We start from the raw sequence: 72089 nt of genomic DNA, 5'->3' as shown, positions 1-72089 counted from the left end.
TTTGACTGGGAGAGATTGGGTGCTCATTCTCAAGGCAGATTAAAATGCTGCCAAGGAAGGAGGCTTTTGAAAACGAACAGGCAAAAAATAAGCTCTTTGTATCCCAATAATAAAGAGGCCAAAGAAATAAAACCAGGGCACCGTGGCTATTTTTCCACATCATGCCTTGGTACGTTTTGTGAGCTACTCTTTTTAAACTAGAGCTCTTCAGTGTATATTGGTTTTGAAATTGGAACCAGATTAAATTGGAACCAAATTAAAGGAGAATGAAATACAAAGGGTTTTGCTAGCATATGGGGGTGAGGACCTGGAGAGTGAGTCATTAAGCTGTGAGTGAGCAAGTATGTCTCCCTGACCTTGACTTCACAATTGTCCAAAGCAAGATAGAAACATAGGCAGAGGGATGGAATAAAGCAGGGGTCTCCAACCTTGGCAACTTTTAAGAATTCCTCAGCCGGCTTTCTGGGAATTGAAGTCCATAAGTCTTAAAGGTTGCCAAATTGGATACCCCTTGGAATAAAACATGTATCCACATCAGATTAGGAGCATAAAAAACGTCTTCTTTTTTTCAAGGCAAGTATTTCTCTTTTTTAGGGGTGTGTGTGTGTTAGGAATTTTTAAAATTTTTCTCTCTCTACATACATTCATCAATGCAATGCACATTCTATTTTAGTACAATAAAATACAAATATTTTGTTAGTAAATAGTTCATTCTCCCCCCCCCAAATACTATTCTAGTTTTGTCATCCTGTTGAACCAATTGTCATGTAATTAAATTTCATCATCAATATTTCTTCAGATATTTAGTAGAAACAATATTTTTAACTTATTAAACACTCAGCCAAAGTTCCTTCATCCTCTCTTTATACATGTTATTAAAAGCTAAATACCCCTATATAACCTATTAATATTAAAAACTAAAAGAAAAAGCAAACAAACAAAGCCAACTTCAGACTACCCCCATCTTCCTCTTGGTAATGTATATTTGGTACTCCCAAAGTTTTAAAAGTTTTTTAAAGCCCAATTTAAGAGTTAACACTCCAAATCTATACTTCTTATATAGTACTTCTAACTTTCTATATTTAATCCGTATTTAAATTTGATTCAATCACCTGATATTCACATATGTTTAACCATCCATAATACACATCAAATTCATTTTACTTTCCATTATTATTTTATTATTTTCCATTATTATTTTCCATCAGCCGCTCTGAATCTCCGGAGAGGGGCGGCATACAAATCTAATAAATTATTATTAACATATTTTATTAATTTTACTCATAGACATTTTCACCAAAACTAGTAATTTTTCAAACTCCCTCTTGATAATAACATATTGATTTACTAATAAATTTAACCTTAATGTTAAACACACATTTAAAACAATTTCTAAAATTTTTTAATCAAGAAATAATCAAGGCTAGTCACCCCTTTTAATGCTAATCTCTCTGTTTTTAGGATTCTATCTACTGTTAATAAATTTCTTTCTTGTCTTTTTAAACCTTATTTTTATTCCCTCCCTCTTCTTTTTCTTTCTCCTTTTTGAATATCCAGTCTTTGCAGATTTCAACCGTCTGTTTCTCTTAACCTTACTAGCAAAGCCTGTGAACGATACCCCCGGAATAAAGCATATATCCAGATCAGATTAGTAGCATTAAAAACTTCCTTATTTCTAGGCAGGTATTTCACATGTTCAGGAGAAGCACCCACCTTTTTTATTTTCCAACAAAACCGATAGGGCCTTGATACATTCTTCTAAGTAAAGACAATGCTTTTCAACAAGCTAGCTGCTCATCTACATTTTTAATGATTTTTTTTCTGGAAAAGCAAAACATGTGGAGCAGGGGGACTTGCCAGGTCCTCAAGGAAGATATTTGTGGCTACTTTAATGTTTCTGAGCATTATATCTTTTTAAATATCTGATTTAGGCGATAAAGTTTGTGTATTCTCAGTTTTACTCCATAGCACAGAGGTGGGGAACTATGGTTCCTTTATGACTTGTGGACTTCAACTCCCAGAATTCTGGGAGTTGAGGTTCATAGGTCATAAAAGGCCATAGTTCCCTCCTCCTACCATAGCATATGATCTGAAATTCAGAAGGTTTCCCGAGGAAAAGCAGAAAGTATTTTCCCAATTGGTTAGGTTCCTTATGGATCTGTGTGAGATGATATAGCTTTAGGCATTCTTGGCAGGTGCACTATGAGATTGGTGGAAAATAAAATATTCTGGTATAGGAGTACAAGAGTAACTCCTGATTTTATGCCAAATGACTAAACTTCAGGGAACAATCTAGGCTAGAGAGTCTTCAGAGAGTGAGGGGGATTGTGATAAGACAATGACATATATTGATTGGGAAGGGACAAAACTAAATTTAAGCAGAAACATCTAGTTCTCTGCGTTCTTAAAAGTGTTGTTTATAAAGTAATATAGGTGCATTAAGTTTAGCAAAAACAGAAAAGTAATTTGTTGTGACCACCTATAAGCTCTCCCTATTTTTTGTCTGGCCACAAAAACTGGATCTTGAAAATTGACTTGATCCAGAAAATTAATTTCGGCCAAAGAAGATACTTCTCTGTCTATGCAGAAGATCAAAAAGCATCTTATTACTCATTATACAAATTAACTAAATTTGGACAGAGTCACAGAACAAAATAGAGATAACATTCTCAATCTTAAACTCAGTGATCCCTACCCCAGGTGTTTTGCTCCACGTGTGATAAACAGGTCTTTTAAAAGGATTCCTACTTCACCTGTCAGTGATTGGGAGGGGAAAATTATGGTACTGGGCTGTCTTCCTTATCACTTTTCTTTCTTTTTATCTGCATTTCCCTCGACATTGCCTTCCACCAGCTGAAGGTGAGTTGGCCAAGTTGCAACGCCAGTTCCGCCTTTTAGAAGGTGACCGCCATGCTTATGCCTTGGAGTCTCGCGAAACCATCCGCAGACAGACGTACGTATTTAATCAAATATGGTCCATCAATTCTTCATTACTCAAAATGTATTGTGAAACTTTCAGCATGTGTAGGCTGGGAGAAGAAGCTACATTTTCCTTCCATTTAATGGAAGGAAAATTTAATTGACCTTATATTAGGGGCAAACTGTGAGAAATGAAGGTAATTTGAAAGTAGCTTCTCATGTTCTGTTGTATACTTTTAAAATGTCTCATTGTTATGTCTACTTCATTCTTCAGATGCATTGGAGCTCAGCTCCTATTTTGGCCATGGGGTTGAGTGGTGTCAACTTCAAAATACATAAAGGTGATTTTTCAAAAAGCAACTGGATATTTTAGAGGACATTTTTCTTCTTATCCAAGAAGTTTCATCCGTTCTGATCGGATGGTGGATAATGGAAGGATTTATATTCTTTGCAAGTCATGTAAGGACCATATTGACTGCAAGGAATATAAATTCTTCGGTTCTCCACCATTCAATCAGAATCGATGTTCTTGAGTGAGAGGCAAAACATCTTCAAGGAGAAAACAAAGTCCACTTGCCTTTTGAAAGAAATCACCTTTTGGAGAATCATGACCTGGGTGACTGAGAATTTATACAGAAATCCAGAACACAGAGCAGTCGGAATATGCCTAATAGCTTTTGGAAATTATAGAAAATCTACAAAATCTCTTCCAATTTCTATTATTAGAAGTAGCATTAGAAATACAGTGGTACCTCTACTTAAGCACTTCATTCGTCCCGTGACCAGGTTCTTAAGTAGAAACGTTTTTAAGAAGAAGCAATTTTTCCCATAGGAATCAATGTAAAAGCAAATAATGCGTGCAAACCCATTAGGAAAGAAACAAAAACTAGGAATTTGGGTGGGAGGAGGAGGAGGAAGAAGAGGAGGAGGACAGTCACTGCCAAAGGAAGAAGGTGAGGTGAGGGGAATAAAAAAAATCCAAAAATTTAAGGCTTAAAAAAAAAAAGAGGGACTCTGAGGCAGCAAGGAGGAGCACACGCCTCCCATACACCCGGCACGAGGCCTCCCATACACTGGCTACTGCTGCTACCTGCTGCCCCTTCCTTCCCATGCTGAAGGGCTCCCCTCTCCTCTCGCTCGCTTTGTAGCCAGCGCCTTTCCTTCGCTCTGGTGACTCCTCAGCTGGCCAGAGCGAAGGGAGCGTTTCTTTTCTCTGGGTGCTGGCAGAGGTTTATTCGCTCTCCAAGTGCCCAGCGAAAGGAAAATGCTTCGTTCGCTCTGGACTGCCAAAGCCTCCTTAAGCGCCACCGAAAGGCTCCTCTGGCAGCCCAGAAAAGCCCGAGATGGCCATGATTAAAGGGGGAATGGCAGGAAACTGGCCCGGCCTTCAAGCCGCTCTCAAATTTCCTGGGAAATTTTTCCGGGCTCAGGTTCTCAAGTAGAAAATGTTAACTTAAGACGAGGCAAAAAAAATCTTGAACACCCGGTTCTTACCTAGAAAAATTCTTAAGTAGAAGCGTTCTTAAGTAGAGGTACTACTGTAGTTTAATTTCCCTCAGATATCCATGTTGTTTATTTCCAGTTTAAATGTTTTAGCTGAGTAGCTGATTTCTTACCTTGTTATTTTCCAGTCCAGCATAATTTCATACTTTCTTAGCCTCATATTTTTTTCGTTAGCAGTGACACCCTACACGCATTCTTTGACTTCCATCTTTTGAGTTCTCATTTCCGACTTTGGCTTTTGAAACTGTCTGGATATGCCTTACTTCATGGATTCTCCCAAAAGTTGACCAGAAATTGAAACATTTTTTTTAAAAAAAACCAGTCTCTTTCCCTTTTCCTTCTTTATATGCTGATCCAGACACTGATGCACATGACAACTGCTGATGCACATGACAACTGCTATATTCTTAGCAACGTATACTTGACCATTGTGAATGCGCATGAGTTGCTTTTATTTAATACCATGTGGCCATGTGGACTACCCCACCCCTTCCTGGTTTTCTATCTAGGCATTCAAAAATTATACCAACTTTAAAGGGAATCATGTATTTCTACTTCCCCTGCTTATTTTACGGTGACAAGGCCTATTATCCCAACAGTCACATCTGCCCCAGACAATTATGGTCACAGATTTCTTAAAGCAAATATTAGGGTGGATTGTCCAAACTGGCTGTCTTTTAAATGCACATTTTACCTGAATCTCCATTTACTCTTTAGTCCTCATTCATAATTTGTGAAATACATGTTCAGCTGCAAGTTCATAGCCCTCTAATCTTTCCTTGCCCTGTGCCGCAAACTCTCCCAAACTGGCGCTGCCACCACTACCAACCAAAATTCACCATCATCACGGCCAGGAGCATCTTGTTCCTGCCCATCGGGCTGCATGTATCCGCGCTATTCTGCCCCCTCTGAAAATCCACACTTCATTTCTGCCGGACAGGGTTGAGGTCAAGCGCCTGGAAAAAGAGAATGAAGACCTACGATACAAACAGACTGTGGCTGAGGGCCACGCCAACCAGAAGAAGGAACAAGCCCAAAGTGAAATTCTCCGGTCCTTATTGACTGAACGGGATGCAGTGAAGGAACAAATCACGAAAGAAAAAAAGCGGATAACTCGGCTTGATCAGGAGGTATAGAGAGATAGGATAAGACCAAGATTTATTTTTCTAAAATGGGATGAAGCAGCAGGTTGGAGAGCTAGGATTCTGGGACCTTAGAATCAGGGATGGGTTTATTTATTTATTGATTGATTGATTGATTGATTGATTGATTGGATTTGTATGTTGCCCCTCTCCGGAGACTAGGGGTGGCTAACAGCAACAATAAAGCAGTGTACAATAGTAGTCTGATGCTAGAAACAATTAAAAACCCATTAATATAAAAAACAAAACATACATACATACATACCATGCATAGAATTGTAAAGGTCTAGGGGGAAGAAGGTCTCAATTCCCCCATGCCTGACGGCAGAGGTGGGTTTTAAGCAGCTTACGAAAGGCAAGGAGGGTGGGGGCAATTCTAATCTTTGGGGGGAGTTGGTTCCAGAGGGCCGGGGCCGCCACAGAGAATGCTCTTCCCCTGGGCCCCGCCAAGCTTCCAGTGTTGTAGGCGACTGCACGCTGGTAGAGATTGTCAGATTGTGCAATTTGCGCCTGACCACTCTGGTGCCAGTCCTTCGGGTGCCACCACCTTTTTTCTTTAATTTTTGGTATTTTTTGCAAAATTTCACAAAAGAACAGCATTTTTTTTTACTTCCGTGCATATGTAGAAGCAAAAAATGGCTGAAATCTCACGTCTACGTGCATCCTCTCACAATATTTTGGCACATTTTTGCTTCCTGTGCATGCACAGAAGCAAAATCATGCTGGGGATGCACACACATGCAATGCATGTGCACATGAGCAACCCCATGCTGCGTGCGCAGCGCACTGGTAGCAGGAGGTAGGAGCAATCCGCCCCTGCTTAGAACATTGATGTGGTTGTGACATGAAAGAACAAGAGATAATGCATGTGCTGATACAAGGTCCTAGAGACAGTATGGAAATGTCTAAGATGGCTGTCTGCTACGTAGCATCCACTTGATGTATTGGGTTTTCAATTTTTAAAATAATCAGCTCTTTGGTCATATTGCTAAGAAGTCTAACAATTGCCCTATTTTTCGGAGTATAAGACATGCCTTAGTTTTGGGGCAGGAAAACAAGGTGGGAAAATTTCTACCTCTGTGTCCTTAGTCTGGTCAGCTTCAGCACATTAGTTCGCTGGTTGTGAGCATGTGAACATTGAGGCTGCTAAGCAGTTTCAAGAGCACAGCTGATCGTTGGAGGGAACTCCAGTGAGTAAAACAGGCAAAGAATAGAAGTGGTAAGACAAGGCAGCGGCTGTTCCGGATGGCTTTGTGCAGCGGTGAGCTACGAGCCGGAACACTAAATTGTGCTAGCTGCCACGGCTCATAAGTTCTTCAGGAAGCAGCACAATTTTGCTGCTGCACCTGTGGAGGCAGCAGATTTGCGCCTGTGTTTTAGCAGGATTTTATCTGCAGCTCCATGCGCAATTTTGCAGCAGCAAAATTGCACTGGTCCCGCAAGGACTTATGAGCCGCGGCGGTGAGCGCAATTTAGTGTTCCGGCTCGTAGGCCACCGCTGGCTTTGCGCTTCGTGTTTTCAATCTCCAAATGCTCCGTTTGAGAGCTGTTCAAGGCTGCGGGAATTGCCAATGCACATTGCTGCTTATCACCACGCGAAAACACGACAAAGGTCAAAAACGAGGTGTGCGGAGGCCTAAAGGCAGTGACAGCTGCCCCGAGTCCTCGGAGAGGGGTAGCATAGAAATCCAATAAATAAATAAATGAAAAAGGTGATATGCGGAGGTGGTGAGGAGTCGTAATGTGCTTTTACGATCCCCGCAGACTTAGATGGCTCTCAAATGGAGCTTTTGGAGTGGAGGCACAGAGCCCAAAAACACAAGCCATTGTTTGTGGCAACCAGGAAGAGGAAGCATGGAGGCCAAAGGATGGGGGCTGATAGTTGGATGGGGCTATATTCGGAATACAAGACACACCAAAATTTTCAGCCTCTTTTGTGTGTGGGGGGGGGATGCATCTTATACTCCAAAAAATATGGTATAATCTTCCTACTTTAGGGAAAAACAATACAGGTAGTCCTCAACTTATGACTGATTGCTTAGTAACTGCGGAGAGGGGCGGCATACAAATCTGATTAATAAATAAAATAAATAAATAAAAATAAACTGTTCAAAGTTAGGCTGACCCAAAAAGGGACTTATGGCTTAGATCTGAAGTTCCAACAGCCCCCTTTATGGTCACATGGCTGAACTTTGAAGGCTTGGCAACACGGACACATTTATGATTCTTTGCTGCCTTCTGTGATCATATCACTGCATTTCATAACAGATTTGTTGAAAATCGGGACTTCTGGATTTCAGCAAATCATGCTTAACAATTGTTGCCAAAAAAAAAACGTAAAATAGGGGTTTGGTTGCATGACTGACCTGTTTTATGACCATCATGATATAAGACTGTGATGGGCAGGCTTCATTATGGTCATATGTTCACAACTCCCTGTACTGCCAGAGGTGCTAAAAAGGGCAACAAGAATGATCAAGGAAATGGAGCACCTCCCTTATGAAACCAGGTTGCAGCGCCTTGGTCTTTTCAGCCTTGAAAGACGGCGTTTAAGGGGTGACTTGATCGAAGTGTATAAAATCATGCATGGGGTAGAAAAGGTGGATAGAGAAAAATTATTTTCTTTATCACACAATACTAGGACAAGGGGGCCCTCCCTGAAGCTCATAGGTAAGAAAATGAGGACAAATCAAGGGAAATATTTCTTCACCCAGAGGGTCCTTGGTTTATGGAATTCACTTACAGAAGAGGTCGTGACAGCTGTCAGCTTTGATAGCTTCAAGGCAGGATTAGACAGACTCATGGATGCCAAGTCTATCGGTGGTTATTGAAACGGATGTCCATGCGCCGCCTATGTTGGTTAACGCAGGCAGGGTCCCCCTGAGTATCATTTGTTGGGGGTCAAGGGAAAGGGAGGGTCTTGCCTTCTCTTTCTACTCAAGATCCCCATGTATAATTGGTGGGCCACTATGGGACACAGAATGCTGGACTCAATGGGTTTTGGCTTGATTCAGCATGGCTCTTCTTAGGTTCTTATGTCTATTTTTTTTTTTCTCCAGATGCCTCTCACATTCAGAAAATTTGAAATTGGTGCAAGAGTAACTGAATTAAGATTTAGACCCCTGGGTTAAATATAGGGATGAAGAAGGCAGCAGGGGCTAGCATTTAGAGCCCAAGATCAAATGTTAGAGCAAAAGATGTGAGAGTAAATTATCTATTTTCCTAGGTCTGAAACTAACCTGCATTTCACTTCCATTAACTACCGTAATTTCCACTCCTGTTATTAATAGATCGAAACTTGGGAGAAGCGTATGACTGACCGGAAGCAGGTGATGGGCAGTGACAGCATGATACAGGAACAGAGAGCCCATTTGCAAAGAAAGATTCAGACAGTAGAAAACCAACTAAATAAGGTAAATGTAGTCAGAAATACCCAGATTTGGTGCCAGAATTTGTGGGCGATCTAAACTTTCTTCAATCTGCTCTTTATTTCCAGATCACCTCTGAATTCAGTTCTCAACTTGTCTTGAATTCACAACTACGTGAGGATCTAGATATTCTTCGAGTTGGACATGATCACTTTGAACAGCAACATAAAGAATTGGAGGAGGTAACATGAATATAAAAGAAAAGTGTTGAACTTGTTGGGATTCTTGGTTAACAGAATTTCAAGGAAGACTGGAGTCCTGTTATAAGACAATGCGGTTCTGTTAGAGAATTCTCGGATTCAGTTGCTTAGCAAGAACCTTTGTCCAGAATGGAAAGGTGTGATTGGCTATTTCGGTGTCTTAAAACTGAGCTGCCAAATTGGCAAATAGGAAATCATGGACTTAAAAATGCAGTTTGGAAAGTTATTTTGGGTTATAAAGCTGAGAACATAATTTAACAATGAAACTTTGATGCTTTGAGTTATGTTGGGTTCTGCATACATTTGCTGTTAAAAACCTTGTCCATACTATTCTGTCATAAATACAGCTTTTTGTATACAATGTTCCCTCAATTTTCGCGGGTTCGAACTTCGCGAATGGCCTATACCACGGTTTTTCAAAAAATATTAATTAAAAAATACTTCGCGGGTTTTTTTCTATACCACGGTTTTTCCTGTCCGATGATGTCATACGTCATCGCCAAACTAATAATTTTTGCAAATAAATAACCAAAAAAATAATTATTGTTAATAAATAATTATGTTTATAAATATCAGGATCACTAAGTGTCTTATTCAATGGTGAGTACCAGTAATAATGGTGAGTAAATGGTTGTTAAGGGAATGGGAAATGGTAATATAGGGGTTTAAAGCGTTAAGGGAAGGCTTGTGATACTGTCCATAGCCAAAAATGGTGTATTTACTTCCTCATCTCTACTTCACGGAAATTCAACTTTCGCGGGCGGTCTTGGAACGCATCCCCCGCGGAAATCGAGGGAACACTGTATACAACTTTTTGTATTTTTCTACAAAAGCCACCAACTTTTTGTAGAATTTCTGAAATGTAAGGTGTTTGCATATGTATGAAATTACATGGAGAGGATTACCTTGTTTTATTTGTTAATGAAAACATTAACAAATAAATGGATTTCTTGACTTTTTTCATGGACGTAGAACCTGCAGCTTTTGATGCTGCTGCACATTTTCCCCAAACACAACTTAAAGCTGCATTTATGCTTGTGGAATTGCACCCTAGAGAATCATCAAGCCCAATTTCATTTTTGAGATTCGTCAGAGTTTAGGAATAAGGAAATTAGGAAGAAAAATGTGCAAATAGGTGTGTTGCTAAGTTGAAGGTGAGAATGTTTTAGAGAGAATGAAAGTCCAATGACTGGGCTTCAAAAAGGATATGGGACCTTTGTGCAGGATGATAATGCAACAAAGGTTTTCTTTGTTTGTTCTTTCTCAGGAACTGCTGGAGACTCGTAAAACCATCATTAACGTGGTCAGCACCTCCTCTGCAGCTTATGATGCAAGGTTAGAGGAAAGCAGTGCTCAGTCGCTGTGGGGCCCTGTCCCTGGATCTAGATGTGGTCTTATATTACAAAGCATTTATACTTCCACTCGTTAAGAAGTCTTCAAACTTGGTAACTTTTAAGTTTGAGACTTGTGGACTTCAACTCCCAGAATTCTCCAGCCAGCATAGCATAGCTGGCTGGAGAATTCTGACAGTTGACGTCCACAAGTCTTAAAAGTTGCCAAGCTTGAGGATCCCTGCACTAGTTCATGATTGCTGCTCAAATCAAATGCTGCCTTCCCTTTTATCTGTAACTTACACTTTACTTAATTGATTGATACAGCTGCCTATCTCATCTGAAGTGACCCTAAGTGGTGCTCATTAAAACCAGAAATTAAAACAGATTCAGGAGAGAAATGTTTTTAATAGGAAAGTGAACACAAGAACAAGGGGGCACAATCTGAGGTTAGTTGGGGGAAAGATTAGAAGTAACGTGAGAAAATATTATTTTACTGAAAGAGTAGTAGATGCTTGGAACAAACTTCCAGCAGGCGTGGTCGGTTAATCTACAGTAACTGAATTTAAACATGCCTGGGATAAACATAGATCCATCCCAAGATAAAATACAGGAAATCGTATAAGTGCAGACTAGATGGACCATGAGGTCTTTTTCTGCAGTCAATTTTCTATGTTTCTATGTTTCTAAGATGTTAACATACAATATAACCAGCATGCAGGCTTCCAAATACAACCTTGCATTGTGACTTTGGCTAAAGGTGATGTGAACATTGCAACCTTATCTCTGATACCTGATTTACTAAATTACGAAGTCTAAGGTTTTTAGTCCATTACTGTTGGATTTATCACCTTTCCATAAATAGAAGAACTAGAAACTGAGCGAGGGTATACAATTTAGGGCATGTCAAATTTTTCAGCTTTCAAGTTTCAAACATTAGAGGTGCTCAAAAGTTGTGATATGCTTTAGGGATTGTAAAGATATTTTGGTTACAGTAGTATAATTTAGATGTACTTTGTAAGTAATTATATAAATGCCATAACTTTTTACCATTTTGTTTGTTTTAAATCGTACGATGCATGTATAAAACACAACCATTGTGGTTTGCAAATTGTGATTTGGTTTAGAATCCATCCAATTGTGGCTTATTTTGTAAACCTGGGTAAGCATATCATGGCTCAGCATGATTAGTGAAGCCAATCTCAATTAATTAGAAGTTAGGGGCAGAGTATAGTCTCACATTTGATGCTTTCTATTATTCCTTTCCTAATCCATCTCAGAATACTTAGGTTAACAATATAATACAATAGGAAAAGCTAGGAATCAGCATTCTTGAGTTCTTAGAAGTGGTTGACTCTAGTTTGATTCCCAGCTAAGAGTTAGAACTACAAACTTAGCAGGCCTGGGTATCTGCAGCATTAATCAGAGATGTCCAAATTCAAGTGCTTAATTGTTACATGTACAATGGCATCACGTCAAACTTGTCATTTTGATGTTTCTGTGACTAATTTCCGGTGCCTGTGCTTGTACTCTGTGATTCATGACATGATCCATGTGTTTATAGCAAAAACTAAAGAAGCCAATGAGAAGAAATATAGCAAGTATCAAAGGGTAAAAATGCAAGAAGTCCTATATATAGCAGAAGTAAGGCTCAGTTCTTGCTGTCTTTCTCACACTGAGCACCACAATGGGCCAGAGGCCTTCTCCTTTTATTATTTATTTATAAATATATATGCCTTCTCTTTTTGGGTGGGATAAGCTATTATTCTCCCACCTTGTATTTTTTATTTAATGGACTGCTCAGATTTTAGGATGTTTGCTTCAGACTTTTTAAGCGGTCCACTTAAAAAAAATGTTGAGACTCTAGAAAAAGTTCAGAGAAGAACAACAAAGATGATATGTCTAGCAAAGAGAAGGTTTAAGGGTGACATGATAGTCCTCCAATTCTTGAGGGATTGTCATAGAAAAAAGGGGTGGATCTACACTGCAAAGTACCTGAGGGTGGGACAAGAAGTGACAGATGGGAGATTTACAACAAGAGATTGGACAGCCTTTGTCCGGAATGGTGATAGAGTTTCCTGCTCAAGTAGAGGGTTAGACGAGAAAACCCGCAAGGGTTATTCCGTGATTCTACGGTAAAACAGTGATGGTGAACCTTTTTTCCCTCGGGTGCCAAAAGAACGTGTGCACATGGTATCGCACATGCACGAGTGCCCATACCAATGAAGTAAACGCTCAGTCTGCTGAATAAAGCTCATTTCATTGGCATTAGCGATTCCTTTCCCTAACCTCCCCCCTTTTATTTTTTTCCACCCAAGCGGACTTTCATCAGTTGATCTAAGTGAAAGATCCCAAGCTGGATAAGCTGTGGTTTAAATTTAACAGAAATCTTTTTAATTAGAGATGCCAGGTATTCAGCCTGCGCTCACTCTACTCACAAGAGCCTACAAAACTTTTGCCAGACCCATCCTAGAGTACTGCTCATCTGTCTGGAACCCATACCACATCTCAGACATCAACACCCTTGAAAATGTCCAAAGATGTTTCACCAGAAGAGCCCTTCACTCCTCCACTCGAAACAGAATATCCTACGAAAATAGACTAACAATCCTAGGCCTAGAAAGCCTAGAACTACGACGCCTAAAACACGATCTGAGTATTGCCCACAAGATCATATGCTGCAATGTCTTACCAGTCAATGACTACTTCAGCCTCAACCGCAATAACACAAGAGCACGCAACAGATTCAAACTTAATACGAACCGCTCCAAACTTGACTGTAAAAAATATGATTTCAACTATCGAGTTATCGAAGCGTGGAACTCATTACCAGACTCAATTGTGTCAACCCCTAACCCCCAACACTTCTCCCTTAGACTCTCCACGATTGACCTCTCCAGGTTCCTAAGAGGCCAGTAAGGGGCGTACATAAGTGCACTGGTGTGCCTTTTGTCCCCTGTCCAATTGTCTTTCCTTTCTTTCACCTATCTTATACAGTGGAACCCCGACATAAGAGCTGCTCTACTTAAGAGCAACTCGAGATAAGAGCTGGGAGGGGAGAGATATTTTTGTTCTACTTACAAGCTCAAATTCGAGATACAAGCGCCAAGGAGCTGTCTCCTGAAGCCAAACGCTAACTTCCCGTTCGGCTTCAGGAGACAGCTGCGAAGCGGCGCACGTGTTTTAAAAGGTTGCAGCCGGCCTGGGGGGCTGGGGGGGGGCTTGCAGCTTTCTTTCTTGCTCTTTTTCTTTCTCTCTTTTACCTTCCCTTCCTCTATTTCTTCTTTTCTTTCTCCTTCCCACCTTCTTCCCTCCCTCCCTCCCTTCACTCATTCCTCTCTTACTCTCCCCTTTCATAAGTTTCCTTGCTTCCTTCCTCTGTTCCTGTCCCTTCCCTCTTTCCTTCCTTCCTTCCCATCCTCCGTCCATTCATTCACCCATTCCTCTCTTGATCGCTTAAAGCCGGTCCCTGGTGCAAAAAGGGTTGGGGACCTCTGTCCTACAGGATTGGGTGGCAGAGAAGTTGAACATATGTAAATTTAAAAGTTTAAGAAAGTTTACAAGTTAAGTGAACGAAACTTCATTATTCATTTATATGTACATGTACATTTCTTCATTAAAAACATGTCTTTCTGCATAATTTAGACTAACTTTGTGAGTTTTTTGAGGGCTGGAACCAATTAAAATTATTTACATTAATTCCTATGGGGAAAAGTCGTTCGAGATAAGAGCTGCTCGACTTAAGAGCCCAGGTCCGGAACGAATTAAACTCGTATCTCGAGGTACCACTGTATATTCTCTTCCTTTCATATTTCCTCTCCTCTAAGTTCACTTTCACCCTCTTTTATATTATCACATGTCTATTTTCTTCCTATGTATTTATGTATTGGACAAATGAATAAATGAATGAATGAATGAATGAATGAATGAATGAATGAATGAATGAATGAATAAATAAATAAATAAAAATAAAATAAAAAGAGTGCTGGGCTAAAGTTAGAAGGAGCTTTCTGGCCCACAGGTGCTTTCGGCTTGTTTGCATCTTGGTTCTGACCGCCTCTGAAATCTTGCCCTTATTTCTTCTTTGGGATAAATGTAGGGATGAAGCTCATGCCCGTTTGGGCCAGCTGCAGGACAAAGCAGAGAAGGACTTAAAGCAGTATGTCTCTGAGATGAAAGAATTGGAGCGTTTCCTGGAGAATGACCGTCGCATGTCTGAATTCGTCAATATCAAGCTGCAGGAAAGGACGTTCACTGAAGAAGCATTGAAGGCCAAGGCAAAGAAACGTGTGTATTTATTGTGAATAGGATTGGCTTGCAGATTTCCACCTTTAGCAGGGGAAGGTGACTTCACGGCTGTAGATCCAGGAGGGTTGCACTGATTTAAAAGCAAGAGGTTCAGGCATTGAACCGTCTGGGTAACTGCCCCTGTTACATTACTTGAAGCCGGCCATTTAAAAAAAAATTAAATTTATACACTGCCCATCTCACTATCAAGTGACTTGCAATGCCATAAATAACCATCTAAAGAAGTTCAAAGGTTAAAAGTATTAAATATTCGTATTTATTTAATAATTTATTTATAAAATTTATTGGCTGTCTGCATCTTACCACATCTTACCACCATTCTGGGTGGCTTTACAGATACATATATGCTAAAATATAATGTGTTAAAATCAAACTTTATAACCAAAGACACACGAGGGTGGGGGTTGGAATGAGGGTGGAGGGGGATAGGTGGGATCTGTTATTACTCAAACACCTTCATTGTGCTAACCCCTCACTGGGGGCCCAGGCCAACTGGCACAGCCACATAATAATGACAACAACAACAACAACAACAACAACAACAACAGAGTTTTAAGGGACCTTGGAGGTCTTCTAGTCCAACCCCCTGCTTAGGCAGGAAACCCCAGACTACTTCAAACAGATGGTTATCCAACATCTTCTTTAAAAACTTCCAGTGTTACAGCATTCACAACTTCTGGAGGCAATCTGTTCCACTTATTAATTGTTCTAACTGTCAGGAAATTTGCCCTTAGTTCTAAGTTGCTTCTCTCCTTGTTCAACTTCCACCCATTGCTTCTTGTTCTACTCTCAGGTGCTTTGGCGAGTACCTTGACTCCTTCTTTGTGGGAGCCTCTGAGATATTATAGGCCTTTGTAGAAAGACAGGAGGGTTGGGGCCAACTTCACATCAGGGAGCAAGATATTCATTCATTCATTCATTCATTCATTCATTCATTCATTCATTCATTCATTCATTCATTCATTCATTCATTGTATTTTTTTGACTCTGAGTGGCTTGCAACAGGATATAAAATAAAATATTGGGCACTGAAAGTTAAAACTTCAAAACTAACAACAAACTGGCTAAAAAGGACCAACATATAAACAGTGATGTGACCATTATGAATTATTTACTCACTTGTTTTTTACTTCTGGCACAGGAGGCTGTAAAGCAAGGGCAATTGATTGTCAGAAAAACTTTAGACAGTTTAGTGGTCTGTTTTTAAATGTACATGTGGATTTTAAAAGGTGCGGTGAAAAAAAAGATGCAGGTTTCATTCACTTGTACAGATCTTAGATGAAGTTTGTTTAAGAAATGGGCGAAGACCTCTTCAATGGTGGCGCTTAGAAACACTGTAAGAGTTGTTTAAAATGAATATTCTGTTATCTGATGAATTGGAGAGGCCTTTGGATTAAAAGCTTGGTATTGTTGCTGGTTCATAAACTGCAATGATTTTAGATGGGGCTAATTCGGCTACAGGGGTTTCTTTTCCAATAGCCTGATAACTTGGTTACTGTAATGCAGTGGTGCACATCTGGGATCCTCTGAGAGACTGCTAGATGTTATAATTGCATATTTTAATAAGACAGAAGGGGGAAATTATTACAGATGTGATTTGGGAGTGACCATATTAAATATGAATGAAAGCAAATCCAGCTTTTGTCATGATCATACTCAATCCTTATCTAGTACAGCACTCTTGCCAGGTTTGGCATTCAGTTTGGAAAAATGTTATTAAAAATTTATTGATAGAACAATCTAAATGTTTTGGGTCTACTGAAAAGTGATTAAATTGTAATGGTTCTCTTTTTTATTTTTAATGAATATTATTATGATTATGAATTCTGAGCATTGCAGATTTGGAAATTACAGAGAGGAGATTTACCGCATGTAATGTTAGAGGAAGAAGTGGGGTCCTTTCTTTCATATTTTTCTCTCTCTCAATAGAAGAAGAACGCAGACGGAAAGACACCGAGGAGGAATTGCTTGAATCTTACAGCAATGCTTTTGATAAACTCCTGGAGCTCACTGGCTCAAGAGATCTGAATATGGCTCTGGATACATTTGTTAGAGGTGATGTATGCGAATGGCAATTAGTGGTTGTTTTTTTTTAAAAGGATCATTTTATACTAGATAGTGTTCACTTCCTCAGCCTCCAGAGGTCAGCTGGTCAAGAAGAGCCCACTGACTGGGACATTTGTGAGCTATTCCCCCCGGTGCCCCTTGGATATTTTGGTCCTGATTATTACTATATTGGCTGCTATAATGTTTATCCTTCTCTCTATAGATAGGGAAAGGAATTTTGCTCAATTCAACTATGTCAATGAGCAAAACAGCCAGAAGGACCGACTATGGGAAGAAATTCATGATGTGAGTTGAAAAGGTTATCTTTCCTTTCTCTCTTTTTTTCTTTTTAATAAGGGCAGTATTTTTTCTAGGTGACTGCCTCTGTGATTTTACCAACCACTGATTGAAATGCTAGCCACCCATCTTTAGCAGAAATTTATAAATGCATGCATGTGTATGTATGTATTCTGTTATCCCCTGTTAGAAATAATTGAAGTGTCCCAGGTCTCCATTGTAGGCTCTGCACATTCAATATATTTATGAGGAGTTGGAAAATATGATTATCAGGTTTGTAGATGTAGCAATAGCCAGATCTCTTAGATTAGATTAGATTTATTGGATTTATATGCCGCCCCTCTCCGTAGACTCGGGGCGGCTCACAACAATGGTAAAAAACAGTACATAGTAACAAATCTAATATTTAGTAATCTAAATGACAGTTTTAGGTTAAAAAATCCAAAAGAAACCCCAATATATTAAAAACAAGCACACAGTCGAATCATACACAGAAACTACATGGGCAAGGGGGAGATGTTTCAATTCGACTTATATACCGCTTCATAGTGGTTTACTGCTCTCTCTAAGCAGTTTACAGAATCAGCATATTGTTCCCAATAATCTGGTCCTCATTTTATCAACCTCAGAGGGATGGAAGACTGAGTCATCCTTGAAACAGTCTGGACCGAACTCCTGGAATTGGGAAGAATTGTCCTGCTATACTGCATTCTTACCACTGTGCCATCACTGTGGGTGTATAAGAAAAATGAGAGCAATGTCAGAATTGAGAAGGATTTTGACAAGTTTAAATTCTTCTTGCTGTTTTTCAGCCCAAACAATATCTTACCTTTTGATAGGACAAATCAAAGACACATGTGTGAAAACAATCTGTCTTGATAGATCAGAGCCAAACAGGAGCCAGAAGTGTGATGTAACTGCAAAAAACCAACAATTACCATTATAAACTGCTTTAACAAAAGTATAAGAGAGAATTTGTCATTCCTCTCTTTTGCAGCAGGCCTGGAATATTTTAGGAAGCAGTATCAGTGTCAGATTGTAACATGTGAATGCAAGATGATGAGGGCCTTGGAAAGAGCAATAGAAACAGTTGGAAACAATGACTGATGTTAGCCTGGAGAAACTAAAACTCTGGGATACCTGATATTTGTCTTCAAATATCTTTACAGCTGTCTTGTAGAAGGAAGAGAAGAATTGGGGGGGGGGGGGGGGTTTCCGTGTGTGTAAAGTTTTTTATTTTTCTGCACCTTAAAACATACATAGCTAAAAACACATATATCACTATAATTAATCATATCTGTAAATACACTCATATCTTAATATCGAACAGTGTCAGATAAGAACATAAAAACATCTTGTATAGCAAATTATAAATCCAACACTAAATTTTATCTAATTTAAAAAGAAAGACTAACCTTAATCTAAAATAGCAAAAGAAAAAAAAACAAGAAGAGTATCCCTAAATATAAAAATAAGAAAAAATTGAATACTGTACATTGTTCTGAATCATTCTAGAAATGAGAAAGAAACAGCTTTAAATAAGAAAGAGATTTTAGCTGGACATCAGATAACATTTCTTAATAGATGTTCAGCATTGGAACAGACTAACTTTAGAGAATGGTATTTAAATAGAGGCCACATGTCCTTCTGATGGGGGTGCTATAGGAATGGATTCCTGAACAAGACAGCGGGCTGGAACAAATGACCTCCCAGACCCCCTTCCATCCCTGATAGGCTTTGTCTCTGCGGTTGGTAAAAATAAGTTCTTTCCATCTTCCATCTTCATTTTTCCAGCTTTGTCATGAGATCCAGGATATTCAAAAGCGGAACAGCCAAAGAGAGGCCCAGCAGCTGTTGCAGCTCCACGAAACTGAAGGCCAGCAGGAGGAGACGGTGAAAGAGGCCAATCAGGCTGAGCAGAACGTGAAAAAGTGCCTCAAGATTTGGGAGCAACTTAAAAATAGTGAGCAATGGGGGGTGGGGGGAAGGAGTTGCTTACTAATGGTTGTAAATCTGAATATTTATTTATTTATATTTATATTTATTTACTTATTTACTTATTTACTTATTTACTTATTTACTTATTTACTTATTTACTTATTTACTTATTTACTTATTTACTTATTTACTTATTTACTTATTTACTTATTTACTTATTTACTTATTTACTTTGTCCAATACATAATACACATTGAAGAGAAAGATATGTAATAATATAAGTAAAGAAAAGAATAGAATAAGAAAAGATATAAAAGTATAGGTGAACATATTTGAAAGGAAGAAAAGATAAATGAGATAAGGAGAGACAATTGGACAGGGGACGGAAGGCACACTGGTGCACTTATGCACGCCCCTTACTGACCTCTAAGGAACCTGGAGATATCAATCGTGGATAGTCTACGGGAAAAATGTTGAGGGTTAGGGGTTGACACTACTGAGTCCGGTAATGAGTTCCACACTTCGACAACTCGGTTGTTGAAGTCATATTTTTTACGGTCAAGTTTGGAGCGGTTAATATTAAGTTTGAATCTGTTGCGTGCTCTTGTGTTGTTGCGATTGAAGCTGAAGTAGTCATTGACAGGTAGAACGTTGCAGCATATGATCTTGTGGGCAATACTTAGATCGTGTTTTAGGCGACGTAGTTCTAAGCTTTCTAGACCTAGGGTTGATAGTCTGCTTTCGTAGGGTATTCTGTTTCGAGTGGAGGAGTGAAGGGCTCTTCTGGTGAAGTATCTTTGGACATTTTCAAGGGTGTTGATGTCCGAGATGTGGTATGGGTTCCAGACAGAGGAACTGTATTCAAGGATGAGTCTGGCAAAAGTTTTGTAAAATAATAATGAGATTTTCTCTGAAGCTTTGCAGCTGGGGACTGGTTCATGACAGCTATGGGTTTGGGGCTTTTTAAAAAAAATTACTCCAACAGTGCAGTACCTTTTGGGAATGCGGCACCTCTTGTGATTGTTGCCAGGATGATCTCAGCCCATTGTAGAATTCCAGGTCTTTGGTTAAATTCCCAGAAGCCAAACAGAAGCCGACATAATTAGAACCATGTGAGGGAAAGAGGGTAAAGGGACACAGAGGATTGGTTTATAACTGGTTGATTGTTCATTGATCAACTAGAAAAAACTGCTTGTGAGAATGGCTCAGAGGGTATGGGGGTAACCTAGGGGTAGATAGACAGTTCCTACTTTGAGCAGAAAATTGGGCAAAGTAGATACTAACTCCCACTGGCTCTGGACAATATGACCAAGGGGAATTTAATCCAACTTCCAAAGGCCACAGGTTACACACTCATCTTTGTTAGTGGCAGGGTATTTGAAAGATATGGTGTCAAAAAGAGAATGTGGTTTTTCTTCCAAAATGAAAAACTTGACTTATCTGGTGGACCTGATCCAGTTCTATCAGACAACACTAAAAAAAAAAGCCTTCCCTCCACACCAACTTTTATGTTTAGCAGAAGACAAGTGGGTCTTTACAAAGGTTGTATCACCTTTTTGGGCTGTTCTTCTTTTCACTCTCCCTTTATCTTCAAAAACTAACAATCCCACCATCCGTCATGCAAATCCTAGACAGAAGATGAGACAAAGTCTATCTATGGAAATTGGTATCGGAAGCAGGCTCCCCACAGCTGCAGTGCAGAGTGGTTGATTAATTTATCTCATCTTTAGGGCAAGAGGAGGCAGCACCTTCTTTCTCAAGGGCATGGCAATTACTGGCAAGCGTCAGAATTTTTTTATTTGATTTTGATTTTAATTGGATTTGTATGCCGCCCCTCTCCGAGGACTCAGGGCGGCTTACAGCATGTACAGAAAAAACAGGAAACAATAATAACAATCCAATTACAGTGTTCCCTCGATTTTCGCGGGTTCGAACTTTGCGAATAGCCTATACCACAGTTTTTCAAAAAATATTAATTAAAAAATACTTCGCGGTTTTTTTCTATACCACGGTTTTTCCCGCCCGATGACGCCATACATCATTGCCAAACTAATAATTTTTTCAAATAAATAACAAAAAAAAAAATTATTGTTAATAAATAATTATGTTTATAAATATCAGGATCGCTAAATGTCTTATTCAATGGTGAGTACCAGTAATAACGGTGAGCAAATGGTTGTTAAGGGAATGGGAAATGGTAATTTAGGGGTTTAAAGTGTTAAGGGATGGCTTGTGATACTGTCCATAGCCAAAAATGGTGTATTTACTTCCGCATCTCTACTTCGCGGAAATTCGACTTTCGCGGGCGGTACGCATCCCCCACGAAAATCGAGGGAACACCGTATACCTTAAAAAACAGTCTTAAAATTCTAATTAAAAACTATCAATATCATTCATTCAGCAGTCAAACTAAGAATTCATCGGTCAGGGGGGAAGGTCTAAGGAACCCCAGGCCTGGTGGCAAAGACGAGTTTTTAAACTTTTTCGGAAGGCAAGGAGGGTGGGGGCAGTGCTAATCTCTGGGGGGAGCTGATTCCAGAGGGCCGGGGCCCCCACAGAGAAGGCTCTTCCCCTAGGTCCCGCCAGCCGACATTGTTTGGTCGACGGGACCCTAAGGAGACCAACTCTGTGGGACCTCACCGGTCGCTGGGATTCGTGCGGCAGAGGGCGGTCTCAGAGATAGTCTGGTCCTATGCCACGTAGGGCTTTATAAAGAATTCACTTTTCCCTTTTCCCCTCCTTCTCAAAGCCATCGAGACTCTCTTCTGGAAACTGGGCTGTGACCATTCCTCACTGGAAAAAGTGCTGGGCGGGACAACAACTGCTCAGGATGACAACGTTCCCATTTACCTGAGCATCATTGAACGGAAGGTCAATACGCTGCTGACCATGTATTCCTTCAAGAAGGCTGAGGTATGCAGACCGCAACAAGGCAGGAGACGGGCCATTTCTCACCTCTTTCTGTTTGGGGAAAGTGTTGCATGGGTCTCTTCCTCCCCTCTCCCCTCCACCCCCAGGTTTAGGAAGAAGTCACTTTCAGCCTAATTTAGATTGCCATAACAGGAACTGCAAACCTTTTTATTGCATCTCGTTTTATTGCGTAAATATCCACTTAGAATTTGCAGGAAAAATACGTGACTGAAGCTACAGAAAAGGAGGCGCCAAACTTGGCATCTTTAAAAGTTGTGGACTTCAACTCCCAGAATTCCTCAGCAGACCATATTCTGGGAATTGAACAGTAATGGTCTGCTGCCCCCACAGGGAGGGGGGAGGGGACGCAGTGGGGCTAGTAAGTTTATGCACTATTTATTGAATATTTAGTAGGTTTTTTTTATTGTCCTTCCTTCTCTAGTACTTTAATATGAGCCTTAATTAATTTTAAAATAGGAAATAATTAAATAGCATGTTTTTACCCATAAATGCTTTAATCATTTTAATCATTATCTAGAACTGAACGTTTATAGCAATTCAAGAAAATTGTGCTACTTGCCTAATCTGTTATCATGCTGAACCTTGTGGGTTCAGTACAAAATCTTAAAATGGGACTGTGCTCCTCAACAAATAATGCTGTGTATCATTTGTCCTTTTTGTGGCTATTCAAATAATGTGACTTAATCAACTGAAAAGAGCCCAAGCACCTATCTGAAAACTTATCTTGGTTGGTAAGCCACTCCCATCCAGTCACATGACCTTTAGGCCATCCTGGTGACATGATTTTCAAGCCACTCCCATCCAGTCACATGACCATCAAGCCACTCCCACACAATAAGTCATGGTCACAGTATGGTAGTAAAAACTTTTGCAGCCCTTCACTGGAATTGAAGTCAGCATGTCCTAAAGTTGCCACAGTTGGCCATCCCCTTTCGGTAGGATAAGCTCTGCTTGGTCCCGTGTAGTCACAGGCCTCCATTGATCCAATGTAGCTCTCACTTTTGCAGTGTTTTGATTTACCTAGCTCATTCCCATTTTTAAACATAGTTTATGATATTATCTTTGTGTGTGTGTGTGTGTGTGAGAGAGAGAGAGAGAGAGAGAGAGAGAGATATTTCTACAAACATAAAAGTTACAGACTTTCAAAACATTTTAATAATAGCAGCAACCAATTTAATGTTGACCTAAGAGCCACGGTCGTGCAGTGGCTGCCAGCAGTTTGGCAGGTTGAATCTCACCAGGCTCAAGGTTGACTCAGCCTTCCATCCTTCTGAGTTGAATAAAATGGGGACCCAATAAATTGTTGGGGGCAATATATTGACTTTGTAAACCGCTTAGGGAGGGCTGTAAAAGCCCTGTGAAGCGGTATATGAGTCTAAGTGCTATATTGGAATTGTATTGTGTTGGGCAACCTGCAGTTGTCCAGATGTTGCTAAGCTATAACTCCCCATATGTTTCACTTATCGTCCTTTAGGTTTAGGACACTAAGAGGTCGTAGTAGCTGGCTACACCTGAAGAGCCATATATTGCCCATTTCTGGGAGATTAATACAAGTAGTTAATTTAAATCTTCAGTTGAGAGTAAAGAATGGTCTTTTGTTCTCTACGTCTAAATCTGGTCTCTCTTTAGGTTAAGGATGAACCCTATGATACTGTGGAGACAGCACAGCTGATCCTGGGGCAGACACCAGGGCTGCGGCCAACTGCGATTACTGTTCGACCACCCACAGCTGGGTAAGGAGAGCTAGTCATTACACAAACAATTCAAAAGGATATCCCGCTAAGCCCCCATTCGGCTGGTCCCCACTTTCAACATTAAAATCAGAGTGGGGCATGAGAGACTTTGTTTTTTGTGGCGGTGTCACCTAAAACCTCTGTAATTCTTAAGGGCTTTGGGTTGTATAAATTTCAGGTGAGTCCTCCTTCAATGTTCCTTCCATTAAGAGCAACTTGACAGCTGGAACTGATTTACTGGGTTTTTGCTCACCAGAAAACTCTAGACACGCAGGGCAGCCATCGGATGGAGAAGATGTAGCTTTGAATTTCTTGTTATGAGCAAGAAATTGGAGTGCAGTAAATCACAAGAATGAGGAATCTTTGACTCTACAGATATCATGGACAGCTCTCAGAATCCCAAGTGCACCAGAGTGCCTTCCGTCCCCTGTCCTATTGCTCTCCTATATCTCCTATACCTTTCTTCTATTCCTATATCTCTTCTTCTATTCTTTCATTGATATGTTCTATTCCTATATCTTCTCTTCTCTTCTTTCTTAGATATATTTTACTATGAGTATCTCCTCTATAACCTTCATCATGTATTTTACTAGGTGTATATAGACTAAAACCCTCATTGTGTATTGGACAAAATAAATAAATAAATAAATAAATTATTGGCAGGTCTGCTGGTAGGGATATTCAGGTAGCATTTGGTGGGGTACAAGCCCTTGATCCACAGCGAGTCAATTGGATTTGCGTCACTGTTATTATTACTTTAATTTTTATACTGATAATCCCAGGCTTATGCATGGCATTTAACAAAGAACATATAAATTTACAGTATAAACAGTGACATATGAAAGTAATTTTAAAACAAAGAAAGGATGATTAAATTAATGAAGATTTGCACTCTCTACATTTGAAAGATACTCAGTTGGGAAAGGCTGCACTGAACCATGGTTCATTTAAATATGGTTTATTAACACAGTTGGCCAGATCTGTACCACATGATTAATCATGGTGTAAAACTATTGTTGGCAGAGTTAACACAATCTGACATAAAATCAAAGTATTTTATGACTTAATAAAATACGGGATCTGTACCCAACGTATTTTGGTTTGGTGGGGTTGAAAGTTGTGTTAAATTCTAGGAATGATGGGATTTTAAAGAATGGATTTTATATAGCAATTTTGTGACTCAGATGCAAAAAAGCAGCATATATATTGAAGCCAAGAAGCATCCACAGTTCAGCGAAAGAATGCATACCAAATTTTTAAAAAGCAGGAAATGGAGCAGTAAAATAATTTTTTAAAAAAGTCAGCAAAACAAAAACATATGCTGAAATAAAATTACTTTAGCTTGATGCTTAAACTAAGATATTCTTCTCTGTGACAAGAGTCACAGGTGAGTTATAAAACAGGGAAGACTATTTCCCACATTGCAACATTTGCTCTGTGATGAGGGGCCATAATGTGGCATAATATGCTTGGATCCTGCTATTTGGAGGTCAAGGCCAGTAGGAATAGCGATTGTGGAAAAGCTCCAGTTTCTGAATCATTTTCTAGTCTACATGGAATTCTACATAAACTAGAACACAGCAGGATCTGTTTAGTGGGTTAAACTAAAAAAGAGGAAATAATAGAAGATCAAACTCTTGGGAGGATGTGAAATCAATGTTCCCTCATTCTTCTAATCTCATAGGAGCAATCAGATTTTAGAATAGCTCAAGAACTTTTTTTTTTAAAGGACAGATTTTTAGTATTTTAGGACAATATTAACCAGATCATTCTTTCTGGTTTGCAGACTTGGCCATGAGCCAATACAAGAAGAGGACACCAGACCTTTAACTCATGAGGAGCTCAGAGAAAAAGTAATAAAGGAGGTGAGTTCAAGAGACAGGGAAACTAAGTTCGTATTAAGATGAAAATTAGCACACTCGGACAGCTTTTCCAATGTTTATTTGTATAAAATAGGCTATTTTATAAAGGACACCCGTGTTTGTAAGAAGGAACTTGTTCACCAAAGTCAGGGGATGGTTAGCTAAATTTTGCTTTCTGTAATGGTTTTGACTCCTATTGTAGAAACATGTTCGTACAAATGCAGTTTGGGGAATTGGTGCCTAAGTTCTTGAAAGTAGGTCATGCATTTTGTCTCAGTTCCTTTCCTTGTATTTGTTGATTAACCTCAACTGTCCAAACTCCTCAGCCATCAAATAATCCTTTCAACAACAAATCCATACTTCTACTGGCCCCAAGGAACCCGGTTTTAGAAAAGAAACTATGGGTGCTAGTGTGTCTTTGCACTTCAGGGTGTTCTCTGGAATATTGCAAAGTGTCAACTCTCACGCTGAAGCTGCCTTGAGCTGCCAGGGGTAACTTTCTCTCCCACCACTCAGCAGAGATGTGAGCCTTAGCAATAATATTAGCCATGCAGATGTAAGCATCCGAACAAGAATGTGTTGTTTCTCTTTGTCATATAATGTATGTGAATATATGCATAATGTTTTTTGGGGGGGTCTCATTTATGTAGTGTATAGTCATAGTTCCCTCTAAGCTGAGCAGTGAGCAATCGCTCACTTAAAAATCATCATCAACTCAGAGTTTTCCAAACCTGCCCAGAAGCCGAGAGGGAAAGAGTGAGAGGGAAGGAGAGAGAGAGGAAGAGAGGAAGAGAGAGAAACAGATAGAAAAAAGAGAGGAAGGAAAAGAGAAAGAAAAAGAATGGGAGTAAGGAAGAGAGAAAGAAAATCAAAATCTAGTTTGAAACTAGCTCAACTATTTAAGTGGCATTTTGATATTGATAGAGTTGCCCTATTATGAGCTCACTGTTATAGACACACAGTACAGTATTTTATTTTGAAATTCTCTGAGGCAAAACAGGGTGGGTTTTTTATTTGTTTGTTTGTTTGTTTGTTTGTTTGTTTGTTTATTTATTATTTCTGTGCCGCCCAGTCCCTAAGGGACTGCCGCTCAGACGCTATACTTTTCCGTCCACCCCCCAAAAAAATTAGAGGGAACACTGTGTATAGTGGAAGTGGTAACCCTTTGAGAGCTGTAGGCAACAAAATTTCATGTTAATATATGCTGATTAGTGTACATTTAAAGTGACAATAAAGTTATTATAAATTTAATTCTAAAGATTTGGACTACCAACTCTGGGCTGCAAACATCTGGAAGACAGCAGTTAGCTTTCTCTTTGTTGTTACTTAATACTTGTCTAGAGTTTTTTTTGCAACTTGGATCTGGTAGCCCTAAGTAAGCAGTCTTTGGCAGTAGCCAAAATTAAAGCCACCTTTCTCCAACTAGTACAAATATTTTTTTACACTTATTTTTGAACGGTAATAGAATGGATTTCTCTCTCCTCTAGATCCAAAGCAAGGCAGCGGCACTTTCTCTAAAGAAAAGCACGTAATGTGCAGTTCAGTGACTGTATCCTGGGACTAACATACACAAGAAATAACCTCAGGCCTCCAGACGTGAATAGGAATCGTAACTACAGCCTAAGCTACGCCAACCAAAGAAGAAAATTGTGGCAGGTTGCATTCCAAGTGTGGTTCCTGAAACATTTTTCTTTACACCATTGCCCTCTGCCGCATCCTTTCTCATGTCTGGAAAGGCTAAGTGTGCCCTTCATCCTGCAGGATCCTTCACTCTGCTGTAGTCCATGGAAAATCTTCCTCCTGCTGGCGAATTGTTCCTTTTCTGGGCTGCTCATGTGATCAGGACAGATGTATTGTGTCAGTGGTACATAATTTATAGCTGTCATACCATCCAAGCTGTTCGCTTCCATGCTGCCTGTTTGTTTATACAGTATGCTTTTAATTTGACTCCACATCCTCATGCAAAGAGAGAACGCATCTCAAAGTTTTTGCCTATAGCAGTGGTATTTTACTTTGCCACCGTTCTGATGAAGGAAGCAAGAATTTCCAGCTTCTAAAATAAGATCCTTTTGGGAAACAGGTGGCTAAATTTTCTCTATTCCCCCAGCAGCGTTTTGTATCTACAAAAGTTATTTCTCCTGTTAGTCTCCTTAGCTGTCAGAATGTTTGAGGCCCACAAGGGGTATATTGTGACTTTTGAAGTATCTGAGCAGGAATTGGGTTTATTTAAAGCACTTAGCCACATCTTGAATGGGTGTTTCTTCAAAAACAAACAAACAAACTAGCATGTTCCTCAGCGTGTGGTTTTTCACTACATGATTATCTGAGGCTGTATCAGTCCCACACAAAGTTCCCATTTACAACTGCTAGAAGACCTCTATAAGTGGCATACGCAAAAGGTTCCCCCCCCCCTTCCCAAAGTAAATTGAAAAATACATGGAAACTGCAGTAATTCAGGTATGTGTCGAGAAGAAGTTACTTCCCTGTAGTTATCTTTTCATTCTCTTTAAAAATCCCCTTTTTGGAAGACGTTTTTAAAAAAAGATCCCCCATTATTTCAATAAAGACAATCCCACTTAAGGTGTTCCCCAACCCTCAAACCATTTTCCCCTAGAGGTTCCCTATTTCAGGTCGCTTGGCAACATCCCAGATAAGAATCTTAGGTAAGCTGTTCCTCTCTCAAAGATGGTCATCATGAAAAGAAAAATCGGATAGTTTCACTGAAGGAAGATAGGTGCTTTCAATTCTGCCATTCCTATGGGTGTAGAATGCAGGGGTGGTGTGTGTGTGTGTATATCTGCATGTGGGAAGGATGGAGAACTGGAGACTGGTCCCAGATGGGCTGACACATGCACAGGCCTGTGGCAAGGGAAAAGACTATCGTGGTTTTTTTTGATGATCAGTGTAAATCGAAAGTGGATGATTAAAAGGTTTATTTGACAAGACTGGTTGGGTTTTGATGGTTTTGTTGGAGCATCTGTTGGTCTTTCGGGAGGTAATTTCTCTTCTCATCCAAATTAGGAGCAACTGATTGCTGATACTGTCCCCTGCAGCTAATTTACAACAAAGAATCAACATTGAAACATCCCCTATGGAAAAATCTTAATTTGAAGAGTACTTCTGCCACAGCACTGAGGTTGGGTTCATATAATATGCTAGGCCCTTAACCCTGATTAACAAAACACAATTGTGGTGTTCACTGTGGCCCAAACAGCAAACCATCTAATGATCTAGCTTCTCTCAATACACTGAAGCAATTATTAATTTGCCATAATACAACTAAGCCACAAATTACCTAATGCCATTTAGCCTAATCTAGCATATATGAACAAACAAGCAAATTCACATAAAAACATTGGCATAGTTTAGCAGTAACAGTCATAAACCCAGGGGATATAAATGTAACACGCAAATAAAGGATTAAATAATATGCACTAAATTATACAATTTACATTGTTTATACACACATACTGTATATATATACATACTCTATGCATCTAACAACCTCTAGTGTCATCGAGGGCACCATAAAACTGATTTTATTCCAAGAAGAAATATATCTCCGCAGTAGTGTACTATTTAGCTTTTTAAAGACATACAAAAAGAATAGTAATACTACCAACAATAAATTTCATTGCTATAACTAAAGCACTGAAAAAGAATTGACTGGGGCTGCAAATCTAATTTTGTCCTCCATTCAATGGTGTCTGATTCTTGGAGATTGCTATAGCAAGATTAAAATCTCTCCCTAACCAAACCTGTGACTTGACTTTCACTCCAAAACCCAACATATCTCGACTCAGCTACATTTGGTCAACTGACTCCTGAAAAGGGTCTACTTTGCTTCTCTTATGGAGGCCTTTCGCAGTCTGGAGAAGGTGCCATGTTTCATTTGGTGAATTTGGCATACCTCTGCTTGAAAGACCCAACATACTTAGAAAACGTGCAAAGTAAGGCAGCATATGATTTGCTTCTTTCTGTTTCTGACTGATTCACATCTCTGCAACTTGGAGAGGATTCCTTTGTATCTCTGGGATATTTTAAACCAAATCTAGAGTTATTTTAAATCAAATCTACAGGTGTCAGATAATAATGTTGGAAATATTTCTTGCAGAAGAAAGAGCTTACTTTGCAACTATTTGGGTATCTCGAAAGGGGGGGGGGATATTGTGTTTTTAAAAAGTTACAATAATGGCTACATTCATACAATCAAAACCCTTTTTACATGCATCACAATTCCATTCCTTATCTGATGGCATCATTGTGTCCTTTATCTTGAATTTTTTTGACACATAACCTCTCTCTGCAATTACTTGTGCATCTTTTTTTCCTGTTTGGAAGCCACACTACATTAAAAATAAGAAGACAAAGTGGCCTCTTTGTCAAATAAGTAGGCAACTGTATCTAATTCAACTAATATACACATGAAAAAGTCATTGTCCTGATCTAAGCTTGGCTGGAGTAATGCACTGGGTGAGCACTAATCAACACCTTAAACTAAGGGTTGCCAACCTTGGCAACTTTAACACTTGTGGACTTCAACTCCCAGAATTCCTCAGCCATCAAAGCTTGTGGAGTTGATGTACACTAGTCTTAAAAATTGTCTAGGTTGGAGGCACCTTGCCTTAAACCACAAAGGGCACAGGTTCTGTTTGTCAGTGAGTTTATTCGTTGATTGGTGTTCATCCTATTTTAGGAAGGATCACACCTTCAGAAGCAGTGTTGCTTATAAGGTCTTCTTCAGGCACCTATTTCTTCCTTGCAAGACAAAATAGATGACTACTGATATAGAGTCTTGGCAGCTATGGTGACCATTTCTGCAGAACCAACTCAAAATAATTTTGCCTAGCATCCATATTATGTTTCTAAACGTCAGGCAATGAGAGCCTTCTATTTTCTATCATTTTAACAACCATTCTGAGTTTTCCAGCTTAAACTGTTTTATTGCTCCTGTACTGTGATTTTATGCTGTAATTACAACATAAAGCAACTGCAGCTGATCCTGGTTTTTATTTTATGTATAGTGCTCTTCTCCATACAGATGTTATTGTTCTGGTTGTTTTTTTTATAGTTGTGCTTTTCTATGGTGTTTATATTCTGCCTACAAAACTCCTACTATTGGTCTGCATAAAGGAACAATAAACAAGAGTTATAATTGCAAATTGCTGTACGGTTAAGAAGGAATGTCTAAACCCACAATCTCATTCATAGTGTGGATTTGTACAACATGACAAATATACTATGATTTAGAAGCACCATATCTGTTGGCAAAGTTCACCCACATCAATTCATATTATATTTATATAATATCTGAGTTCACACAGCTAGCTTAATCCAACCCATTTCAGTTTTACTGCTGGCTAAATACAAAGGGGTTTCTCCAAGTGCCAAGAATCTATTGGAAACAACCCATTTTTATTAAGAGCAATTTTGACCAACTGTGGAATGAGGTCAAGCCTTCTTGTAGGACTGTTTATTAGCCACAAGGTGTCAGCCATATTCTTACATTTTGGAATTGTAAGCAATGCAAAATTGGAAGAAGAATGTGGTCGATTGGAACAAGGAAAACAGGGCGGCGGTTTAGAAAGCCAGGAAAACTACTGTTGAGTAAAATTCCTAGTTGTCAAGAGTAGCCAGCCATTAATCTGAAGCAAGAACTTCTTTTGCCAGATTGGATCAAAATAGTAGACCAAGTGACCAACTCCCAGAATACACTAGATCATATGCTGTAACGTCCTGCCTGTCGGTGACTACTTCAGCTTCAGCCACAACAACACAAGAGCACACAACAGATTTAAACTTAATATTAACCGCTCCAAACTTGACTGTAAAAAATATGACTTCAGTAACCGAGTTGTCGAAGCGTGGAACTCATTACCGGACTCCATAGTGTCATCCCCAAACCCCCAATACCCTTAGATTATCTATGGTTGACCTATCCAGATTCCTAAGAGGTCAGTAAGGGGCGAGTAAGAGTGCACTAGAGTGCCTTCCGTCCCCTGTCCTATTGCTCTCCTATATTTCCTATACCTTTCTTCTATTCCTATATCTCGTCTTCTATTCTTTCATTGATATGTTTTATTCCTAAATCTTCTCTTCTATTTTTTCTTAGATATATTTTACTATGAGTATATCCTCTATAACTTTCATTATGTATTTTACTTTGTGTTTGTATATATATATATGTATACATACATACATACATACATACATACATACATACATACAAACTTCAGCCTGATGATGGTGAATGTGATTTCACCGAAACGTCGCATAGACATGCAAAATATTACACAGGGCAAAACCCGAACTCAGAACAATCTACATACATATACCCATGAAAATTTACGAAAACAAATATAGGGTTTTGCCCTGTGTAATATTTTGCATGTCTATGCGACGTTTCGGTGAAATCACATTCACCATCATCAGGCTGAAGTTTCCAAGCTTCGTGCTGTTGTAAAATATATATATATATATATATATATATATATATATATATACACACACACACACACACACACACACACACACAAACACACACACACACATACATACCCACTAGAACTCTCATTGTGTATTGGAACAAATAAATAAATAAACAAACAAATTAAATAAACAAATTAAACAAACAAACAAGCAAACAAACAAACAAATAAATATCTTGTTCCTGACATGTCCTTTTGATATTGCCCTCTTCAGGTTCCCATTCCAGGAACAAGACACCTTTGGTATTTTTAGCTGTATTGATATTAAAGTCATATTTTCTCCTGATTTCTCTTCCATCCGAGAGCAGTTTCAGATTATAATTATAATAGCCCAGTGATGGCGAACATATGGCTCGGGTGCGACATGTGGCGTGCGGAGCCATATCTGCTGGCACGCGAGCTGTTGCCCTAGCTCAGCTCCAGTATGCATGTATGTGCCAGCCAGCTGATTTTTGGCTCACACAGAGGCTTTGGGAGGGCATTTTTGGCTTCCAGAGAGCCTGGGGAAGGGGAGGGCCCTTTTACCCTCCCCTGGCTCCAGGGAAGCCTTTGAAGACTGGGGAGGGCGAAACATAAGCTACTGGACCCATTATGTTATGTTATGTTATGTTATGTTATATTATTATATAATATTATACAGTATTATTTTAGTTTGTTTGTTTGTTTGTTTGTTTGTTTGTTTGTTTGTTTATTTATTTGATTTGATTTGATTTGATTTGGATGCTGCCCCTCTCCGTAGACTCAGGGCGGCTAACAATAATAAAACAACATATAACAAATCTAATATTTAAAATAACTAAAAACCCTTATTAAAAACCAAACATACAAACGAATATACCATGCATAAATTGTATAGGCCTGGGGGGAAGGAATATCTCAATTCCCCCATGCCTGACAACAGCGGTGGGTTTTGAGGAGCTTACGAAAGGCAAGGAGGGTGGTCCTGGATATATTCTGGTCGGATGTCATGAAGGGCTTTAAAGGTCATAACCAACACTTTGAATTGTGACCGGAAACTGATCGGCAACCAATGCAGACTGTGGAGTGTTGGTGTGACATGGGCATACCTGGGGAAGCCCATGATTGCTCTCGCAGCTGCATTCTGCACGATCTGAAGTTTCCGAACACTCTTCAAAGGTAGCCCCATGTAGAGAGCATTACAGTAGTCGAGCCTTGAGGTGATGAGGGCATGAGTGACTGTGAGCAGTGACTCCCGGTCCAAAGTGTATTCTCAATACAGTTGATAAAGGGTTTCCCAGTCTTGGCAATTTTAAAACGTCAATTTCCAGAATTCTACAGGTCCAACCATGCTAGTTGAGGAATTCTGGGGGATGAAGTCCATGCATTTTAAAATAGCCACGGTTGGACCTGTGACTAAAATTGCCAAGGTTGGACCTGTAACTAAGAGAAATAAAAATATAAATCCACCACTTCTAAATTTGGAAGCTCTGTATGCTACTCAGGGGTGTTAGAGGGAGAGTTAGAAAAGTCACGTTGGTACCTAAGGCTGCACAATTATAATATGATCCCTTTTGTGGTATTGCCTGCACACAATCACCCCAAGGAGGAGATCTGGTTACAATTGTGCAATATGGCAGGCCTTCTCACTTACTTTGAATTCTCTTTGGGGAAGTTCATGTTAGTACTGCAACCAGCAGCCAGAAATAGACCTGCCCTCCCTGAGTTATTTGAACCCTCCTTTAAAATCAGATGTTCCTGTTGTAGGAAATCCTCCAAGTTATTTCAATGCAATCTCAACTTATGGCTACAATTGGGACAAGGAAGTTGTTCCGTTGTGGACCCGATGACCCTGGAGGTCCCTTCCAACTCTATGATTCTATGATTCTAAGTGAGTCCTGTCCAATTCTACAACCTTTTTTTGCCATGTTTAAGTGAATCACCATAGTGATTCACCATAAGCTAATCCAATCGCTCCCACACCCCAAATTGACTTTCATAGAAACATAGAAACATAGAAGACTGACGGCAGAAAAAGACCTCATGGTCCATCTAGTCTGCCCTTGTACTATTTTTTTGTATTTTATCTTAGGATGGATATATTTTTATCCCAGGCATGTTTAAATTCAGTTACTATGGATTTACCAACCACTTCTGCTGGAAGTTTGTTCCAAGCATCTACTACTCTTTCAGTAAAATAATATTTTCTCATGTTGCTTTTGATCTTTCCCCCAACTAACTTCAGATTGGGTCCCCTTGTTCTTGTGTTCACTTTCCTATTAAAAACACTTCCCTCCTGAACCTTATTTAACCCTTTAACATATTTAAATGTTTCGATCATGTCCCCACTTTTCCTTCTGTCCTCCAGACTATACAGATTGAGTTCATTGAGTGTTTTGTGATATGTTTTATGCTTAAGACCTTCCACCATTCTTGTAGCCCGTCTTTGGACCCGTTCAATTTTGTCAATATCTTTTTGTAGGCGAGGTCTCCAGAACTGAACACAGTATTCCAAATGTGTCAGAAGTGGAATGGTGATGTTATGGCTTCAAGATTTTGCAACCTTCATAAGTAGTTGCTAAGTGCTCGAATTTGTTCACCTGACCGGGGTTTCTGCAACAGTCATAAATGTCACCGAAAGTCACTTTTCTCAACTTTGAATGGTCATTAAATGAACGGTTGTTTTTTGGACAGGGGGTTGGCCTAGATCAGTGTTTTTCAACCAGTGTGCCATGAGACATGGTCAGGTGTGCCGCGAAGCTCAGAGAGAGAAAGAAAACAAGAGAGAGAAAGAGAGAGAAAGAAAGAAAGAAAGAAAGAGGGAGAGAAAGCAAGCAAGCAAGAGAGAGAGAGAGAAAACAAGAGAGAGAAAGAAAAAAAGAGCAAGAGGGAGAGAAAGCAAGCAAGCAAGAGAGAGAGAGAGAAAGAACAAGAGACAGAAAGAGAGAAAGAAAGAGAGAAAGAAAGCAAGAGAGAGAAAAAGAAAGAGAACGAGAGAGAAAGAAAGAAAGAGAGAGAGAAAGAGAACAAGAGAAAGAAAGCAAGAGAGAAAGAAAGGAGAGAGAGGGAGGGAAGGTGGGAGAGAAAGACATAGAGGGAGGTAGGGAGGAAGAAAGCAAAAAAAGAAAGAAGGAAGAAAGAAAGAAAGAAAGAAAGAAAGAGGGATGGAGAGATAGAGAAAAAGGAGGAAGGGAGAGAAAGAGGGAGGGAGAGAGAAATAGAGCGAAAGGGAGGAAGAGAGAGAGAGAGAGGAATTTTTTGTCCAAACTTTTTTTACACCCCCCCAATGTGCCCCATGGTTTTGTAAATGTAAAAAATGTGCCGCGGCTCAAAAAAGGTTGAAAATCACTGGCCTAGATGACCTTCAAGGTCCTTTCCAACTCTGTTAAATCTGTTAAATCAAGGGCTACCTGTAAGTCCTCTTTTTTTCTTCATTCCAAATCACTGCCTGTTAATGCCACTGGGTAAGCAAACTTCTCTCTCTTTTTAAAAGTATTGGTAAATAAAAGTTGTGTATTTATAGCTTCATTAACTTTAACAATGCCTTCTTTCTCCTTAAATCAAAAGCTCTGATGCTTTTTTTTTTTACCCCTTTCTCCATCCTTCTCCCTTTGATCATTTTGGCTGATATTTACAGCGCTTTCCACAGCTTTGGTCTTTATAACAAATGACTTGCTCCTTTTGTCTCTGTGCTGTTTTCCTTGTGAGAAGCAGAGAAAGACTAAGCTTAGAAAGAGAGAAACCATGGTGAGATTTCTCCTGCATGCCCAGTTACAGGCTGGGTCAATTATAGTCAAAGCATCTTCCCTGGGATGTCCTCCTCTTTAAAGAACAGAGGTGTTATTCATACCCATTGTCCCATATCCTTTTTAGTTTCTTTTAAAAGAAATACAAAATGTGATGTAGCAGGCAAACAAGAAAAGGTCTTCTAAAAGGTGTAACCGAACGAAGTACAGAACCAGGGTAGTTCAGACTCAGAATAATAATGATAATAACAACAGAGTTGGAAGGGACCTTGGAGGTCTTCTAGTCCAACCCCCTGCTTAGGCAGGAAACCTTACACTACCCCAGACATTTTTTTATTGAATATCTTCTTTAAAAACTTCCAGTGTTGGAGCATTCACAACTTCTGGAGGCAAGTTGTTCCATTGATTAATTGTTCTAACTCTCAGGAAACTTCTCCTTAAGTTCTAGATTGCTTCTCTCCCTGATTAGTTCCCACCCATTGCTTCTTGTCCTACCCTCAGGTGCTTTGGAGAATAGATTGACTCCCTCTTCTTTGGGGCAGCCCCTGAGATATTGGAACACTGCTATGTCTCCCCTATCCTTCTTTAAATTAAACTAGACATGCCCAGTTCCTGCAACCGTTCTTCATGTTTTAGCCTCCAGTCCCCTAATCATCTTTGTTGGTCTTCTCTGCACTTTTTCTAGAGTCTCAACATCCTTTTTACATCCGGGTGATCAAAACTGAATGCAGTATTCCAAGTGTGGCCTTACCAAGGCCTTATAAAGTGTTATTAACACTTCACATGATTTTATCCCTCTGTTAATGCAGCCTAGAACTGTGTTGGCTCTTTTGGCAGCTGCTGTGCACTGCTGGCTCATATTTAAATGGTTGTCCACAGAATAACAGACTATTAGAGTTGGAAGATAACTTAGAGATCTTCTAGTCCAACCCCCTGCTCAAGCAGGAGACCCTACCATTGCAGATAAACAGCTGTCTCCTCTCTTGTATCATATGCACCAAGACAAATTCCTTGTGTGTCCAATCACACTTGGCCAATAAAATTCTATTCAATTCTATTCTTAAAACTTCCAGTGTTGGAGCATCTCCAGCTTCTGAAGGCAAGTTGTTCCACTGGTTCATTGCTCTCACTGTTAGGAAATTTCTCCTTAATTCCAAGGTGCGTCTCTCTTTGATTTAGTTTCCACATACTGTATTCTTTCTTTGGTCTTCTGGTGCTTTGGAAAATAGATTGCGCCTTCTTTTTTGTGGCAGCCCTTCAAATATTGGAACATTGCTATCATGTCGCCCCTATTCCTCTTCACAAGACTCAACCTACCGAATTCCTGCAACCATTCATCCTTCAGGTTTCATTCAACTACAGTTAGTTGGGTTAAGACCACAATTGGGACAGAATTCCTGTTGCTAATCAAGGCAATTGTTAACTGAGTCATGTATGGCTTTGTGACATTGTTAAGCGAATCACTTAGGTTGTTAAATGAATCATAGTCATTAAAGAAATACAGTGATACCTCATCTTACAAACGCCTCATCATACAAACTTTTCGAGATACAAACCCGGGGTTTAAGATTTTTTTGCCTCTTCTTACAAACTATTTTCACCTTACAAACCCACCGCCGCCGCTTGGATGCCCCGCCTCCGGACTTCTGTTGCCAGCGAAGCACCTGTTTTTGCACTGCTGGGATTCCCCTGAGGCTCCCCTCCATGGGAAACCCCACCTTTGGACTTCCGTGTTTTTGTGATGCTGCAGGGGAATCTCAGCAGGGAAGTCCCAGCAGTGCAAAAACGGGCGCTTCGCTGGCAACGGGAGTCCAGAGGTGGGGTTTCGCATGGAGGGGAGCCTCAGGGCAATCCCAGCAGCACAAAAACGGGAGCTTCGGCTGGCAAAAGGGGTGAATTTTGGGTTTGCACGCATTAATCGCTTTTCCATTGATTCCTATGGGAAACGTTGTTTTGTCTTACATACTTTTCACCTTAAGAACCTCGTCCCGGAACCAATTAAGTTTGTAAGACAAGGTATCACTGTATAGCTTCCCCCATTAATTCTGCTTTTTGGAAATCAGCTGGGAAGGTTGCACATAGAGACCACATGACCTTGGTGTTGTAAGCCCATTCTGGTTTGCCAAGCACCCAAATTTTGATCATGTGATTGTGAGGAATCCTGTGATGGTTGTAAGTGCAAGGAACTGTTATCTACATTCTTTAAACCCTTGCTAGTTCAACAGCAAAATGAATATTTGTAAGTCAAAGCCCATGAGTATCCTTTGTGCCATAAGTTTCACAGGCAATCTATGGAGAGACTCTGGTGTCACACAGCACACTAAACCAATGTTTTTTCAAATTTGGCAATTTTAAGACAAATGGACTTCAACTCCCAGAATTCCCCAAGAGAATTAAAGTGGCCACTTTTGAAAAATACCCCTGAACCAACAACACATCAACAATCAAGAATCATTTCCTCTGCAAGGTCAAACAGATATCAGCAGACAAGGGTAATGATAAAAATCTTATTATTCAAAAGTTCAGGCTAAATAACAGCTTTGGTGTTTTTTTCAAGATCTGACGAGGCTTTAAAATTTATAGATAAATGTTATGCAATATGAGCTATTCAGATTGTTGTTTTGTAAATAGATGGTGATAAGTTGCTAAAATTTTCCAACTTGCTGGAATGAAGAAGGAAGTTAGTTTCCCTTTTTTTAATTTATTTTTTTCTTAGCACTTTTTTTACTTCTATTTTTAATCATTTGCATTAGTTTTATCTGTATAATTAATATTTAATAAAATTATTATTTTTAAAGATCTGTTCAAGTTCAGAGGGACGTAATTTTTGGATGAGACACTTTAACAGTGCAATAATAACCACGAACAAAGGAACCTGTGGGATGTTAATGGGTAAACTAGGTCAGGATTCAAACTGTAAACAAAACAAAACAAAAAAGCAGGTACAGTAGTACCTCGTCTTACGAACTTAATTCGTTCCATGACGAGGTTCGTAAGTAGAAAAGTTTGTAAGATGAAACAATGTTTCCCATAAGAATCAATGTAAAAGCGAATAATGCGTGCAATCCCAAAACTCACCCCTTTTGCCTTGCGCCGCTGGGAATCCCTGCCTCCGGACTTCCGTTGCCAGCTAAAGAGCTCATTCTTGCGCTGCTGGGATTAGGCTCCCCTCGCTGGGAAACCCCACCTCCAGACTTCCATTGCTAGTTGAAGTGCCCGTTCTTGCGCTGCTGGGATTCCCGAGGCTCCCCTCGCTGGGATTCAAAGCAGCGCCAGCAAAAATGAAGGGAATCCCAGCGAGGGGAACCTCAGGGAAATCCCACCAGCGCAAGAACAGGCACTTCGGCTGGCAGCAGAAGTCCGGAGGTGGGGTTGGATTCGTAAGATGAAAATAGTTAGGAAGAAGAGGCAAAAATTTCTTAACCACCGGGTTCATATCTTGAAAAGTTCGTTACAAGAGGCGTTCGTAAAACGAGGTACCACTGTATTCCTGACTATACACACAGAAAGCCATAATGTAATTTGTTTGGTTTACTTAACCCTTTTTCTTAATAGGGGCTGATGGTATCTTTAAGCATTAGCTGACCAGTCTGGAGGTGCCATGAGGCTGGTTTTGCTTACTTTCACTTTGATGGTTGAATTGCTGTAAAAGAAATTTTGGATAATGCCAGAATAAGGGGGAAAGCACCGCTCCAAGAACTGTCTGTGGAGAACATCTTACAAACATCTCAATCCAGAGGAATATTGAGATGAGGTGGGCTACTGCCTGGACGGGGGGACGGACGGGGGGGACGCAGCGGGGTAGTGAAAATGGAGCTCCACCCCAGAGCACCCATTTTTCACTGAAAGATGTTGAAAGAAAATGCGTCCTGCATAAGCCATGCCCACAATTAAAGCGTGCAGCAGCAGACAAAAAGGCCAACACAGTCCTGAGCTTCATAAATAGAGGGATACAATCAAGGACCAGAGAGGTACTAATACCACTCTATAAAGCCTTGGTCAGACCACACCTAGAGTACTGCATCCAGTTTTGGTCACCACACTACAAAAGATATTGAAATTGTAGAGAAAGTGCAGAAGAGAGCAACGGGATGATAAAGGTTCTGGAAAATAAAACTGTCAGGCTGTTTTGCAAAGCACCAGAAAGCCAAATAAGGAACAATGGATGGAAGCTGACCAATGAGAGATTCAATCTGGAGGTGAGGAAAAACTTTCTGACAGTGAAAGTGATCAACCATTGGAACATGTTGTCTTCTGAGATTGTGAGAGCCCCAACACTTGTGACCTTCAAAGGGAGATGGGACTGCCTTCTGTCTCAAATGGTGTAGGAACTCCTGCTTGAGCTGGGGCTTGGATTAGATCAGAGGTCCCCAACCTTTTTTGCACCAGGGACCGGCTTTAAGCTAGACCAGTTTTCCATGGCCCGGTGGGGGGGGGGGAGCTAGCTGTCAGCGGCGCCGTAAAAGGGGCGATCAAGAGAGGAATGGGTGAATGAATGGACGGAGGGTGGGAAGGAAGGAAGGAAAGAGGGAAGGGACAGGAACAGAAGAAGGGTGCAAAGGAAGCAAGGAAAGGTGTGAAAGGGGAGAGTAAGAGAGGAAGGAGTGAAAGAAGGGAATGAGGGAGGAAAGAAGGGAGGAAGGAAAAGGAAAGCAAGAAATGGAGGGAGGAAAGGAAGGAAGGAAAGAAAGAAAGAAGGGGGGAAGGGACAGGAACAGAGGAAGGAAGCAAGGAAACTTATGAAAGGGGAGAGTAAGGGAAGAAGGTAGGAAGGAGAAAGAAAAGAAGAAATAGAGGAAGGGAAGGTAAAAGAGAGAAAGAAAAAGAGCAAGAAAGAAAGCAAGAAAGAGAAAGAAAGAAAGAAAGGCAACTTCAAAGAAAGGCTCACTGAGCATCTCTCACTCTCTCTCTCTTTCTATCCCTCTTTCTTTCTTTCTCTTCCTTTCTCTCTCTCCTCTTCCTTTATCTCCTCTCTCTCTCCCTCTCTCTTTCTCTCCCCCTCTCTCCCCTTTCCCTCTCTCTTTCTCTCTCTCCCTCTCTTGCTATCTCTCCCCCCTTTCCCTCTCTCTCTCTCCCTCTCTTGCTATCTCTCCCCCTCTCCCTCTCTCTTTCTCCCTCTCCCCCCCTCTTTCTCTCTCTTCTTCTCACTTTCTCTCTCTTGTTTTCTTTCTCTCTTTTGCTTTCTCTCTCTCTCACTCTTTCTTGTTTTCTTTCTCACGCTCTTTCTCTCTCTTGTTCTCTCTCTTGCTATCTCTTTCTCCCCCCCTTTCTCTCACTCTCTCTTTCTCACTTTCTCTCTATCTTGCTGTCTGTTGCTATCACTCACTTTCATTCTCCGTTCTTCTCAGCGGTGACGCGCGCACGCCCTGCCCGCCTCACCTTTGCGAGAGCACTTTCGCCCCGGGCTCTCAGCAAGGGGGTTTGCAGGAGAGGTGGGGCCGGCGAAGGTGATATTCAATGTCGGGGGCGCACAGGCGGTTGCACGCGCTCCCTATCTCCCTGCTAGTCCACTCGGAATATTCAAAATAAGAAAAGCCTTCGCCGGCAAAGGTTTTTCTTATTTTGAATACTCCGAGTGGGCTAGCAGGGAGATAGGGAGCGTGTGCAACCGCCCGTGCGCCCCCGACATTGAAGACCTCCGCTGAGAAAAGCCTTTGCCGGCATTTCCTCTCGGCGTCAAGGAGGCGCAGCGGCGGGCGGAGAGAGGGAAGGGGGGGCAGCGGCGTCCCTCCTGGCCTTGGCGGGCCGCCCGACCCTCCCCACCTCCTGCAAACGCGGCGGGCGGCGGGGGGAGAGCGAGGAGCCGGTTCCGGCGGGCGCGGGGCTTGGCTGGCTGGCGGGGGGAGCGCCGCTAGTGGTGCGGAAAGGCCGAGGGGGCCCTGGCGCCGCGGACCAGCTGAAAACCCCCAACGGCCCGGTGCCGGTCCGCGGACCGGCGGTTGGGGACCTCTGGATTAGATGACCCGCAAGATTGGTTGGTTGTTGGGTTGGCTGATTGGATGGATGGATGGATGGTTAAACAAACAAACAAACAAACAAACAAAAAATTAAAATAAAATAAAATTAAATAAAACAAATCAAGGCCAGGGCTGTTTGTGTCACTGCAGGTATGAAGAAGGAAGTCAATTTTTCTTTTTAATTTCTAGTGTAATGTTTTTCAACCATGACAACTTAAAGATGTGTGAACTTCAGTTCCCAAAATTCTCCAGCCAAACATGGGGAATGCTAGAACTTGAAGTCCACATATCTTAAACTTGCCAAGCTTAAATACAGTCTAAGACCTTTATTACAATCTAAGACCATCAATATAATAATTAAAAAAACATAGAATATCCAAGAACCGTTTCAGATTCTTAGAATCTAGACATTTTAGTATCTCTTTGATCCTAGTAGCAGATTCTTGGGTGATAAATGTAGTCCTTGACTTACAGCAATTCATTGACCATCCAAAGTTGGTCCTCACCCAAGTTAACAAAGACATGTTAGGTGTTGAGGTTCTCGGACATCTGGAGACAAATGTCTTACAAAATTCATGACTTTGGGCTGACCAACCAAAATTGACTCATTGTAAATATACAAAAGATGTATATATCTCACTATGATGAAGGCACACATTTGCGATGAATCCCCACTGCTGCTGCCAAGCTTAAGAACTAATGCACTAATGGGCTTCTGCATAGTGTGATCAATGAACAGCTTTTTTGCATTGAGAGAAATCCTTCTACTAACCCAGAAGCCAAAGAGATCTAGGATTTGATGACCCAAATTTCATTTTTTGTTCCGAGAGATTATCAATGTCCTGGACAGATAGTATTACACACTTTATCTCTACTGCAAGACACTGAAATAAGGAGTAAATTCCTTACTATAGCTATTAAGCAATAGAATTGCCTGCAGGTCCATCATGGGAATCTTTCAATTAAAGATTAAATATAGTCAAACATAAATATAAACAAACATAGTCATGTTTTGAATTCCTGGCCTGCACAGAGAGTTGGACTACAGTAGTGTTTCTCAATCTGAGAATCGGGACCCCTTTAGGGGTTAAATGACTGTTTTACAGGGGGCGCCTAAGATCATGGGAAAAGACAAATTTCCCATGGTGTTAAGAACTAAAGCTTCTATTCTGGCACATTGAACATATTTTTACAATCTGACCAATCAGGCATTTATAATGGGGGTGTCCCTCTGACCTTCCTGCCAATCAGTCTAAAGCTTTATTGGTAGAATTGGCGCCAGACTTATGGTTGGGGTTACCACAACATGAGGAACTGTATTAAGGTGTCGCAGCGTTAGAAAGATTGAGAACCACTAGACTAAAAGATCTCCAAGGTGCCTTTCAACAGGATTTTTATGAAATAGTGTTACAGCATTTCGGCAGCAGTGTGGCACCTGGGGATGGGGGAAATCTCTGCATTTACAACCCACACAATTAAACTTTGGAATTTATTACAAGAGATGTGCTATCAGCTTGGCTGGCTTCAAAAAAAGGATGGTTCATGGAATTCCTGAGGACCCTGGCTATTTTATGACAGGAAGACTCTGTAAACTGCCCAGAGTTGTCTCTGCGAAATAAACAGAATACAAGTTTAATAAACAAATAAATACATTTACCTGTACCCAGTGGTGAAATCCATTTTTTTACTACCTGTTATGTGGGCGTGGCTTGGTGGGCGTGGCATGGCTTGGTGGGCATGGCTTGGTGGGGCAACTCCATTCCAGGGGAAGGATACTGCAAAATCTCCATTCCCACCCCACTCTGGGGACCGCCAGAGGTGGTATTTGCCAGTTCTCCGAACTACTCAAAATTTCTGCTACCGGTTCTCCAGAACCTGCTGGATTTCACCTCTGTCTGTATCCCACCTTATTTTTTTTTATAATTCAAGGTGGCAAACGTAGCGATTATTCTCTCTTCCTCCTATTTTCTCCACAACAACCCTGTGAGGCAAGGTGGGCTGAGAGTGAGTGACTGGTCCAAAATGGTTTTCATAGCCAGAGTATGTATGTATGTATGTATGTATGTATGTATGTATGTATGTATGTATGTATTTATTTATTTATTTAGTCCAATACATAATACACATTGAAGAGAATAGATATGTAGTAATATAATTAAAGAAACAAATAGAAGAAAAGATATAAAAGTATAGGTGAACAAATTTGAAAGGAAGAAAAGATAAATGAGATAAGGAGAGACAATTGGACAGGGGACGGAAAGCACACTGGTGCACTTATGCACGCCCCTTACTGATCTCTAAGGAACCTGGAGAGGTCAATCGTGGATAGTCTAAGGGAAAAATGTTGGGGGTTAGGGGTTGACACTACTGAGTCAGGCAATGAGTTTCATGCTTCGACAACTCGGTTGCTGAAGTCATATTTTTTACAGTCAAGTTTGGAGCGGTTAATATTAAGTTTGAATCTGTTGCGTGCTCTTGTGTTTTTGCGGTTGAAGCAATTGTTTATTTAGTTATCAGATTTTTATGCCGCCCTTCTCCTGAGACTCAGGGTGGCTTACAACATGTTAGCAATAGCATTTTAATGTTTTCAAATGTAAAATAATGCACTTGGGCAAAAGGAATCCTAAATCTGAGTATTGTATTGGCAGTTCTGTGTTAGCAAAAACTTCAGAAGAGAAGGATTTAGGGGTAGTGATTTCTGACAGTCCCAAAATGGGTGAACAGTGCGGTCAGATGGTAGGGAAAGCGAGTAGAATGCTTGGCTGCATAGCTAGAGGTATAACAAAGAGGAAGAAGGTGATTGTGATCCCGCTGTATAGAGTGCTGGTGAAACCACATTTGGAATACTGTGTTCAGTTCTGCAGACCTCACCTACAAAAAGATATTGATAAAATTGAACGGGTCCAGAGACGGGTTTAAAAAATAGTGGAAGATCTTAAGCATAAAACTTACCAGGAAATACTTCATGAACTCCATCTGTATAGTCTGGAGGACTGAAGGGAAAGGGGGAACACGATCGAAACATTTAAAGATGTGAAAGGGTTAAATAAGGTTCAGGAGAGAAGTGTTTTTAATAGGAAAGTGAACACAAGTACAAGGGGGCACAATCTGAGGTTAGTTGGGGGAAACATTAGAAGTAACATGAAAATATTATTTTACTGAAAGAGTAGTAGATGCTTGGAACAAACTTCCAACACACATGGTTGGTAAATCCACAGTAACTGAATTTAAACATGCCTGGGATAAACATATATCCATCTTTAGATAAAATACAGGAAATAGTATAAGGGCAGACTAGATGGACCATGAGGTCTTTTTTGCCGTCAATCTTCTATGTTTCTTGCATATTTCTAGACTAGACCAAGGTTAAGGTATAGCAATTAATTTGGAAGAAAGCTGATAGGCAAAAACAGGAGGAAGGAGGCAGCATTGTAACAACAGTAGATATACGTGGAAGAATAAATTTAAAATATAAATAAAGGGAAATATAGAAAAATACAAATAAGGGGAAAGGATATAAGTTTAAGAAATGGCTCTGATGTTGGAATTGCTAGACTGCTAACCATAAAAGGGATTGTTAGATGTACTATACATCTAGATTAGATGGAAGGATTAGAGGAAGAGGAAGTAGAAGGGAAGGAGAGGGAGAGAGAGAGGGGAGAGGGAGAGGTGGAGAAAGAAGGTAGAGGGGAGGGAGTAGTATGAAATGTGGAAGGAAAGAGATTGGAAATAATTTTGGATAGAAATATATAACTAAGGATGTCTTGATAATATGGTACATGTATGGATGTTTGTTTCCTGAATGTGTGTGTGTGTATATGACTTTTCTTGCCACATTTGTTAAGTGGAGCACCGCAGTTGTTACATTTGTAACCTTGTTGTTAAGGGAATCTGGCTTCCCCATTGACTTTGCTTGTCAGAAGCACACAAAAGGGGATCACATGACACCCCCCCCCAATATAATTGTCACAAATATGACAAGCGTCCAAATTTTGACCTGAAATGCTGCCAATGGTCACAAGTGTGAAAAACGGGTCATACATCACTTTCTTTCACTGCATTGCGGTAATTAAAAAAAGTACTATTAAATCGAGGATTAACTGTATTTCCCAGCCCGCCTATGGAACCCACTGCTACAAGATGCAGCGATGGGGTTACACACACACACCATACACACACATCCTCCTCCCTTTCAAAACGATATTATTTTACTGAAGGAGTAGTAGATCCGTGGAGCAAAGTTCCAGCAGACGTGGTTGGTAAATCCACAGTCACTGAATTTAAACATGCCTGGGATAAACATATATCCATCCTTAGATAAAATACAGGAAATAGTATAAGGGCAGACTAGATGGACCATGAGGTCTTTTTCTGCCATCAGTCTTCTATGTTTCTGTTTCTATGAAGCCAAGTGAACGGCGGGCTTTCCGCGAGCCATTGTAGAGTCTACATTGGTCGTAGACTCTGGCTTTCCACCTCCGAGAGGCAAATAGCTCGTCGGGCGCCCTCCTTCCAAGTTCAGCCGTCGAACTGGCGGGAAACCTGCAGCTCGGAGAGAAAGACACGTGGGAACCGCTCGGCTCCAGCCAAGCTGCTTTTCGGGTGGGTCCGCTGGCGTCACGCTTATTGCTCCTTGTCGCCAGCGGCAACGGCCACAAACAGAGTTCCTACCGACCCCCTCAACTCTCCTTTGCGTCCGCCCACGGCCCACCCTCCTCCTCCTCCTCCTCCTGCCTGGCGGCTGCCTCCCTTCTTCTCCGACGTTCAGCGCCACACCCAGCTGCCCTCCCGTCTCGACCAGCCCAGGAGCTCTCGCCTCCTCGGTCCCCACGAGTAGGAGCATCACTCGGTAGGTCGCCTCGCCAGGCAAGGAGGCTCCGTCGGTGCAGACTCTCCGCACGCCCCCCCAAGTCTTGGAAGTGCCGTAAGAAGGAGCTTCGGGAGAAAATAGGGGCTGGGGGAGACGCTCAGGCAGCCGCGGGGAGGGGCTCTTTAAGTTGGGGGGGGCACGGGTGGGGGATAAACAGCGCGTCCGATTGTGGGACGTCTAGAGTAAAGCCCCCACCGCGCCGCGTGCGTGGCTGCTTTCTGCAGGGAAAAGGGAATTTAAGGAGTTAAAAAGCAAAACTGAGCCGGAGTAGGAGGATATTCAAATTAGAAATAGGGGATTGCTTAACGTTCTTGGGAAACGAGGTGCGTTTGCTGAGCTGCCCCGCCTCTAATGCGACCTCTTTGCAAGACTAGAGTGGGTTGGGGGGGGGGAACCCCTTTTGCTGGGCTCGAGTGAGTTGATGGGCGGTTGTCTTGTCAGGGTGCCCCACCCTGGACTTTTCTTTCCCTTTTGAAAAAAAGGAAGCACCACCACCAATTAGTTTAATTTTGCAGCAGGAGGCAAAACCAGGGAGGTAATGTAAACGGGGAGAGGGCGGCCCTTATTGCCAATGTGGCTTTGGCAATCGGGTGTGTCTTTTTGTGGCAGGAAAGTTATGTGTCACAGGCTGTTTTAATGGAACAAGTGAGCAGCAAAAGTTTATAGCGGGAGTATCCAATTTTGGCAACTTTAATCCCAGGGGAATTCTGGGAGTTTGAAGTCCACAAGTCTTTGAAGCTGCCAAGTTCGGAAACCCCTGGTTTGTAAGAAAAAGAGAAGTGGGGGAGATTTCAAGCTATCCCAGGGCCGACTTCTCCATAAAGCAAACCCTGAAAATATTTTGAAATCTCAAATTGTGCCACTACGGCTTTATTACCTAATTTGCAGTTTTACAGACTGAGTGTATGAAAGTGTTTGTTCAGTGCATTGCCTATATAGGTACGTCATATTTAAAGGAGTACAGTATATCTTTGAATAACTGCCGAGGAATAACAGGAAAAAAATATGCAACTTTGTGGTCAGTTGGAAAATGAAAATAATGGGTGCCTTTGTCTGAACAGACCCAAGGTGTGTTTCATACACATACACACACACACACACACAAAAGAATTCAACTTCTTCCTTTTGGTAGTTACTTTGGTCTCACAAATTAAGGGACATGTGTCTTTATTAACACGGCACTGCAATATTTTCTCAGGACAAAATATCAACATTTCCTAAAGCTAGTCTGGTGAGGAAAAGATGTTGTAATAAACAGATACTAGGTGTGGCTCACATCAAGACTGTCGCTGCATCTAAATGCTGTCTGAGTGCTATGCATGTTACAATTCAAAGCACAATCTGGACAGGATTGAATGAGATCAGAGCATAACTGTGCAGTAGGTGGGACACAATGGAGTAAAAAAGCAAATATTTGTATCAGCAAAACAGACATGCTGTATTGCCGAATACATTTTTCTGTAAGGAGAAGAGAGGTATTTTACTAAGGGAATGAATCTATGTAGGATATGATGGACATTCATAAGTTTATAGTGTGTGCTTCATGGTGAATGTTCCCAGTATACTAGACACGATAGTAGAAACCACTATGTTTATTTTTTTAAAAAACATCGTATTTTTGTAGAAAGCCTATTTTTGTCTTAATTATCCTTATCGTATTTTTGTTAGTATTGTGACAAGACTCCAGAAAACACAAATCTGTACTGTAAATATTTTTCCTCCCTGCTCAATTCTGTGGTTAGTTGTTTATAATATAGTAACACTTTCAACCGCATAATAATTTATCCCTTTTAAAATTCATAATAGCTTCCCTGCTTCCTGCAATATGATTACTACAGGGCTAATGCTGTTAGATCTAGGCTGGAAAAATCAGAAAGATCATTAGATGGCAGCCAATAGTTACATTTTTCTAGATTTCTTTGCTGCCATCTATTGGTTTTTCAGAGTTTTGCAGTCCAGTTTGGTAATCAGTCTGTTGTCCAATAAGGCAGAAAGTTTCAAAGATTTCCAGGCTGTGGAACCTGTTTGTTAAGATATTTTATTTTCCTGGAACCCTTCAATCAAGAGGTGAAAGCTTTCGTGACATTGATTGTGATTGGCCATTTTTTCCTCTTTATTACGGAGCCCCGTCAAATTCTCACAGAATTTGAAAAAGTTTTCACTAAATCGTGATGGTGCTTTTTTAAAACAAAACAAAAAAAGTCCTAGCTTTATTATTTTTATAAATACCTCAAGATGGCGAATATACATGAAACTCCTACCTTCTCCTATTTTCTCCATAACAACCATCTTGTGAGGTAAGTGGGGCTGAGAGAGAGAGAGAGAGAGAGAGAGTGATTGACCCAAAGTCAACCAGCCAACTTTTATTCCTAAGGGAGGAACTAAAACTCACAGCCTCCTGGTCTCTTGCCAGGTGCCTTAACCACTACAGGTAGTTCTTAACTTAAAACCATTTGTTTAGCGACCATTCAAAATTACGAGGACATTAAAAAAAAGATTGACAACTAATTCATGCACTTATAACATCACTGTGCATTATTGCAGCATCTCCACAGTCACATGATCAAAATTGGGGTTCTTGGCAACCAGCATATATTTTTTGACTATTTCAACTTGCCGTCCCAGCTGGTTTCTGAGAAGCAAAGGGATTAATTTAACAAACATGGCAAAAAGGGTAAAATCGGGTGTAATTCTCTCATTTAATATCTGCCTCGCCTACCATGTTTTCTCCAAAATAAAACACCCCCTGATAATAAACCCAATTGGGCTTTTGAGTGTTTGGCAATAAGGCCAAGTGCTTATTTCAGGATTCAGAATAATATAAGACAGTGTATTATTTTGGGGGAAACATGGAAGCAGTTTAAATTCTGATCCCAGTTGTGGTTTTAACTTAAGGATACAAACATACACCAGCAACAATAGATATCTGTTCTATTCCATGATGCACAACTAATAGATTTTGCAACAGATTTTCCAAAACATTAATTCTCCTTATAGAGCCATATGTACAGAAAAAGTACTTTTAAAAAATCTTATGTCATGCTTTAAAAACAGAGAGAATCCTGTTTCTCTAAGGATGGATTAAGAAGTCCCCTGGGCTTTGACAGTAAATAATAACTGATCAATCAGGCTATTTTTTGGCTATTTCAACTGAAATCTATTAATATGAATTTATTTGTAAATATATACTCTGTAGCTAACAAAGCAAGAGTTCATGTAATATAAGGAGTGACCCCGTGGTATTATCTAAAACAGCTTTAAGAATTTTAAGATGTGTGAATTCCCAGAATTTCACAGTACATATCTTCATGTTGATAAGTGAGAACTACTGAGATGCAAGGTTTGAGAATACCCTAGCTTTTAAATACAGGTAGTTCTCGGTTTATGACGGGTCACTTAGCAATCATGCAAAGTTATGACAGAGCTCCCCAGATTATGACCCAATTTCAAAGTTATAAACACAACTTTCCACCGTACCCTGTGATCAATTGATCACATTTTGGGTACATGACAACCAGTGGCATCTATGTCTATGTCTTTCTGCAGTTTTTGCCTTTATTCTTTTGATGGAAACCAGCATTTATTGGGTAGAACAAGTTTAATTTAGACTATTCCATTCACTTAACAACGTCTGCATAAGGATTGCTGCAAAAACAGATCGTAAAATTGGGTGTGGTCACATGGTGACCCGCTATTGAATGCCATGAGTTACTACTGTAATTCCGAGCTCAATTATGGTGGTATGCCGAGAGTTACTTCTTCTTTCAATTACCTTTATTCATTCAATACTTGCCTGCCATGGCCCTTAGCATTACATCTCAACTCTAATTGCATTCAGTGGGTTCTGCTCTTTTCCACATCTTCTGCTTTTGTAGGCACAGTTCTGGGGTTTTTCTAGGGAACAGGAACTGTCTCTTCTAAGGTCCTGCCGCTTGAATTTTCTGTGCTTAAAACAAAACTTCAATTGTATCGTGCAGTATGTAAGAAATAGTTCTACATTCTGGGCGTTGTCACCTCGGGGTTTTTTGCACCATAGCACGATGACTGAATATTTTCTCAGTAACTCTCAGCATTATTTCTGGTAAATGCAAATTTCAATCTCTTTTCCCCCCTCTCTTTTATCCAGACTATTTATAGGACTACAGGAAGATATTCCTTGATTAGTTGTTTATCCATTATTATTTAGTTAAAGCTTATATTTTCCTTTAAATTCTGCTCCTGTTACGATGTTGTAAGACAGCCTTAAAGTCACTTGATGAACTTGACTTTTTGCAGGTTTTTTTATTTTATTTATTTATTCTTTGTCCAATATACAATACATATGGAATGAAATAGACATTAAGTAGTATATATAGGGATAGTAAGTAAAAAAGGAGTGGATGAGAGGGAGAGAATATATAGGATATATGAGAAAAGGAAAGGTAATTGGACAGGGGACGTTAGGCACATCAGTGCACTTATGTACGCCCCTTACTGGCCTCTTAGGAACCTGGAGAGGTCAATCGTGGAGAGTCTAAGGGAGAAATGTTGGGGGTTGGGAGTAGACACTACAGAGTCCGGTAATGAGTTCCACGCGTCGACGAAAGTCATATTTTTTACAGTCAAGTTTGGAGTGGTTAATATTAAGTTGGAATCTGTTGCATGCTCTTGTGTTGTTGCGGTTGAAGGTGAAGTAGTCATTGACCGGAAGGACATTGCAGCATATGATCTTGTGGGCAATACTTAAATCGTGTTTTAGGCGCCGCAATTCTAAGCTTTCAAGACCTAGGATAGTTAGTCTGTTTTCGTAAGGTATTCTGTTTCGAGTGGAGGAGTGAAGGGCTCTTCTGGTGAAATATCTTTGGACGTTTTCGATAGTGTTGATGTCTGAAATGTGGTGTGGGTTCCAGACAGATGAGCTGTATTCGAGCATGGGTCTGGCATAAGTTTTGTATAAGGTTCCTTCATCAAATGTATGTACATCTTTGAATGTACTTTGCAGGTTGAGAGAACGAATGCGGTAAAATTGCATGTAGAATTTTGTTTTTGTTCTAATCCTTGGCATCAAATCAAATCCTTTATTACAGTCATACACCAGCATAACATTAATTTTAAAAGCATCTTCCCGTGAGAGGAGTGGAAAGAGAGTTTATGTAAAATTTTACCTTTGATATTGGTTAGCATGCTTGGAAAAAACCGTTAAGGCATGAATCAACTCAAAGGCACAGCAGAGTTAAATGGAAAACAATCTATTTATCTAGATCGTTCCATTTCGGGCTCCAGATCAAAGGTTGCAAGTCTGAAGTTATCTCATCAAGAAAGCTCTCGGTGGAGTTAGAAATAGCCTGTTGAAGGACACTGATAAATTCTGCTCCCTGAAATGCTCATTTTCTCAGCGCAAAGATAGGGAAGAGATAGCAGGATTCGCACTAGAGGCAATTGTTTTTCTGATACCTGAAAAATGACATTGTCTTAATAGTTTTTCTTCCTCTTGGTTTGTCTGTGCAAAACAGCAGCTGCAGGTTATGCTGGGAAAGGCAGCTTTGCAAAATAGGCTGTTCAGTCACCCATTTCCCCCTGGTAGGCCTCAAAGAACCAGCATGGCTGTATGTGCCTGGGTCACGTTTAAATGTTTAGTGAAAACTAAATCTTGCAGCGTCTGGCAAAATATCCTCTACAGTGGGAGTTTTCGATGCAGTGAGTGCTAACATTAAAATTTTAAAACCCAGTTTAAAGTGGGGTTTTTTTTGGCTCTCCTTTGCATGAAGCAGCTTACCTTTAGTTTCAAATATTTATCTCTCTTTCTCTGTGTCTTTCTCTTTCCCTCTCTCTACCTCTCCCTTTCTCTCCCTCTCCTTCGCTCTCCTCCTCCTCTCATTCTCATTCTCCCTCCCCCTCACTCTGTCTCTTCCTCTCTCTCTCCCTCTCTCTCTCCCTCTCTCTCCCTCTCTTCCTCCCTCCTCTCATTCTCCCTCTCCCTCTCTCTGTCTCTTCCTCTCTCTCTCTCCCTCTCCTTCCCTCTCTTCCTCCCTCCTCTCATTCTCCCTCTCCCTCTCTCTGTCTCTTCCTCTCTCTCTCTCCCTCTCCTGCCCTCTCTTCCTCCCTCCTCTCATTCTCCTTCCCTCTCTTCCTCCTCTCATTCTCCCTCTCCCTCTCTCTGTCTCTTCCTCTCTCTCTCTCCCTCTCCTTCCCTCTCTTCCTCCCTCCTCTCATTCTCCTTCCCTCTCTTCCTCCCTCCTCTCATTCTCCCTCTCCCTCTCTCTGTCTCTTCCTCTCTCTCTCTCCCTCTCCTTCCCTCTCTTCCTCCCTCCTCTCATTCTCCCTCTCCCTCTCTGTCTCTTCCTCTCTCTCTCTCCCTCTCCTTCCCTCTCTTCCTCCCTCCTCTCATTCTCCCTCTCCCTCTCTCTCTCTCTTCCTCCCTCTCTCTCCTTCGCTCTCCTACTCCCTCCTCTCATTCTCATTCTCCCTCTCCCTCACTCTGTCTCTTCCTCTCTCTCTCCCTCCCTCTGCCTCTCCCTCTCTCTCCCTCTCCTTCCCTCTCTTCCTCCCTCCTCTCATTCTCCCTCTCCCTCTCTCTGTCTCTTCCTCTCTCTCTCTCCCTCGCCTTCCCTCTCTTCCTCCCTCCTTTCATTCTCCCTCTCTCTGTCTCCCTCTCTCTCTCCTTCCCTCTCTTCCTCCCTCCTCTCATTCTCCCTCTCCCTGTCTCTTCCTCTCTCTCTCTCTCTCTGTCTCTTCCTCTCTCTCTCTCCTTCCCTCTCTTCCTCCCTCCTCTCATTCCCCCTCTCCCTCTCTCTGTCTCTTTCTCTCTCTCTTCAAACACCTCAAGGGTCTGACGGGTAAAACAAGGCTACCCACCCAAGGATTCTAGCTTCCCTTGCAGCCGAGTGAAAGGAACTGCTTAGGAGACAATTTCTGATTTTGGAACTGACAGGAAAGGAAATCCTTGCCTTGGGGTTTGCGCGAGGGACAAGGGGAAGGGTGGGCTGCATTTTTGGGCGATGGCTCAGAGAGAAGATAGTTTAAGCGGGGCTTAACGCCTGGGATTTCTCTGACTCCTCCTTTCCCCCACCCTCCCCCGCCTCCCTCAGCTCAGAAGAAGAACTTGATTAAAACCAAATGTCCAACATTGGACAAAAAGGAATTTTCTCCTGCCCTTACATGGATAACATGGTTTTTCTCCTACTACCCCTCCCCTTCTCAAGTCTCCACCCTCTCTCGGCTCTCGTTGCTCCGCTTGCCCTTCACCTTCTTCAGGAAGTAAGCGTTTTCCGATTATGGCTCGAAAAAAAACCCACAGCCGTTCCTATTGTCTGTAATGTCATTGTGAGACACAGACAGTCCCCAGAAGTTCTTGTCCTTTCGCCAATTGCGACACAACCTGGACGGGAAAGAACTATATTAGCTTTGGGTGGATAATATGCCACCCATTCTTTTCCAAGCCTCTGGATCTTTTGGACTTCAGTTTTCATTATTCATAGACAGTTCATAATACGTGCTGTGTAAGACAGGAAGATTTATTGTTTACTGTATACTGTTTATTATTGTTGTGAGCCGCCCCGAGTCTTCGGAGAGGAGTGGCATACAAATCTAATAAATAATAATAATAATAATAATAATAATAATAATAATAATAATTTCCTTTTCCAAATGAAGATTATTATCTTCATTTGCAAAAGGAAACCACTTCATTTTGGACTTCGTTACAAGTTTGTACCTAATTTAAACCCCCTTAGAAGAATTTCTTTACCCAATGAAAAATGCAGGACGATTGCTGGAAGTAAAGGAAGGATTTTATTTATTTGTTTGTTTGTTTATTTATTAGATTTGTATGCCGCCCCTCTCCGTAGACTCGGGGTGGCTAACAACAGTAAAAAACAATATAAACAAATCTAATATTAAAAGTAGTTTAAAAACTCCAATTTAAGAAACCAATCATACATACAAACATACCATGCATAAATTTTGTAAGCCTAGGGGGAAGGGAATATCTCAATTCCCCCAGGCCTGACAACAGAGGTGGGTTTTAAGGAGCTTACGAAAGGCAAGGAGGGTGGGGGCAACTGTAATATCTGGGGGGAGTTGGTTCCAGAGGGCCGCCACAAAGAAGGCTCTTCCCCTGGGTCCCGCCAGACGACATTGTTTAGTCGATAGGGACCCGGAGAAGGCAACTCTGTGGGACCTAATCGGTCACTGGGATTCGTGCAGCAGAAGGCGGTCCCGGAGATATTCTGGCCCAATGCCATGAAGGGCTTTATAGGTCATAACCAACACTTTGAATTGTGACCGGAAACCATTCAGCAACCAATGCAGACTACGGAGTGTTGGTGTAACATGGGGCTTTTCTTCCAAGAGTCAGGCAGACATCAAAATGACGATTCAACCATTCTTGGCCACGGAAAACCGAGAGTGATAGGACATATAGTGACAAGGAACACTGGTGTGAAGTTGATGTGAAGCCTATTGGATGTGTAAAATAAGATGCCCTTGCCCTATGGATGTATGAGACCCAAGGAGAACCCCTTTGGGCTAAGTGAATCTTAGATGTCCAGATACTTTCCTAGATGCAGTATGAATTTTCATAAAATGGAATTGTTTTTTTTAAATTTATTTATTTATTTATTCATTCATTCATTTATTTATTGTTAGAGTTGGAAGGGACCATGCGGGTCATCAAGTCCAACCCCCTGCCTAAGCAGGAACCCTATAGCATCTTAGCCAAATGGCAGTCCAATTTCCTCTTTAAAATGTCCAGAGTATTGGAGTTCACAACATCTGCTGGTTCCACTGGTTGATCGTTCTGACCGTCAGGAAGTTCTTCCTTATTTCCAGGTTGAATCTCTCTTTGGTCAGCTTCCAGCCGTTGTTCCTCGTCCGGCCCTCCGGTGCCCTGGAGAATAAAGTGATCCCCTCCTCTCTATGGCAACCCCTCGTATACCTGTAGACTGCTATCATGTCCGCTCTGGCCCTCCTTTTCTCTAGGCTATCCATGCCCAGTTCCCACAGTCTTTCTTCGTAAGTCTTGGTTTCTAGACCCCTGATTGTTTTGGTTGCTCTTTTCTGCACCTTCTCCAGAATTTCAAAGTCTTTTTTGAAGTGTGGTGACCAGAACTGAACATCTGGCATCAGAGTTGTCTGGCATCAAAGTGAAGCATTGACGTAAAAAACAAAATTCCACTTAGCAATAGCATTTAGACTTATATACTGCTCTATAGTGCTGTTACAGCCCTCTCTAAGCAGTTTACAGAATCAGCATATTGCCCCCAACAATCTGGGTCCTCACTTTACCCACCTCGGAAGGATGGAAGGCTGAGTCAACCTTGAGCCGGTGGTGAGATTTGAACTGTAGAACTACAGCTATCAGCTGAAGTAGCCTGCAATGCTGCACTATTAACCACTGCGACATCCCGGCTCTTTCTCTACCCAGAGGTTAGCTTAATCAATTGTTCCCGAAATGTCATCTGTCAGGCTGCGGCAGAGCTCTTCAAACTTGGCAATTTTAAGACTTGTGGACTTTACATACCCTCCCACCCCGAATTCTCCAGCCAGCTGGAGTTGCCAGGTTTGGAGACCCCTGGGCTGGGGCAGTGTTTAAATTAATTGAAGTTTATCAAAGGAGTTACGATTTTTTACTTTTTTGTAAGTGCAACTCTTCAGATACCTCAATAAAATATTGGGATAATTCTAGATTCTAAGTTCCATTGAGAACTTTCTGCCATTGAGAACATTTACCTGCATTTGTTGAGTTAGCTATTGCCAGAAAGTGGTGGTTACTTCCAGTTTTGGCAAAAAAAGGCCAGTGTGGACATTGGATTTGTATAAAAGCAATAACATTCCCTTAATGATCGCTGCAAACCTGGTTGGTAAAATTGGGCGTGGTCACATGTTGACCCGCTTAATAACTAGCACAACTTGTAATCATAATTCTGGGTTCAATTATGGTTGTAAGTCGAGGACTATCTATAATCCATTCCGACTGGGATTGCTGTCAGATCTTGTCCAACAATACCTGGATTGACAACATGTCCACCATCCCTGCTCTGACTTCTACAATATTAAGGCAGGTTCAAGAGACAATGGCACTTAAATTTGTCTTATTCAACTTGTAGTCCTGCAGTTATTTTGGATTATTATTTTAGGGAAGAGAAAAATGGAATTCTGGTTAGGAATGATAAAGACTGGAAATCCAATCTATATAGAAGCTGTAACGCAATAGCAATAGTAAGAGTCTTAAGACTCACCTATGGTGCCAAGCTTGGGGGAATTAGGTCTTGACCCCCTGGCCAAGGAAATTAGATATATGTTGTATGATTGTTTTTTAAATGTTGGATTTTTACATGGTAATTTTAAATTTAATTAGATTTGCCTTCTGTGTTGTATTGTTATATTATATGCTGTGAGCCGCCCCGAGTCCTTGGAGATGGGCGGCATACAAATCTAACTAATAAATAAATAAATAATAAATAAATAGCATTTAGGCTCATATATCGCTTGACAGTGCTTTACAGTCCTCTCTAAGCAGTTTACAAAGAGTCGGCATATTGCCCCCAGCAATCTGGGTCTTCATTTTACCGACCTTGGAAAGATGGAAGGCTGAGTCAACCTTGAACCTACTGAGATTCGATCTGCCAAACTGCTGGCAGCCGGTAGTCAGCAGAAGCAGCTTGCAGTACTGCACTCTAACCACTGCGCCACCTAGGCTCTAGATTCAGGCAGTACAAATGAGTGTAAAGATTCATTTCAAGATTAAGCCCTCTACAAGAATCTGACCCACTGGCAGTTAAGGGAAATGAGTGGGTGATAAGAGAGGCATTGATAACGGTTGGACTTTGATCTCTTATGGGTGCACAGGGACTTATGACGCATTCCAACGCTCCTGTAGGCTCCGTCTATCCTTCTCCTAAATCTGCCCACTGTTCCTATATTCCTTAGCCCTAAATTCAGGAAATGTATTTTTCAATTGTGTGTTTTCATGTGATAAAAGTTTTGCATTATGTGTCTTTCTTCTCCTCCCTAGATCTTTGCACCATGCCAGTAACCCGCTCAAAATCAGTGGGCAACACCAATGCCCTGACCTCCCCCTTGGGAATTGTCCGCCTCCTGGAAGCCCTTTTCACCTGTGTGGCCTTTAGCTTGGTGGCTCACCGGGGGGCCTGGTATGGCCGCAATGGAGACTGGTGCATGTTCTCCTGGTGTGCCTGTTTCGCCATCACCATTGTGATCCTGGTGGTTGAGTTTGCTGGCCTTCAGCATCGCATGCCGGTCTCTTGGAAGAACTTCCCCATCACGTTCGCCATGTATGCCACCCTAATGTGTCTCTCCGCTTCCATCATCTACCCGGTATTCTTCGTTTCGAATCAGTCCCTTAGTCGTGAAGAGCGGGGCTATCGCATTTCGGCCACCGTGTTTTCCTGCCTCGCCTGCCTGTCTTACCTCACCGAGGTCAGCTTAACCAAAGCGAAGCCAGGAGAAGTGACCGGCTACATGGCTACCATTCCAGGATTGCTGAAGGTCGTGGAGACTTTCACCGCCTGCATCATCTTCGTCTTCATAAGCGACCCAGTTACTTACGACCAGTACGATGCTCTTAAGTGGTGCCTGGCTGTCTATTGCATCTGCTTCATCCTCTCGCTGGTGGTGATTATCCTCTGCATTGGCGAATGCACTGGCTGGTTGCCGTGTGCGTTCAACAAATTCCTCAGCGGCTACACTTTGTTGGCTGTGCTCATGTATGCCACTGCCACAATTATTTGGCCTCTCTACAAGTTTGACCGAAAATATGGGGGATCTCCATCTCGAAGCTCACAATGTGGAAGTAGCTACTTCTGCGTATGGGACAAGAATGTTGCCATCGCTGTTCTAACCGCTATCAACCTGCTGATGTACCTGGCAGACCTGGTGTATTCTGCACGGCTGATATTCATCCAGGGGTAGACAGTGCCTGGCATTAAGGAGAATCAAGGCAGCAATGTCTGAAAGAAGGGACGTGGAAAGAGAAGAAGAGGTCACGCTTTTCTCTCTTTCGCTCTGATTTATTCCTTTCTTTTGTGTCTGCCTGCAGTCTCGGACTAATCCAATCTCTTTCTCTTCCGCACTCTTTCCTCTCGTACCTTCTCAGTTATCTTGACCTTAGCCTAGATTTATGCTCTCTGCTCCCCACACAATAATTCTTTTCCTCTCTCCATCCTCAACCCTATTGCACATTAATAGCCAAGTGATCATTTGTTGTATGCAGAGTGGCTCACAAATGCTTCTGCCTAATCATCTTCGGACATTCCCGTGCCTGTATCTTCACCAGTTTAGTTCGTCGGGAGCTTTATGGACCGAGGCAGGAGGAAGCTTAGGGCTGCTTAAAGGTGGCGGTGGCTGGAATTGCAGGTGCCAGTTGAGGGGTGGGGGAAACCAGAGAGAGAGGGGGCACACCCTATCTTTGATGGAGAGACTCCAGGATGTAGGATTGTCCTTGACTTACAACAGTTCATTTCGTGACTGTTCAAAGTTACAACGGCCCGGGAAAAACGCGACAATTTTTCACGCTTAACAGTTATCATCGCAGCATCCCCACGATCATGCGATCAAAACTCAGGTGCTTGGCAACTGATTCACATTTATGACGGCCTCAGCACAGGCGGATTGCTGTTACCGCCGCGACCAATGAACTGCGCGCACAATTTCGGTTGTCTTGTGTGTGCATGTTAAGGAAGCAAAAATGCGCTGAAATCTCACGAGTGGGTGCACACACACGCGATATATATATATTGGATTGGATACTGTAGCCTAAAGGTTAATTCTCTGCCTTACAAGGCAAAGGTTGCAGGTTCAAGTCCCAGTGAGGGTATGGCTAGCTGATGAGGCCAAAATAAGGCCGAAATAGATCTATCCTAGACTCCCTTAATTTTCAAATTCAGCAAAAAAAAACGTGATATATATATATATATTGCTTCCATGCATGCGAAGCAAAAAAATTGCCAAAATTTATCGTGTGTGTGCCTCTCCTCGTAAAATTTTGTTCCTGCGCATGCACACGAAGGGAAAAAAAAAAAAGAAAAAAAGAAGGAAAAAGGTGGCAGTGCCCATAAGATGCCACTGAAGCAGTCGCGTGCTAATTGCATAATCTGGTGGATGCTACCCGTGCGCAGCCCGCTACCACACCGGTATCAACCCACTATTGGGCTGCAGTGTCCAGGAGGGTTGTATGATCACCTTTTGAGGCCTTTTGACAAGCAAAATCAAGGGAGAAGCTAGTTCCCCTTAACAGACATGTTACTAACTGAACACTGTAGTCATTTACTTTACAACAGTGGCAGGAAAAGTGTAAACTGAGGCATAGCTCACTTAAAATAATATCTCATTCAGCGATTGAAATTTTGGGCTTGATTGTGGCTGTAAATTGAGGACTGCCTGTATTCTCATAAAAAACCCATTTTCTAACATTTTCCTTAAATTACTTACTGTATTTTTTGGGAGGGAGGGGGATAAAACACACCTCCCCAAAAGTGGGTGAAAATCTGGGTGCGTCTTATACTCCGAATGCCCAGCCTCCCAAATGGTGATTTCAGAGGTTGAAAAAAGCCTCTGAAATGGAGCTTCATGGGGAAAAAGCCTTTGAAATGGAGCTTCATGGGGAAAAAAGCCTTTGAAATGAAGCTTCATGGGGAAAAAAGCCTTTGAAATGGAGCTTCATGGGAAAAAAGCCTCTGAAATGGAGCTTCAGTGGAAAAAAGCCTTTGAAATGGAGCTTCAAGGGGAAAAAAGCCTTTGAAATGGAGCTTCATGGGGGGAAAAAGCCTTTGAAATGGAGATTCATGGGAAAAAAGCCTCTGAAATGGAGCTTCAGTGGAAAAAAGCCTTTGAAATGGAGCTTCATGGGGAAGGGGAGAGGGGCGGCATACAAATCTAAATAATAAATAAATAATAAAATAATAAATAAATAAAAAGCCTTTGAAATGGAGCTTCAGGGGGGGGGGAAGCCTTTGAAATGGAGCTTCAAGGGGAAAAAAGCCTTTGAAATGGAGCTTCATGGGGAAAAAGCCTTTGAAATGGAGCTTCATGGGGAAAAAGCCTTTGAAATGGAGCTTCATGGGGAAAAAAGCCTTTGAAATGGAGCTTCAAGGGGAAAAAGCCTTTGAAATGGAGCTTCAAGGGGAAAAAAGCCTTTGAAATGGAGCTTCAAGGGGAAAAAAGCCTTTGAAATGGAGCTTCAAGGGGAAAAAAGCCTTTGAAATGGAGCTTCATGGGGAAAAAAGCCTTTGAAATGGAGCTTCAGGGGGGAAAAGCCTTTGAAATGGAGCTTCAGAAAAAAAGTCTCTGAAATGGAGGTTTCAGAGGCAGGGGGGAAAAAAGCAAGGCACAGACCCCACAAACAACGAACCTGTTGCTAGAATTCTCCTCTGGGAACAGCTGATTGGGGGTATTCCCATCCGCCAATCAGCTTTTTTTTTATTCTTCTCCCCCAAAACTAAGGTGCATTTTATACTCCGGTGCCTCTTATAGTCTGAAAAATAGCTTGCCAATAGGTTTCCCATTTTCTATCTTTGTCACCTGGGCTACTCTCTATCCAGACTGACTTTAGAAACACATGACAACAGCCACCATGAGCCAATCAGATTCAGAGAAAAAAGTTTGCAGCTAAAAACAGGAACTTTGCTAGCTGAAAGGCGAATTCAGAGCATTCTCGGTGTACATATTTTATTTGGCCTTTAAAAAAAATATTCCTCCATTTTAGTGCCTTAAAAATATTGGGTTCCTCTTTCACCATGCAAAGAAACTCCTTTGCCCTTAGCAAATATGTTTCCTGTATTCCATTATGACTATGTTAATATTTTTTTGGGGAAATGTAGATGTTTACAGTAGAGCCGTTGGCCACTTGCATTTTCCATTAGGATTAATGGGGACTGTACAGAAGCAGTACTCAATGGGTGGTTTGCTTTGCACTGCCATGGAAGGTTTATTCTTCATGATTGCTGGGGGAGAAATTAACTACTTAATGGATTCGTATCTGCCTGTACAGTATATCTGAAATAGAAATCCAGCCACGTTCTGCAAAGTGATATATGCAGGAATTGTTGAGGCTTGCAGTAACTTTACTTTAAAAAGGGCAGTTCGCTTCTCCCCCACCCTCAAAAGTCAACAAAATAAGTCAACAAAATACGTTGGGGAAGTTACAAGGAACTCTTTGATTTGGGGAAATGGAAAAGCACTTATTTGTGATTATACCAGGTTGAAAGATAACAACTGCAGTGGAGCAACATTTAAGCAAGAGTTAAATAATCTTTGCCTTCAAGTTTCTTAACAAATAGATTGTTTTACAGAAAGATAGTGTAAATTGTTTTTCTTCGCATTTTGATGGGTTTTTTTAAGTGTTTATAAGACACCCTCTGTGTCACCCTCTGTTTTTTTTAAATAAAAAAGCATAGTAAAAAATACATGTTTTGCAAACAAATATATAACTTTGTGGCTTCTTTATGGGTGCTAATCTAGGTTTGTTTGTTTTTTAAAAAAGTATTCAAAGCATTTGGTATTAGATGATATTGCTTTTCAACTTCGTGTTTCAGAAAACATTAGTCTTTTCCCATTAGGTCAGCAATAGAAGTTATTTGTATGTATTTCTACTGCATTTACCATTCTTCTTTGCCTTTTAAAAAATAAAAATAGTTATAACGTCGTGCATCACTGGCAGAAATGTAAGCTTCCTTCATGTCTCAGTTACCCGCAACTTCATCTACAATGTTTTTATTATTTTTTGAAATATGCAAATCAATGTATGTGTACAAAATAAAGGAGCAATGTTATAATGGAGTGTGTCAATCCTATTTTTATCACCTTTGAACAAAAAAACCTCCAGTACATTTTGGACACCAAGAGGCTGAATAGCTACAGTAGAAATAGGGTTTTTTTTCCTGACTTAAGGGGCACTTCAAAAAATGGATTTTTACACCAGTTTGATAGCAGCTGCAGACTTCTATGATCCTCCAATATTGGATTGTTATTAAAGAGAGCTGAGCTGATTTATTTTTGGCTTAGCTGTTTAAAACTTCAATAAAAGTAGTCTTTTCATCTCTTTCTCTTAACTTTTCAGTTTATTTTTGAAATACCAAGCTTACAGAACTTGTAGAGAGCTCATTTATATATTTATTTGCTAGATGCTTAGACCACCATGTAGCTAGATCATTTATCAGAAATAAAACAATAATAATGCAAATATTCATAAAACATGAGACTGGGAACATAAATGGGACTGGACGCTAAAAATATAAAGAACATTTGCTGTAATTGAATATGTCTAGTTTAATGAAAGGAAGGAGTAGAACTGACATGACAGCATCGTTCCAATGTTTAAGGGTTGCCACAAAGAAGAGGGAGTCAACCTATTCTCCAAAAGCACCTGAAGGCAGAAGCCATGGATGGAAACCAATCGAGAGAACCAACCTAGAACTAAAGAACAATCAGTGTAATGACTTGCTTCCAGTTTCCTGGTTGAGTAGAGGGTTGGACTAGATGACCTCCAAGGTCCCTTCCAACTCTTATTCTATTATGGTTACTGGGCTACAGTCCTCTGTTAAATAGAAACATAGAAACATAGAAGTCTGACGGCAGAAAAAGACCTCCTGGTCCATCTAGTCTGCCCTTATACTATTTTCTGTATTTTATCTTAGGATGGATATATGTTTATCCCAGGCATGTTTAAATTCAGTTACTGTGGATTTATCTACCACGTCTGCTGGAACTTTGTTCCAAGGATCTACTACTCTTTCAGTAAAATAATATTTTCTCATGTTGCTTTTGATCTTTCCCCCAACTAACTTCAGATTGTGTCCCCTTGTTCTTGTGTTCACTTTCCTATTAAAAACACTTCCCTCCTGGACCTTATTTAACCCTTTAATATATTTAAATGTTTCGATCATGTCCCCCCTTTTCCTTCTGTCCTCCAGACTATACAGATTAAGTCCATTAAGTCTTTCCTGATACGTTTTATGCTTAAGACCTTCCACCATTCTTGTAGCCCGTCTTTGGACCCGTTCAATTTTGTCAATATCTTTTTGTAGGTGAGGTCTCCAGAACTGAACACAGTATTCCATAAATAAATCTATGGTGTAAGATATATGGGAGTCACCATAGAAAAACATCTCCCTTTTTGGCCCTTTGTTCTTGCCGTTGATGAGGGACTACCAATAATTTGCAACAATTCTCACCTGTCCCTTTTTTCCAACTCCAGGTCTTTGAGAAGGAAAAGTACAGTAGCTGGCCAGCTTTGCAGCTCCTTGGGGTTTTTTTATGTTTAGGCTTTTTGTATATGAAATAATGTTGTAGATGGGAGCACAGTACGAGCAAACATTTCTCATTCTCTGCTCTGTAGGGAATTTTTGATAAAATTGGTGGAATAGCAACTTTTGCTTCTCTTACTGGGTTTGTTTCCGTGTTGGTAGATTATGACAAACTTTTGAAGGACCAGAAATGACCTTTTGTGAAGAGGGTATTTTTATGGATGTAGATTTTCCAAATTTATTTTATTTATTTATTTGTTAGATTTGTATGCCGCTCCTCTCCGTAGACTCGGGGCGGCTCACAACACAATAAAACAGTTCATAACAAATCTAATAATTTACAATTTAAAATATTAAAAAAAACCCCATTATTAAGCAGACATACATACAAACATACCATACATAAATTGTATGGGCCCGGGGGAGATATCTCAGTTCCCCCATGCCTGACGACAAAGGTGGGTTTTGAGGAGTTTACAAAAGGAAAGGAGGGTAGGGGCAGTTCTAAACTCTGGGGGGAGCTGGTTCCAGAGAGTTGGGGCCTCCACAGAGCCCTGGGGCCCACCAAACGACATTGTTTAGTTGACGGGACCCGGAGGAGGCCCAGTCTGTGGGACCTAATCGGTCGCTGGGATTCGTGCAGCAGAAGGCGGTCTTGGAGATATTCTGGTCCGATGCCATGAAGGGCTTTATAGGTCATAACCAACACTTTGAATTGTGACTGGAAATTGATTGGCAAACAATGCAGACTGCAAATGTGGTTTACTACACCATTTAATTCTCCATCAGAGGTTTAAATCATCTTCTGGATTCATTTTTACTCATACACTAACAAGCAAATTATAAATCTGGTATTAATGGTCCTCCATTTTTGAGATTTCTGAAGTCATAAGGGACCTCTCCCTGCTTCCCCCTTTCCACTTTTTAAAGACTAGGACTAGCAGGTATGAGTGGCAATAGTCTGGATGACCTCCTGATGGCAGCAAAGAGACCCATCAATACTGCCCCCGCCCCCCAATGGTAGTCTGAGGTTTTGCAGCCAAGATCTGGTAATCCAATTTGCATAAGTATTATTAAAGTCCTGTCTCAGGGACATGACACACACTCCTATTTGTCTTTCTATCTTCCTACAGTATTCCCCCTTTCCCCTGGTAGCTGTGATAATGATCCTTTGGAATGGTTATAGCTGCTGTGCACTTCCACATAAACGGGAATATATCTCAGTTTTATGAACTATAACTCTACACTTGACGGGTATGATTACAAAATTTGTTGGAGTGGGTGGTGGAGGAACACGTGTGTGTTTGGAAGGAGCTTAAAGCTGCTAAAAGGAAGCAAATTAAAGAAGCAAAACATCGCTTCACTGTTGCAACCAGGGTAAGCCAAGTGTAAATTCTGAAGAGCTGAACTTCGGAGGGGAGAAACCCATTGGCAGGAAATTACATTATTATTATTTTTGTCAAAAGTACATCACCATGGAGCTAAATACACAAGACTTTTTTTAAAAAAATTGAAGAAGTGTGCAGATGTGCCTGTTTGTTGGCAGTAGATTTAAAAAACAAAGCAAGTGGAATCTGTCCAGTGCACTACAGATAGTCCTCGACTAAGGACCAAGTTGTACCCCATTTTATGTCCATTTTTTGCCACTGTTGTTAAGCAAATCACTGCAATTGTTAAGTGAAGCATGCAGTTGTTAAACAAATCTGGTTTTTCTCTCCCTCCCCCACAAATTAACATTGCTGGTTGGAAGTCCTTCTTCTTTCACAAAGTGAAACACACTTTGCTCTGGTTTAGTTTCAAAACGGGGAAAAATCAGCACACAAAAGGTCAAAGTCAGCAAAGCAGGTACGAAACACAACGATCAGATAATCCTCCACAATGGCCAAACCCACAGGCTGCTCTTTATAGCAGCCTCACTAATTACCACAGCCCCACCCAACCACAGGTGGCCTCATTTTCTTTGATAATAATCTCTCAGTTGTTGTTGCCTATGCATCGCTCTCCGCATGCGTGGCTGTATCATTAACTCTTGTTCTGAATCCAAGGAGGAGCTAGATAATTGATCTCCTTCTGAGCTGTCTGCCACACTCTCCTCCTCCCTGTCACTCATGTCTTCTTGGTCAGAGGAGCCTTCATCAGCAGATTCCACCGGGGGCAAAACAGGCCTGCAGCATGTGGATGTCTCCCCCACATCCACAGTCCTTGGGGCAGGAGCTGGGCCAGAGCTAACCACAACAGAAGCCAGCTGAGAAAGTTAGAAATTGGGATCCCATGACTGCAGGTGGGTGCAACTGTCATAAATATAAACCAGTAGCCAAGCCCCTGAATTTTGTGATGAGACCATGGAGATGCTGCAAAGGTCATAAGTGCATCAAGTCACTTTTTTCAGCACCGCTGTAATTTCAGTCACTAAATGAATGGTCTTAAGTTGAGGACTATCTGTATTATAGGTTATAAAACTCGCCGCTTTTAAATCTTCACTTGCTGCAGTATTTGTAATTCTTTGTAATACCATTCTGGACTTATTGAGATGCACCTCTGAAGATCCTCCCTTATTTTATAGGGTTTTTTTTCTTCTTCTCCCCACCTATTGGGGTTCTTCTAACCCCCTTGCTTCAGAAGGAGAGTTTGGAAACTTCAAAGCTTGTGACTAATTTGTATATCACTTAAAAGGCTTCGTTTTTGTTGTGGTTAGCTCTGGCCCAGCTCCTGCCCCAAGGACTGTGGATGTGTGGGAGACATCCACATGCTGGAGGCCTGTTTTGCCCCCGGTGGAATCTGCTGATGAAGGCTCCTCTGACCAAGAAGACATGAATGACAGGGAGGAGGAGAGTGGAGCAGACAGCTCAGAAGGAGATCAATTATCTAGCTCCTCCTTGGATTCCGAACAAGAGTTAATGATACAGCCACGCATGCAGAGAGCGATGCATAGGCAACAACAACTGAGAGATTATTATAAAAGAAAATGAGGCCACCTGTGGTTGGGTGGGGCTGTGGTAATTAGTGAGGCTGCTATAAAGAGCAGCCTGTGGGTTTGGCCATTGTGGAGGATTATCTGATCGTTGTGTTTCGTGACTGCTTTACTGACTTGGACCTTTTGTGTGCTGATTTTTCCCCGCTTTGAAACTAAACCAGGGCAAAGTGTGTTTCACTTTGTGAAAGAAGAAGGACTGTGAATTGCCTCACAGCTGCAAGTTAAGTATCTCAGAACTGATAAGGGACTTGTACAAATTACCAGTTTGTTTGGAGACGAGTGCTCTTTGCTATCCCAAAAGAGGGCTTGGTTTAAGTGAATTTTCATTATAAAGAACATTGTTTTGAATTTTCAAACGTGTGTGTGTCTGAAATTGTATCTGTGCATTTTTGGGAGGATTCTACCAGAGAGCTCGACAGAACAGCTTTATGGTTTCCTTTTTTTAAAAAAAAAATCAAGTATCAGTCCTCTTTCCTGTTCACGGAGCCTGGACGCCTAAAGAAAGACAAACAACAGAATCACACTGTTCAGAATCACACTGGTAGCACCTGAACATGAACCTTAAATAAAAAATGGTCTCCAGGGCTTCGAAACCAGCCATTTTGATGCAGTCTGGTTGGCTGATTTTTGTGTGCAGTAGCTAGGGTGGAAAAGAAGAGTTGAGTCTCACATGGACCAAAAAAGAGAGAGATTGGAATACACTATTTCCTCTCTTTCCTGAACTTCGTGATTTTAGCTGAATTTGGCAGTAGAAAAAGCGCAGGCAGGATAGTTTCACCCCATGGAAATTCTCTCTCATGTGCCGAGAGGTTTCCGCTCCAGAGAGCTGACTGAACACAGCTGTTGTTCCTGAAATGTGTTATATTTGTAAGACACAGATGTGGCTTTCCATATAGCACTTCTAAAGCATGTTCTGCCGGGCTCTCTGGTAGGAGCCTCCGGAAAATTCAAGGGTACAAATTTCAGATGCACACACACACGTTTGAAAATTCAAAACAATGTTCTTTATCACAACATTCAAAAGAAACAAAGCACCCTTTTTGTATTGCAAAGAGCACTCGTCCCCAAAACAGCCTTGTAGGCTGTACAATCCCCTTAATCAGTCCTAAAGTACTTAGCTAGCAGCTGTGAAGGAACGTCACAGCTCTCCTTCTTCCATGAAGTGAGACACACACACTTTGCTCTGCTTTGGTTTCAAAGGCATGAAAAATCAACAAAGTCCAGAAAAACAGCAAAACATGGTCCTGAAGAACTGCGATCAGATAATCTTCCACAACGGCCAAACCAACACGCTGCTATTTGTATCAGCAGCTCTAATTACTAGAGCCCCACCCAAACACAGGTGGCCTCTCTTAGCTCCTGTAATATGTCATCAATTGGTCTCTTCTATGCATAACTCTGTGCCTGCGTGGGTCCAAGACTTCAGCATCTGAATCGACCGAAGATAATGGAGATTGGCTTCCTGGGCTGTGTGCCAAGCCCCCCTCTTCCAAGTCACCCCCACCTTCTTCTTCGTCCGAGGAAACTGCACTCCCTGTCTCTGTCGGCAATAAAACAGGCCTATGACATGTTGATGTTTCCCCTGCATCCACCTCCACATTCGTTGGGGCAGGAGCTGGGCCAGAACCAACCACAACAGAGCAGTAGTGGGTTCTACTTACCTTTCCTACTGGTTTAAGAACCGGAACATGCACATATGCTTCTTGTGCACACAATGCTTTTGTACATGTGCAGGGCATTTTTTGATGATGTCCAGCCAGGTTGTGAGAGCCTTATGCTGCTGCAGCTACCAGTTTGCCAAACTGGATCAAACCTGTAGCAACCCACTTGTGATGAAAGGCTACCAAAATTTTTACTATCACACTGTGGGCATGGCTTATTTTGTGGATGTGGCTTGATGGTTATGTGACTGGGTAGGCGTGACTTGCCAGCCATGTGACCAGGTGGGAGTGGCTTGACGATCATGTGACTTGACCAATGATTTTCCAAGAACCTCAGAACAATCCCCATATCAATGGGCTCAAAACAAGCAGGTCACCGAATTCACCCACATGTTAGAAGTGAGCAGTTCTAGAACAGTGAAATGACAGAAACATCTCACTTAGAATTTTGAAAGCACATTTTGAGCACTGTCATAAAGGTGCCTTCATGATTAAAATGGCCACTCATAAAATAATCAGTTACTCAAAGGCAACAATCTAAAGTGTTCCTTGCTACTTTCACAGCCTAAGTGAACATCCCAAAATGCTCCATTTCACATAACAGTCTTAACCCTCCTTCCCGTGGACTACCAAACAAATCAAGGTTTCTACAAAACATTAAGTTTTAAGCATTATTCATTTCATTTTCTAGAGCAGGGCTCCCCAAACTTGGCAACTTTGAGACTTGTCAATTTCAACTCGGGAAGAAACATAGAAACATAGAAGTCTGACGGCAGAAAAAGACCTCCTGGTCCATCTAGTCTGCCCTTATACTATTTTCTGTATTTTATCTTAGGATGGATATGTGTTTATCCCAGGCATGTTTAAATTCAGTTACTGTGGATTTATCTACCACGTCTGCTGGAAGTTTGTTCCAAGGATCTACTACTCTTTCAGTAAAATAATATTTTCTCATGTTGCTTTTGATCTTTCCCCCAACTAACTTCAGATTGTGTCCCCTTGTTCTTGTGTTCACTTTCCTATTAAAAACACTTCCCTCCTGGACCTTATTTAACCCTTTAATATATTTAAATGTTTCGATCATGTCCCCCCTTTTCCTTCTGTCCTCCAGACCAGTGTTTTTCAACCAGTGTGCCATGGCACACTAGTGTGCCGCGAGACATGGTCAGGTGTGCCGCGAAGAAGGAAGCTCAGGTTCTGGTCTCATAACTTTTTGCTGAGAGGGAGACAGAGAGAAAGAAAGCAAGAGAGAGAGAAAGAGAGAGAGAAAGAAAGAAAAAGAGAGAGAGAAAGAAAGAAAAAGAGAGAGAGAAAGAAAGAAAGAAAGTGAGAGAGAAAGCAAGTGAGAGAGAGAAAGCAAGAGAGAGAGAAAGAGATAGAAAGCAAGAGAGAGAGAAAAGGAGAGGAAGGGAGAGAGAGAAATGAGCAAAAAGGGGAGGAAAAAAGAGAAATGAGAAAACGATTGAGACAGAGAATGAGAGGAAAGAGAGAGAAACAAAAGAGAGAGAGAAGTGACTTTTGATTTAAAGCATATGATAAAAAGCACCCAAAAAATAAGAGAGAAAACCCCCCAGCCCTCACCTGTTTTTGGAAATGGTTCAAGAGTATGTATACATACACACACACAAGAGGGGGAGGAGACAGGGATGGAAAAAGAGAGGAGAGTGTCTTAGGGTGTCATTTTGTGTCATTTTGGTTGGTGGTGTGCCCCAGGATTTTGTAAATGTAAAAAATGTGCCGCGGTTCAAAAAAGGTTGAAAATCACTGCTCCAGACTACGTATACAGATTGAGTTCATTAAGTCTTTCCTGATACGTTTTATGCTTAAGACCTTCCACCATTCTTGTAGCCCGTCTTTGGACCCGTTCAATTTTGTCAATATCTTTTTGTAGGTGAGGTCTCCAGAACTGAACACAGTATTCCAAATGTGGTCTCACCAGCATTCTTTTTTTTTTTTTTGAAAAATACTTTATTTATTTACAAGCATAATTAAAAACAGCATTCTATATAGCGGGATCATAATCTCCCTCTTCCTGCTTGTTATACCTCTAGCTATGCAGTCAAGCATCCTACTTGCTTTCCCTACCGCCTGACTGCACTGTTCACCCATTTTGAGACTGTCAGAAATCACTACCCCTAAATCCTTTTCTTCTGAAGTATTTGCTAACACAGAACTGCCGATACAATACTCAGATTGAGGATTCCTTTTCCCCAAGTGCATTATTTTACATTTGGAAACATTAAACTGCAGTTTCTATTGCTTTGACCATTTATCTAGTAAAGCTAAATCATTTACCATATTACAGATGCCTCCAGGAATATCAACCCTATTGCACACTTTAGAGTCATCGGCAAATAGGCAAACCTTCCCTACCAAACCTTCCCCTATGTCACTCACAAACATATTAAAAAGAATAGGACCCAGAACAGACCCTTGTGGCACACCGCTTGTAACCTGACTCTGCTCAGAATACTCGCCGTTAACAATAACTCTCTGATGTCTACGCTTCAGCCAGCTGCAAATCCATTGAACTATCCAGGGATTAAGTCCAATCTTCACTAATTTATCAGCTCTTTATGTGGAACCGTATCAAAGGCTTTGCTGAAGTCCAGGTAGGCAATATCCACGGCACCACCTTCATCCAACACCTTTGTGACATAGTCAAAGAAAACAATGAGAGTAGTCTGACATGATTTGCCTTCAGTAAAGCCATGCTGATTTGGGTCCAATAAGTTATTGTTTTTTAGGTGCTGATTTATTATCTTTTTGAGTAGAGTCTCCATCATTTTAACTATAACTGATATCAAGCTAACGGGCCTGTAGTTACCAGCTTCTTCTCTACTTCCCTTCTTGTGGGTAGGTACAACACTGGCCATTCTCCAATCCTCAGGAACTTCTCCTGTTAACAAGGATTGGTTAAAGAATGCAGAGGCTGCCCAAAGGAGACCCCCTGCATTTTCTTTCAACATTTTTCAGTGAAAATTGGGTACTTGGGGTGGAACTCCATTTTCGCTACCCCACTGTGTCTGCCTCCCCCCACCCGGGTCCCACCTGTGATCTGGAAATTGGGGATACAAGCTGGGGAATCCATGACACATCCTCCTGCTGGATATCTGAGGAAGCCTCAATATTTTGTCAGGTAGAGTGCTGTACTGGAGGCCACTGAAGCTGACTTGTAGATCTGAAGGTCAGCGGTTCAAATCTCATCAGCGGCTCAAGGTTGCCTCAGCCTTCCATCCTTCCGAGGTGGGTAAAATGAGGACCTGGGTTGTGGGGGCAATAGCCTAGCTCTTTTAAAATGTGCTATTGCTAACATGTTGTAAGCCGCCCTGAGTCTAAGGAGAAGGGCAGTATAAAAATCTAATAAATAAATAAATAAATAAATAAATAAATAAATAAATAAATAAATAAATAAATAAATAAATAAATAAATAAATAAATAAATAAATAAATAAATAAATAAATAAATAAATAAATAAATAAATAAATAAATAAATAAATAAATAAATAAATAAATAAATAACAAGTCAAATCACAGATCTTTAATCCTGCTGCAA

The 72089-nt window shown here is 41.0% G+C and overlaps 2 protein-coding genes across 4 annotated transcripts in view; both read left to right on the top strand.

Moving 5' to 3' along the window:
* The window catches only part of ODAD1 (outer dynein arm docking complex subunit 1), a 37100-nt gene extending 8517 nt beyond the window's left edge, over nt 1-28583 (top strand). Inside the window, exons 4-16 of the mRNA XM_070728799.1 lie at nt 2854-2953; nt 5363-5552; nt 8855-8977; nt 9061-9174; nt 10460-10527; nt 14623-14810; nt 16761-16886; nt 17101-17183; nt 18969-19137; nt 21862-22025; nt 23673-23776; nt 25563-25641; nt 27126-28583. Coding sequence (XP_070584900.1) covers nt 2854-2953; nt 5363-5552; nt 8855-8977; nt 9061-9174; nt 10460-10527; nt 14623-14810; nt 16761-16886; nt 17101-17183; nt 18969-19137; nt 21862-22025; nt 23673-23776; nt 25563-25641; nt 27126-27170 — 1553 coding nt within the window. The 3' untranslated portion in view covers nt 27171-28583. The remainder of the gene's footprint in view (nt 1-2853; nt 2954-5362; nt 5553-8854; nt 8978-9060; nt 9175-10459; nt 10528-14622; nt 14811-16760; nt 16887-17100; nt 17184-18968; nt 19138-21861; nt 22026-23672; nt 23777-25562; nt 25642-27125) is intronic.
* Nucleotides 28584-46544: 17961 nt separating this feature from the next.
* On the top strand, nt 46545-60064 carry MYADM (myeloid associated differentiation marker). Of its 3 annotated transcripts, none has more exons than XM_070730004.1 (2): nt 46545-46636; nt 57651-60064. In XM_070730004.1, the coding sequence occupies exon 2, from the start codon at nt 57662-57664 to the stop codon at nt 58565-58567; it is 906 nt and encodes a 301-aa protein (XP_070586105.1). In that variant the 5' UTR covers nt 46545-46636; nt 57651-57661; the 3' UTR covers nt 58568-60064. The 3 variants fall into 3 exon arrangements, with proteins under 3 accessions (XP_070586105.1, XP_070586106.1, XP_070586107.1); XM_070730005.1 differs by having other exon boundaries at nt 46545-46711; XM_070730006.1 differs by lacking the exon at nt 46545-46636 and adding an exon at nt 48797-48954.
* Nucleotides 60065-72089: the final 12025 nt, after the last annotated feature.

Source organism: Erythrolamprus reginae, chromosome Z (assembly GCF_031021105.1).
Source record: "Erythrolamprus reginae isolate rEryReg1 chromosome Z, rEryReg1.hap1, whole genome shotgun sequence".
Classification (NCBI taxonomy): Eukaryota; Metazoa; Chordata; class Lepidosauria; order Squamata; family Dipsadidae; genus Erythrolamprus; species Erythrolamprus reginae.
Note: the sequence above shows the minus strand (reverse complement) of the source record. Positions and strands in the feature narration are given on the sequence as shown.

Coding starts and splice junctions, on each gene's coding strand:
- MYADM (XM_070730004.1), top strand. CDS start 57,662: ATGCCAGTAACCCGCTCAAAATCAGTGGGCAACACCAATGCCCTGACC.